Source organism: Lathyrus oleraceus, chromosome 5 (assembly GCF_024323335.1).
Source record: "Lathyrus oleraceus cultivar Zhongwan6 chromosome 5, CAAS_Psat_ZW6_1.0, whole genome shotgun sequence".
Classification (NCBI taxonomy): Eukaryota; Viridiplantae; Streptophyta; class Magnoliopsida; order Fabales; family Fabaceae; genus Lathyrus; species Lathyrus oleraceus.
Window position 1 is genome coordinate 567743217 of NC_066583.1, and position 72089 is coordinate 567815305.

A 72089-nucleotide genomic window follows, 5' to 3' on the forward strand; every position below is an offset into this window, starting at 1 on the left:
ATTTTGCCTAACTCTTTTGTAGGTAGGGCATGATCACCATTGATCTATCAAGTTCATATCTAAGGTTTAAGACCCTCATGACAAAGAGTACGACCATGAATTGATCCAAGAATGGTTATAAGTATCATATATGAGTCCCAATGATCTCTACATGTCATATTGATCAAGTTTTCTTCAAGAGTTTGAGGGTGATTTGCCTTGGAAACCCTAGTTTGACTGGGTATCTTGACTAACTTCTCCAACAAGCTATCTCACAAATTGATCAAATTTTTCAAGGGATAATTCAAAAGTCATCATCTTATGTATATATGATATACCATGAGCCAAGAAAGTCAAGAGAATTGAAGGTTAGCAAGTTGGTTGATGGTGGTTGGCCAGATGAATTCATCTGATCAAAATTGGGTCTCCCTACACCCTATCTCCTACAATTTTAACCATATAAAAATTATTCCAAGATAAACTTTACTCTAAATGACATTCCAAACAACTTTCATGTTTATACCTAGAGCTATTTTTGCTTGGAAAATCATTTTCTATGTTGAAACATTATAGGTCATTTTGTCTAAACCCTAATTTGAAAGTCAACTTCCCAAGGCCATAACTTGCTCAATTTTTATGAGATGAAATATTTCCAAGTTTCACAATCAAATTAAAGATGTTTAATTCAACTTTTATGTTTGGAGTGGAAGAAAATTCAACCTTTATGAGCATGTGATATGAGGATGCATTATAGGTCATTTTTGACCTATACCATTGAACAAGTGATTTTTCCAAACTTCAAAAATGCATAACTCTGCCATTCTAAATCCAAATGACATGAAATTGGTGACCACTTTGAAGGTCTTTTAAATATCTATAACTTTTATGAAGACACTTTTCTCATTTGAAGCTCACATAAAAAGTTAAGTAAGGTGGAATATTGAGATATATGACTTTACACTTAGGAAAATTTTCAACATGTTGAAATTTCCAAACTTCCACCTCAAAATTCACCATGACCCAAGCTCCAAATGAAAAAGTGTTCAATGTCAAACTTGTTCCTCTTGATCCAAGCTTTCCAAAGAACCCAAGTTCATGCATTTTGGATGAGGTTTTCTAGGGTTGCGCATGACTTTAATAGAGCTGCATCAATGGAGGAAATCAAATGTACAAACTTCATTTCACATTGCCTTGCCAATCAAGCTTCATTCAGACTTCAACATGATTGATTTTGGACCTAAATGCATTGCCTCATGGGCATGTACATGCCCATGCACTCGTGCCATTCACATTGCTAAATTTGGACAAAATTTCAAGTGTGCAAATATCACTCCCTTATGCTATAAATACATGACCTTTGTGCTCAATTCAAAGGGACCTTGTGCGCCAGCTTTGCCCCCCAATTTAAACCCTCTCATTCTAAAGGAAAACCTGAGAATTTTCAATTTGAAAATTAAGTTTGAATCTCAACTGTTGGAGATTCAAAAACTCTAGGATCCAAAGCCTTGCACCCTTGCTAATCACTTCCTACAAGCTTCTCAAATGTGATCAGATCGTGTTTGAAGGAAACAACATCAAGTTCTGCACAGCATTGAATGTAATTTTCAGAAAACTTCATCTCTTGGATTCTCACTCAGTTCTCATCAATTCTCTTGGATCTTTGGTTGTCTGAAGTCCTACCAATATAGGCAAGAAGGTTGAGTTGCTTAGAGGTCAAATCGAAGCAACTCAGTTGACACATCTCAAAATTGAAATCCTCATATCTTTCTATATATGTAAAGTTCGTTAAAATTGAGGTCAGATTCGTGTTGTACGCCGTTTTTTCTTTCAGATCATGTCCTTTTTTTTATTTTGGTGATGGTTGTGGGCGGACCAGTCCTGTGAGGTCCACCGGAGAAGAAGACCGGAGCTTTGGCTCCGGCGGTACGTTGGCACGTCTCCCAGCCATAGGATCCATTCAAAACATTTTAATCTTAGGTGTTGGTTTTGATTACCACGCGTGTGGCGGGATGAGTAGGTTCCATCATAGAACGCGCGTTTGTGTCCACTTGATCTACCATCTTAATTAATGAGGCAGATCAAGTGGTCCGCGTTTTTTTGATTTTCTTATTTTAATTTTTATTCCTTTGATTTTCATTCATTCATATTAATTTTAATATTGATCCAAAAAATATGAGAGTTTCACAAAAAAAAATTTAATAAATTCCTCTTTCATATTCTGAATTAAAAAAAATTTGGATCATTATTAATATTTTTCATGATTTAATTGATTTTATGATATTTTTAATTGTTTAAAAATACTTTTAAGTCTTTAAAAATTCTGAAATTTTTTCTCCAAGGTCCTTTGACCTTGTTTGACCTATGATAAATCTCATGGTCATTTCTTTGGTGTTTTGATGAGGTTTTAGGAATTTGACAAACTATATTTAATTTTAATGCATTATTTTAGTTGTTTTAATTTGAATAAATGCCAAATAATTGTGTTGACCTATCGTGATGATTTGTGCAAGTTTGACTCATGTTGTTGGGCCTTGGTCAAGGTTGATTTGATTTTGTTAAGTGATATCATTGGATTTAGGGGATTGATGGAATGTACATTCCATCTCCCAAAATGAATGGATGATATTAATTTGGTAAAAGTCCTCTTTTGACCAATTTGAGTTTTGGTCCATTCCCCTCCCTCTTCATCTCATTCCCCTTCTTTATGCATTCATCTCATTTGGCATATGATATCTCTAAGTCCTAAGGCTAGTTGATTGCAAAATCAACATAAGTATGGATGAGATTAGGCCATCTCTTTTGCATATTCTTTTTGTGTGTGGAATGTGTCATGAGCATAGTCCATTATACTATGTCTCTAACATGCATTAACACCAAAATTCTATTTCTCGGCCTCAAATAGTTGTGACTTCTACATAAGTCCAATTACGATTGCTTAACATAACGCTAAATTTGTGACACAAAAAGGCATAGCATTCTAGTTAGTGAGATTGTAAGTCTCCCCTCTTTCATGGTATTGTGTGGAAACTTGGCATTTTTTCCTTCCTTTGGAAGATGTCTTGGTTCAAAGATCCAAGCTTGTGACAAGTGGGTTGATTGTTCTCCAAAGAATGACTTAAAATGAAAAGCAAAAGCACAACAATACTAACTTCTCACTCATTAACAACTAACATTTAATTTCAAGTCCTTTATTTTTAATGCACTTTAATTTTTCAGTTTTATTCATTTGCCATTATTCATACCATTCTAATTGTTTATGTTAATGTTATTTTCCCTTTGTCCATTTGGACCATATTGTGTGATATATCTTGTTTGTGTATATTTTGTTTGTTTGTATGGTCTTGGACCATTAATGTACATAATAAGAATAAAAACCCTAAAAAAAACTTTTGTGTGGACTGTTGACTTGATCTTGGACAAATTGGACTTAGAATTTAGGCAACCTCCCTATGCTAAAGGACTTGGCCAATGCCAACTTTTGTGAAACCAAGTGATTGCAATTTGAACCTTCATCTGACACATCACTCAAGATCCCTCTGATTTCATCTGCAACATGATCATGTGAAGCTGTTATTTTGAGCCTGTGACTTATGGCATTGTGGAATTCATCTGCTACATGGGCAAATTTGAAGAAGATCATAGAGTGGCTAAAAGCTTGGATGTGGCTATCTTTATTTGATGCCTTGCTCTTAAAGTTAATATTGTATGCATTGTTTATTGCTTGATTCTAATATCCAAGGGAATTTGGGGTTTCTATATGGCATTCTTGCCTATTGGATTGCTACCCATTGGTCAGATCTTTTCAACTCTTAAACTTTTAATTTTGTGAATAGGATTAGTCTCTTCATCTCCTCCCCATCTCTTTAATTTAAAAATCTCTCCCTCCTTTTAAAAACTTCTTTGTTTGAACTTGTTATTTTCTAAATTTTGACCATTTTGCAAACTAGAAACTTTGGTCTTATGCCATTGCATTTTCAAACTTCTTTTCTTAATCAAACTTGTAAATAGACGTAACTATATTTGACCTAAACTTTAAAAAGCAAAAAAAGAACTAACTCATTCAAACCATTTTCAGGCCTTTGTGCCTTTCAAACTTAATTTTGTTAAAAGCAATGCATCCACTTTGAAATTTGTATCACAAACTACGAGGCTTTGATCCTTCATTTTTATGTTGGTACGTAGGCACAAGTCCGAAGGTCTTGTCAAACACAAAAATATAATTAATGAATTATTTTCTCATCCCCTCACTCTATTTGTTTGTAAACATCATTTTTGTACAAAATACATATGCACACAAAAAAGGGCTCCCTAAGAGTACCTAGGACACTTTGGGTGCTAACACCTTCCCTCTGTGTAACCAACCCCCTTACCTGTAATCTCTGACATTTTATTAGTTTTGATTTGAAAACTTCTTACTTTTGAGTTTTGTTCGTACTTTTTCCCTTTTCCCTTGGAAATAATAAAAGCACGGTGGTGACTCTGGTTTTGTTGATCTCTAGCTTACCCATAGCTCGATGATCATGAATTTACTACTACAGGTGGTATACACCACTATCACCATGAAAATAACTTATGATACTTTGCATAATATTCTATATAGTATTCTCATAGTGGGTCAATCCAGTATAAATATTACTCCTAATATTCATACTTATGTTTAAGACTTGATAACTCCTTATCCATTATCCATGAGATGCGATCATCAGTTTATACACATAGTAGTCTTAATGATTTAATGTTATCCCACTTCACAACAAAGCTCGACTACAGGTACTTTGAGAATAGTGTCCTTATGTTTAATGGGATCTCATGATTAAGTCACACTTGATACATTAAACGGACTAGCTATTATAGGGACTTTATTAAACAAACATAATAAATAAATAAAATCCTTTTATTATTAATAAATAATTCGATACAAGTACCAAAACTATTGGCCTCTAGGGCTTACACCAACATGAACTTCCTTTGACCATTGTGCATGTGCTTCTAGAGTCTGTTGACTCTCTTTGAAATCATAGACAAATTATCATCATCTTTTGAGTATTCATCAAAACCTTATAATTTTTCCTCATCTTGATATGCTTTTGTCTTCTCAGGCTTAGACTTTAAAGCAACAGATTTACCTCGCTTCTAAGGTTCATCTTCCTCGAGCTCAATCTCGTGGCTTCTTAAAGGACTAACAAGTTCTTCAAGACTAACAATGTTAAGATCCTTTGCTAACTTTAAAGTTGATACCATAGGCCTTCATTTTTTAAGAAGACTTTTGATAATCTTCTTGACGTGGTCAGCTGTAAAGTATCATTTGTCTAGAACTTTCAGTCCTCCAACAAGCATCTAAAACCTTGAGAACATAGTATCAACTGTTTCATCATCCTCCATTCGACATGCCTCGTACTTCTGGGTTAAGGCCATGGCTTTTGTCTCATTTACTTGAGCATTCCCCTCATGAGTCATATTCAGAGAGTCGAAAATAGATTTGGCAGAATCTCTGTTTGTTATCTTTTCATACTCAGTATAAGAGATAGCATTTAGCAATATAGTTTTGGCCTTATGATTATTTTTGAAGTCCTTCTTCTGTTGATCAGTCATAACACTTCTTGCTATATTATTTCCTTCAGTATTAACTAGGTGAACATAGCCACCGATTACAAGATCCGAGAGATCAACATCATAACCAAGAAAGAAACTTTATATTCTATCTTTCCAATAGTCAAATTTCTCACCATCAAAGATTGGTGGTTTTTCACTATAGTGATCTCTTTCATTGTTGTTAACAACATTAGCAGCGTTAACTTTGATGATATAACCCCTGTTGTAGTTGAGGTAGAATTCTTTGTCTATTTGAGTATTCTTAAGATTACTCTAGAAGATCAAGATAAATATCAAGATCAATATGAATATCAAGATAAATATAAAAGTCAAGATTAAAATGAAAATAAACAACAAGATCAAGAAAAGACCATATTCTAACTGAAACCAACAAAAATAAAGAATCAAACAAGGGCCATCAGGATCTACCTAAGAAGTTAAGGATCACGAAAGATCATCCAATCCAGAACATCATTGGAGATATTTTTATAGGGGTCACAACACAATACTCCATTAATCACATATGCAACTTTTTTATGTTTGTTTCCCAAATTAAGGAAAATGACATCAATGAAGTGCTCATTGACAAACATTGGTGTATTGCTATGCAAGATGAGTTAAGCCAATTTGAGAGAATCGATGTTTAAGAACTTTTTCCTAAACCTTCTTCTAAGATAGTGATTAGAACCAAATGTATCTTTTGCAACAAGCTTTATGAAAAATAGAAATGTTTTGATAAATAAAGCAAGACTCGCTGCAAAAGAGTATAATTATTAAGGATACATAGATTTCAATGAGACTTATGTAATTGTAGCTATATTAGAGACAATGATGATGATCTTAACTTTATCAATCATTTTGAAAGTTAAACTCTTTCAAATAAATGTAAAGAGTGTGTTCTTGAATGGTTACATCCACGAGGAAGTATATGTTGATCAAACTCCTGAGTTTCTAAACTTCTCTTTTCTTGTTCATGTCTTCAAGATGAAAAAGCTTATATACAGTCCGAAATAAGCCCCTAGATCTTGGTATGAACAGTTGAGCAAGTTTCTACTTAAAAACAATTCTCAAAAAGGGGATGTGGATAGAAATCTATTTACTAAGAAAATCAGGCTTGACATTTTACTTGTGAAAATTTATGTCAATGATATTATATTCGGTGCTACTAATAAGAATTTTTTTACCTAACTACCAGTCTCTCCAAATTTTATTCCCAAAATACTATCATTTCCCCCCATAATTCCCACACTACCACCTTTTTAAACAAAAAATGTCATTCCTAGTGGATTCGACAAATGAAATCGTGGGCCCTTCTCTCTTTATATGCATTAGCAAATTTAATTGGCGGACCTTATCAACATTTTTTTTATGTTTCAAATTATGTAAATCATTTTAATTAATTTATTATATTTAAAATAAGACTTAAATAGTCTTTTGGTCCATGTAAGTTGACATATTTTTTATTTTAGTCCCTAAATATTTTTTTTTTGGATGAGGTTCTTTTATGTTGAGTTTTGTTTGCTTTTAGTCCCTAATGCCAATCCTCTGTTACAAAAAAATTGAGGTGTCAAGCGTCCAGTGACGTGGCACCAATGACATGACATGGGAGGATGAAATCCAAAAAAAAATGTAATTTTCTGTTTGAAAAAATTATGGATTTGTATAAAGGTTGTGGATGAAGATATGAACACAAACCTAGAACTCTTGATAAAATAGTATTTTCCGTCCGTGTAAGTAGGCGCGTTTTTTGTTTTAATCCATGTAATCTAAATCTTTTTTTAGTTTTAGTCCCTAATTTTGGATTTGTGTTCATATCTTCATCTCCAACCTTCATACAAACCAAAAAAAAATCAAATCAATGAGAACATATGTGTTTGTTTATGAGCATGTTGCATCTTCATTGGTCATTTTTTTTATTACACATTAGCTTATTTTGTTCCCAAATAATCAAAATAACAAGGTTAGTATTCATTTCCATTAATTCATTCTCTCTTTTCTACTTTCTCAATCTCTCACTTCTTTCTCCATCGCCCTTCATCTTAAACCTAGAACATTGAATTTATTCAAACCTTCATCATTCGTGTTCATTCAACAACCTAGTAACTCAATAATATTCAAACTTGATTCCCCTTTCACCTTCAACTAAGCAAACCAAGGACATTAAGAACACCTCACCCAAATTTATCGTCAACCTCTCTTCAATGATTCCAAAAATATCTTTCAATTGACTTATCATCACCATCTTCTCCATCAAATGAAACTCATTAACCTTCATCCAAAACCCCAAAATCAAAACTCTAATTTCTAGATTATACACATTATCCAAACTTTGAAATAAAACATATGTTCTCATTAATTTTAAAAATCTGGGTTTGTATGAAGGTTGGAGATGAAGATATGAACACAAACCAGAATTAGGCACTAAAACCATGCAAAAAAATATTTACACTACAAAGACTAAAACAAAAAACGTGTCAACTTACAGGGACGAAAATACTATTTTATCTAGAATTCTATATTTGCGCTCATATCTTCATCCCCAACCTTCATACAAACCTATAATTTTTTCAAATGAGAAATTTTGCTTTGAATAATATCATGGCCTTTGAAATGAACATTTCATTGGAGTTTGAAATAAACATTTTCAGTGATCTCAAACTGGAACTTGAAACGGATTAAAGTTACCAATAGAGGAAGTAGCCATGGATGAATGTGCAAAGGAAGAAGAAGGTGACTGTGTTGAAGAGAGGAATAAGAAGGAAATGGTATTGAAGAGAGAGAGAGAGAGAGAGAGAAAAGAAGTTGCAAAATTAAATAAATTTTGGATTTCATCGTTCCTTTTTAAAACCCTCATGTTGCATTAACACATGTAAATAATATGTCAAAACAAAAAATAAAAAAATAAAGTTCAAGTTAACAATATTTTTCACATAACTTTTTTAACAGAAGTTTGACGTCGGGGCATAAAACACCAAAAAGAAAGCAACATATAGGGACTCCATCCAAAAACAAAAAAAAACAAAAAAAGATTCAGGGACCAAAATCAAAATCTCGTCAACTTACAGGAGCAAAAAGACAATTTAAGCCTTAAAATAATTATTTATTTTCAAAATAAAAATATAAATAAGTATAAAAATAATGATATAAAATGTAATTATATTAATTTATACTAGATTAATTAAAATATAAAATAAATTATATTAAACAATCACATTTAATTAAATGTTTTACAGTTATTTTATATTAAAAAATTATTTCTTTTACACCAAAAACGTAAATTACAAGTTTGTTGCAGCTATTAACAATTAAAAATTTTATTATTTAAGTACAGGTTCACTGGACCAATCGACGGTAGATTTGATTTTGCTTTAATGGAATTGTCAGTTGTACTGACAAAACCATATGATGAATCTTATATAAATAGATGCGTGTTTGTTGGATCATCAAATCAGCGGTCACCATGAGGGAGCATTGACTTTCATTTGGAGAATTTCTCTATGAGCAACACAATTTGTGAGAGACACAATGCATACTCATCCAAAATATTAAAGCGATAGGCGTGAGGATTCTCTCACTTATAATACTCAAGTGTCCATTTTTTAAATTAATGTGAGACTTCCCACACTTGATTTCTCAAAATTCTTAACTCACATTTGTTTTTTCTCAACACTTCTCCTCAAGTGCGGATCCATCCACAATGCTCTCCCTCAAGCGGAAGTTCTTTCATCCACATACACTTGTACTGCCGTTGACAATCTTCAACGAGACACCTCCTACCCACCACATGTGGGGAGTACTTTCATACAATGAAGTCAGTCCTTCACTCGAACCAACGGCTCATGATACCATTGTCGGGTCATCAATTTGGGGGATCATCATGAGAAATCATTTATATTCATTGAAGATATTCCCTAATGAGCAACATATTTTATAAGAAACACACCACATACTCATCTAAAACCTTAAGATGATAAGTGTATGAGTTTTCACACTTATAAATATTAATTTAAGAAAAAATTGAATAGAGAGAAAAGAACGGTTAGAACAATATATAGATTTGTTTCTTACGTAAAAGAGGTAATCAAACATTTAAGTTCATATCTACTTGATATGTGAATTAGATTTAAAATGAAAGATTTCTTTAAGATATGGTGTTGTAAAACTTATATACCTTAAGAGATGTAATATTAGGGTTGAGGCAACTTTAAATTCATTTCAAAACAAAAAAACTAAGATACAATTTTAAAATAAATCTAAGATAAATAACATGTTACACTTTTTAAACGTAAAAAATTGAGTGCAAAGACTTAAATAATATGCAAGACTCAAGTTTTGAATTGCTTGACTAAAAATCAAGTTGTTGTTAAAATCTAACTTTACAAAAACCTATTTTCATTCCTGTCCGAGGTAAAAATAGTTTTTGCCGTACTTTGTTGGCACCTCCAAATAAGGAAAGCCGCATATGCTCCCACACTCGTGACTTTTTGGCTGTCGGCAAGAAAAAATTGAACCGCAATTGAGGGTTTTCAATGTCATTATCAAAATAAGTCAATACAATCATGTCAACTTGTACGGTAGATGCGACAATTTGAGTGCGTTGTTTTGTTATTTTTATCAATAATGAGTTGCAAACCTTTCTTGAATTGTTTTTTTATATTAAGTTTTTTTTTTGTCAGTCTCATTAGAATTAGACAATAGGTTTTGCCGCTTAACCTAGTCCTATCAATTTAAAAGATAGTGTAATAATGATAATAAATAATACTAGTTGCCGGTAGAGATTATATAATATATTGATGTTTTGTGAAAATTGAAATAGTTCGTCATTTCTTGATATAACTGCCGAAAACAAAATTGTATGGAAGAAATATTAATTTTTTTAAAATAGTTTAATTATTAGAATTATTTTTTTAAGGTAAATAATTGAAATGCCACAAATTCAATATATATTTTTATATATAATATTTATGTATAATTATCAACTGACATGATTTAATAGTATAAAAAAATTATCTTTAACATCGTTATTTTTCTATAGAGCGTTTTAAATTTTTTTAAATGATGTAAAACAAAGCGTTTTAAATTTTGTGTAGTAGATAGAAAATAAAATACTTTATAAAAACACTTTTAATTGATTTAATAAAAATATCATTATTGAAGAAAAACATTTTCTTTACTTTCCCAATTTATTATGTTTATGCATACAAAGGGATTTTAAACGTTGATTTTTTTAAAAAATAATTATAATTTTAAAAAAAATCTAAAATAATAATTTTTTTTTAAAAATTCAAAATAACCATTTTTCAAAAAAGATGCACCAGATGAACCGGCGCATCCATTTTTCCTAAAGATGAGGCGCCAGCTTGAGTGGCGCATACATTGGATGTCTCATGAAGAGGCGCCAATGCCTATGGCGCATGGCTTTGGCATGTAGTGCATACGCCAATTCATCTGGCGCATACACCCTTGTAATATTTTTTTTTACTTTTTAATATAAATTTTAATTTTTTATTAAATAATAAAAAATAACGTAAAAAACATTTATTCATGATATAATAAATGTTACATGGGATTGACAAAAATTTAATGACCGGTCCGATCGTAACGTCCCCCTCTTCCACATCCAGGTGAGTTAGTTTGTCTTCGAGGTCACTCTGGTGCATTTCCACAGTAGTGAATCGGATAATTGGCGTCTTTGCTGTCCAAACTGCAACATCGCCATGGTTAGCCTGATGATCAAGACTCATATATAGCCTCTAGATAAACTGTACAACAATACGACACGATTAGATGATTAATAATTTGATAAGTATCTTTAAATTAAAATAGAATTGTGTAGGAGTATTACATCATCTGGTCCAATGTGGTCCAATAGATTGCGATAGACTACTATAGCGTGTTTCAGACACCTATTGTAGTCCATCCCTCTTACTAACCGCCTAGGTAAAAAAAATTGAAAAATATTATTTATAGTTAATTATAATATAAAGTATAATTAATTAAATCGTAAAGTGTTAAACTTACTTTATTACAAACGGGAACATGAATGGGTTCTCGTTTACCGGGGCGAGTGACGACATTCTTGGCCAATCGCATGCTTGTAGCAAATACACACATGAATAAAAAGTACAAGTATTTTTTTTTTTGGCATTTTTACAGATTGCACTATATAGATGGGCCAACGCAGTTGAACCCCAATTATATGTGCTTGTCATACCCCAAAATTTGTCCTCCTTTTCGCTTTTCCATCTGACTGTAATTTGATAACCATCTAACCTCATTCATGCTCATTCATGTGCATTCATTCATTCATGATTAACATATGCTAACAGACATCATGGATTCGGGGTCTGTGGTTGGTAAAATCGAAGTTGGATTAAGGACTATGGTACTACACATCATATCGATTGAAACCTTGATTCATGACTTTGCTAGTCAAGGATCTTGTGCATGGTCTGTTATTTGGTGGACATTCACCTGGTTTGATTCGTGGCATTGACATAAGTCGTTTGGTTCAGGATATTATGGTCCACATTCGTTTGTTTATAAGAAAATATGTGTTTTTATCTGGGCTGACTTTTGGTCAACTATTGACTTTTTGCGGTTGACCAAAGTCAATCGTCAACCTTTAAATCCTTAACCATGTAATCAATATTCATTTCGTCATTTTTGAATTAATTCTAGAAGTTTTGAATGGATCTTTAAAGTTCAAATTTAATTTTAATTCAAAATTTGATTTTTGAGATTCAAATTGACTTTTGAGAATGAGTTTGATTTCGGGGAAACCATTTCATCATTTTTCTTCAGCCGATTAAATTTAGAAAACATTATTTTTAATTACAAATTAATCTTGACATTTATTATTAAAATTTCTTTTTTGACTTGATTTTATTAATGGGTCAAATCCATTCATTAAGTCCATTTATTCTTTCAATTAACCATTCCACTTTATCTATTTTTGTGTCATATCCATTTCCAAGTTTCCATTTATCCATAACATCCAATTCTAATTTTACATCCAATTATCCATTCTCTAATCCACTTAATTCATTAAACCATTACCCATAATCCAAACCATATTCACATATCCAAACCAAAATCCATTTAGCTTATCCAAATTTAAAACCAATTGTCCATATCAGTTTTCAATTCAAATATCCAAAGCCCATGACAGTATAGTAAACAACAGGAAAATGAGCCCAAGCAACATTTTTGAAAGGCCAAACACTTTGCACAAACAAACTAATCTCCAGGTAGCCAAAAACTTCACAAAAGCAGATTCCATGACAGACCAAAATCCCTACATTTCAAAGTTCAGTGCATTTAAGAAATTCATCAACATTTTAATTTCGATATGTAGATGCATCACAGATAATTTCCGGACAAATTCCATTTTTAAATTGAAATTCATTTCCAATTTCATTAACAAAGATCGACACTTTCACTATATTTTGATTCCACATTTACATTTCCCTAAAGAATTTCATTTGCATTCTAATCTGAATTTCTAACTGCAAATTGAATCTGGTATGAATTTACATTTCATTTCCTAACAGAATTTGAACTCTATATATTGGATCAATTTCCAGAATCAGGGTACGTTTTGAGTCCTCTTCTTCACTGCACAATACACCAATCGCAGGAGAGGAAAAGTGGAGTGTAACTCACGTTTTTGCAGAAAACTCCCATTTCTCTTCAGCGTCTCATCCAACTACAACAAACACCAAAATCCTGCAAAAAATTATAACAGAAGTCCCAAATGTCACTGATAGAAGCTACAAGGGAACTCCAACTAACTTCTAAAATTTCTAACCGAAATCAAAAATGAATAATAGAATTCTGCTAAGAAATCTAACAGAACCATTCACTCTCATCACTATATATATATTCTTACTGTTGGTTCTAAGTGTTGGCAGCAATTTCGGTAAAACCTAGAGTGTTCACAAGTTGTCACATGTGATGTCTTAACTTAAGATATCTTGTACCTGCTGGATGTTTAATATGTGATTATGCAGGATTTTTACTGAGATGTCAGACCCAATGTCATGACATCTGTATACAAAACATTCAGTCTGAATGTTATGTATTATGTGATTGTGTTTTTAATGCCAATCTGTGTATGATTGATAAGTTGATTGAACACGCTATCAATCAGTAATTATAACGAGATTAACTTATTTTCCAAAGAGATCTAATCAACTGTCATGAGAAGATATGAATGGAAAATAGTTTTAGGGTTTTATGATGTCCAAGCCCAGCCAAATGCTTCTATAAAAAGGACATGGAAAATCTGATTTGATACACAAGAAATAAGGAACGAAATATTGAGAGAGAATAAGGGTTTAAGTCTTATGTGGTCGTGTGAATTGTAAGCCATTCAATTCATCCATAGATGATTGAATTGGTCTGATTTTTGAGTTGTAATTTGTCACTCAAAGCTTTTAAGCATGAGTGTGTGTCTACTTGATTGAAGCTGTTAAGTAAGATCAAGTGTGTGTCTTTGAAGAGTGTCTTCTTTTCATTGTAATTCTTGTTTTTGTTTTATATCACTGGTGTGATTGAGGGGGAGTGAGTGGGATTTCATATCTAAGAGTTCTTAGGTAGAAGTCACACGGGTAGAGATTAGGTGAAAAAGACTGTAACTTGTGTTGTTTACTGAGAGTCTTTGAACTGATTCTATTTTAGTGGATTTCCTTCCTGGCTTGGTAGCCCCCAGACGTAGGTGAGTTTGCACTGAACTGGGTTAACAATTGCTTGTGTCTCTTGCATTACTGTTCTTTATATGTTATCCTGTTTATATTGTTAAGATATTAGTGTCGTGACATTACCTTCGACATCTCATATATGATACCAGAATTTCAATTGGTATCAGAGCAGGCATCTTGCTCTATGTCGCATCGCGCGAAAAACCGGCGGGAAAAGAAAGAAACAACAGAGCCGCCACCGTGCGTTATTTATCCCAAAAGAGGGAAAGGAAACGCTCAGAGTAAACCTGGGAAAAGACATGGTCTCGCGACCAAAGAGAATGGGTTCGGGAGTCGGTTATGCGAAGGGAAGGTATTAGCACCCCTACGCATCCGTAGTACTCTACGGGATCCACGCACAAAAGGAAGGAATATTGGTTGCTAAAACGCTGCTCACACACACACACTGGCTGAAAGAGACAAAAGAAACTAACTGAAACTGACTCGGCAGGACATCGTATCCTGGGTCTACTTAGTCTATCAGGCATAGACATCAGAGTCGAAGTAGTTCGGACTGGGGAACCGACACATGCTCGCTAGGATATCGCATCCTATGCATACGTATCTTCTCGGACGAGAGAAGAATCAGAGCATTCGTAGCTCGGCTGACACGCACACAAACAAAACACAGGCAAAGGCGAACGTGGAGCCTGAATGCCAATCACTGGACTTATATCAGCATCTGAACCAAAACGCACACAAGAAGGCAAGCGTGGAGCCTGAATGCCAATTGCTGGACTTACATCAGCATCCGAACCAAAACACACACAAGGGTGGTCAACACAAAGGTGGAAAAAGAAAAAGGGCGCCCGGAGAGATCAGCTCAATCTCCTGCCTACATACTTCATCTGGTATGAAGATCAGGGCGATGTAGTTCCCCTACGCAGGGACAAAGGTTCTAGCCTAACCAGATAACAGAGGGAGACACAACTCTAGGGAGACTACGACTCGAGCCTAGATGTTGTCATGCAAAGTCAACCCTAAGTTAAGGTTTCTAGCTAGATGGCACGAGGGCCAACCTATCCTAATCAAGGCTTGCACAGGAAGCAAGGGTCTCGATCGCAACGAGGGCGAGAGAAAGGAAAAGGTCTCGATCGCAACGAGGGCGAGAGAAAAGAATTAGCGTTAGTGGTTAGTCAAACTCGGCAAGACATCGCGTCTCGTGCCTACGTATCTCATCTGAACATGAGAATCAGAGTTGCCGTAGTTCGGCCAAACAACTCTAAGCATGGCTCATACAGAAAGCAAGCCACACAAACTTGACTCGCACAGGAAACAAGTCAAGCACACCCTACCTTGCACAAGGGCAAGTCTAAGCTAAACCTAAAGAGGCAAAGCAAACAGGCAATCACAATCACAAGAAGCACACTCTATATGCATACAAGAGGCTCAAGCAAAAGGTTAGGCACTAGGGCCAACTGGAATAGGGTAAGTGTGCTCTTAACCTTGCCATTGAGAGGCTAAGGTGAAGCAGATGAAATGATGAGGTGAGGATGAGACCTCACAGCTCTTATCCCTGGCCTGGGAGAGCTCAAGACAAGAATGTGTGGGTTCAGAAAGTGGGAACCCTTCTACACATTTAGAACTGACTCAACTGTACAGTTGTACAAGATCTTGGGTTTGTATCTGAAATGCATCAACACAGTGGTGTGAGCAAAGCAGATGACACACTGAATAATGGGGGATAGATTGCATATCCCTACCTTCCACCAATTGCCTCTTCACTTAGGAGGACTTTGACTCTATGCAAGGACAAAGTTAAACATCCACAAACATTGCCTCTTAAGGGGGACTTCAGACAGTTGCCTGGCCAAGTAACAGGCCAGGTCTTCCAGACTACATGAAGTAAAAGAGACATACCTCAATGAAAATTGCTTATACAAGCAAAGCAAAGCAAAAAGTTCACAAGGAACTAAGCAACTAAAGCACCTGAAACAGTCAAGCAGATGTTAGTATGCAACTTCAAACAAAACAAACAGAAACAGACACCAACAGTCAATTAGAGGCACATGGATGTGCAAGGCACAAGGCTTAAGGCATGTGAGCCAAGCCATCTACAAAACAAGGAAGTTAGACAACAATATTCAAGCAAGCTCAGTCAAAAGAATTGGTCTCAATGGCCATTTGATGGTCAACCTGAAATCACAAACTCAAAGGTGAGTAACAGGACCACTAGGGCTAGCCTAGGGTCAAAAGTGAATGAGAAAGTCCAAACAGCAAGGGGTAAGTATCCAAAATCATGTTCAAACAATTAGGAAACAAAACCAATTGGGTTCACATTCATATCAATCATCATCATCATTTCATGAACCATTTAGGTCAAAACATGGCAAACAGAAGCTCATAGAAGTCAACAGCAAGACTTGCATCAAAAGCAATCTAATCATTTTCCAAAAATCACCAAATAAATCATGATCAGACCTAATACATAGCATGGTAAGCATGTCAAATTTCATCCCATTTAGACAAGTGGAAGGCAGTCAATGAAAATCAGAAAGTCAAAGCAAATTTGAACATGCTCAATGAAGTCAACCAATCATGCATCAACTTAGAAAAATCATAAGTCAAGAATGGTGTATGATAAATGAATGGGATCAAAACCATGGCAAATAGGAGGATGTCTAGTTATCTCATGCAAAATTTCATGTCCATCTAATAAAGTATGAGAATTTCACAAATGAAATGGGAACATGTGTCACACAAAGTCAACATTTGACTAGGCAGGGAGGAAAAAACTCAAACAAATGGAAAATAGTTCAAATAAATCCAAGAAAATTCACATGTAATCTAGACATACAAGAGTAGGTTCATGCAAAATTTGGGGTCATTTGGATGTCAAGAAACATGGTAATGAAAATCATGAAGTTGGACATCAATGGTGTGACACAAATTGTCACACCCTAATTCAAAAAATCATAACTCACAAACCACAAATGATAAATTCACAAACTCTACACCAACATCACCATGAGTGTGTCTAGTTTAAGCACAAAAAATTTGGGAGCCATTGGATACATTCTCATCATTTCACAATTGATTTGGCAAAGTGTACAAAATTTGGTCACATGTCACAAACCCTAAGGCCAATTAAAAATTACTCAACCAAAAAAATCTGGAAAAACAATGATAAAAAACTAGAGATTGTGATGATCATTATGCAAAAATTCCCATGAAATTCGGATTTAAAATGAATGATCTATGAATTTTGTAAGATTGGCATGGTAAATGAAATAAAAATTGAGACTAAATGAATTAAAGTGGATTAAATAATAGGCGCTGTGGTAAATGACCAAAACGCCCCCCATGCTGAGTATGAAACCCAGCGTTTCATTAAATTTGCAAAGTCAGCGCCCTTTTTTAACATATATTTTGTAGAAGGCGTTTAATTAATGAATTGGCATTGCGCCCCAGTGGTAAAACACTTGGTATTTGAAGCAAAGGTCTGGGGTTCGAATCCCCCTCACCCCAGGCCTTTTGGCATTTATTTGGAAAGGCAAGGCACATACAAATGCTACAAATTGCAGAAAACATATTACTTACAGTAGCAACAGCAACGTATCCATCATGCTAAAAATTTTTTTCCAAATTTTTTTTTTAAAATAAAAAATAAAAACACCAATATGTGCATCTAAACATGCTCAAACCTAAACCAAACTCCATTAATCCCAAATCATGCTAAAATGGACAAATCAAGTAAAAATGTAAATGAACATCAAATTTGGATTTCAAATTTCTTTCTCGATTCTCAACCGTTTCCTTCGATTCAAAGCACAGTAAGCTCATGGCAAAAAGATCTACAAGATGTAGTTCATGATTTTAGAAATAGAGAGATTTGATATCTTACTTGATTTTGAAGAAATGAGTGAAACAGTTGTTGTTTTGATGTTATAAGCTCAAACAGATGTAGACTTATGCTCTAAATGATGAATGGTGAAGATGCTTGGGCTTGAAACAGCTTGAAATAGCTTTAACCAAACTTTGCCATTGATGATGCCTCTTTAAAACAGTAGAGGAAAAGGAGCTTCCAGTTGGAGAATGTTGTTAAAAATAGGTTCAAAATGATGAATAGATGTAGTATTAAGCAAGGCCAAGCTCAGTTCTTTTTGAGTTTTTTGACTGTTTTGGGAAAATGCATAAAATGAAGTGTTTTTTGAGAGTGAAAAAAAAATGATGTGCAGTGTGTTTTTCTGTATGGTATGGCTGCAATTCTGGTTTACAAATGACAGAAAATCTTCTGTTTTGATGTACAAGGTATGGTCCATGGATTTGTGGAGAGATATGGTGAAAATGTACTTGCCTTCCAAAATCCCAAGCAACTTGGCATGGCTTTTTCTGTTGGTTATCTTGCTGCAAATGAGGCTTCAAATGACAGCAAATGTGCTTCTAAAATTCTGTTTTAGAGAAGTACAAAGCAAGGTATGGTGGATAGTATGGATAAAGTGTACCTTGGCCACATTTCAAGCAAACTAGCATGGATACATGTACTTCATGGGAATGGGCTTTGCAAACATATTTTAAATGACATTTATGAGCTGTTCCAATTGGCCAAATGTAGAAAAAATGTTTATATCAAAAAGTCAACTCTTGGTCAAACTTACATTTAAATGAGAAAAGTCAAAATATGCCATTTTGATTGGTGAAGTTTTGGCACATGAAATTTATATTTTTGGAAAGAGGGGATCAAATGTGACTTGTAGGAAAAAACCCCACCAAAATTGGTCAAACGGTTTGAGAGATATGGCCTTCTGAAGTTCAAGATTTTCTGAAATCGATTCGATCATAACTTGCCAACCACACATGGGAATTGAGAGTTCTAGGACTTTTTGGAAATGGGAGAACAAGATCTTCAACTTTCATGTTGGGCAAAAATTCATTTGAGGCTTGTATCAAAATGTAGGTTTGAGGATCAAGACTTTCCATTTATGGCAGGTTTCAGTTACAGGCCCAGTTTCCATTTTGGGAAATTTTTGATCTGGCTTCAAATTCTTCCATGATGGTGTTTGACATGATATATGATGACTATTTGGACATGAATGAACTCTCACAAACCAATTCCAATCATCCAATCACTGATTAAATGGACAGTTGACCAACAGTTGACTTTTAGGGTTTCTGTCTGATTGTGCATTGACTGATGACTTCCAAACCCTAATTCCTTGAGAATTTGACTTCAAATGATGTCCCAAGTTGTTTGAACTCTTGATTATTGACCATGGTGCCCAAATTCCACAAGAATGACCACCATCCACTGCTTTGACTGACAGTTGACTTTCTTTGACTTTTGACTGTCTGTGTGTGAACTGCTGACCTCTGAGCCTTCAACCCTTGACTTGAACACTTCAAATGGACCTCCAAGTCATGTGAACTTGTTGGACAAACCCCAAGGCCTTGATTCAATGAGAAATCCCTTTGCTTGCTTGGTTGACTGATCGGGAGATCAGTTTGACCTAATTCTTGATTGCTTGCTCTCGAGGCAACTGAAGCAATGCAAATGTTATGCAATGGACCATGATATGTTATGACCTAATATGAAAATGTATGTATAATGATAGGTGCAAATTTGAGGTGCTACAGCTGCCCCTATTCAATCAGCTGGGAACTCAAATGGATGAGAGCAACGGCTGTCAGACTTTCAGGGTAAACAGGGATTGAATACCAAAGAACCGTAGAATTTGCACAGTACTGGATATGATACAAAAGAACCACGTCATTTACCGACGACGCCTGCAATTGACAGCTTCAGCAAAAGCAAAACCATTTACCGATGGTTGGAGAACTGGAAACTTGATATTTACCGATATCAACTTCAGCACGACCATTTACCGATGGCGGCTGGGGAAAAACAAACTTCTGAAAAACAAAACCATTTACCGATGGCTAAAACTGGGACCTTGATATTTACCGATATCAACTTCAGCCAGACCATTTACCGATGGCTGCTGGGAAAACAACTTCTGAAAAGCGAGAACCATTTACCGATGGTTAAAACTTGATATTTACCGATATCAACTTCAGCACGACCATTTACCGATGGCTGCTGGGAAACAGATTTTGATGTAGAAAGGAAGCAAGACCATTTACCGATGGTGGCTTCAAAGAATTTTGACATTTACCGATGTCAACTTAGCAAGACCATTTACCGATGGCTGCTGCAACTGGGAATTCGATATTTACCGATATCGAAGAAAACTGGGCCATTTACCGATGGCGTCTCCACTTGGGGAGGAACAAAATCTTTGTGGTGATACCAGACAAGACGTTTACCGACGACTTCTGGGGATCTTGATTTCACGACCAGACATTTACCGATGACTGGGATGAGACTCGATATTTACCGACATCGAAAGATGATGTTTACCGATATCAAAAGAATGACCAGACATTTACCGATGACTGGGGTGGGACACGATGTTTACCGACATCGAAAGATGATGTTTACCGACATCAAAAAGAATGACCAGACATTTACCGATGACTGGGTGAGAAATTTATTGGGGAGATACAAATATTTGCAACTGGAAAACAGATAGGACATTTACAGATGACTCTACTGGGGATTTCTAGTTGGGGATTATCAGACGTTTACCGACGACTGCAGAAAAGACTGGATGTTTACCGACATCGAAAGATGATGTTTACCGACATCAAAAAAATGACCAGACATTTACCGATGACTGGGGTGAGACTCGATGTTTACGGACACCGAAGCACTGGTGTTTACAGACACCAAAAATGATGACCAGACATTTACTGATGACTGGAGAGAATACCGATGTTTACAGACACCGAAACAAGTGGTGTTTACCGACACCAAAAATGATGACCAGACATTTACTGATGACTGGAGAAAATACTCGATGTTTACCGACACCGAAACAATGGTGTTTACCGACACCAAAAATGATGACCAGACATTTACTGATGACTGGAGAAAATACTCGATGTTTACCGACACCGAAACAATGGTGTTTACCGACACCAAAATGAATAAGCACACGCGGGTGCTGGCATGACACTTACTGGTATCACAAAAACGACATCTGAGATATGTCAAGGCAAGGTTGACCACTTGCTGGGGGTCTCACTGAGGAGAAACAAACTTTCTGTCACCATCGGGTGAGGAAATAAACCTCTGTCACCATCGGGTGAGGAAATAAACCTCTGTGGGGAATAAACAATTCTGAATGCTGTCAAGAGCAACTGTAGCAGTCTTGCTGTGCTGATGTTGAATGAAATGATCCGCCTCTGCCGGGGATACGGTCTGGTGAAGTTAACACATGAATGCACATGTTTGAATTTTTCTATGGCGTAATGCTCCATTTAGGAATGGGAATGCTACGCGATTTTTGAGGATGCAATGATCACTACATGCGAAATGCAAATGAACCCTGGCTAAGGCGCCAAAAGATCAGGTACTCCAACTCTGTGGGAGATCTGACTGACTGGGGAAATACTCTGCGGGGAATTCTGCTTGGGGAATGGCAAAGCGACTTCATTGGGACGAAGGCCCACCAATCCTCGGATAGGATAAAACTCTCTGCTTGGAGAATGTTTGTTACTCTGTTGGGGATGACTCGTGCAATCCACGGGTAGAATCAACTCAGCTGGGGATGTCGATACCAATCTGCTACAGAACTCGTCATCCACTGGTAGGATAAACTCTGCTGGAGAAATATTTCATTGAAACCCGCTCCACTCGGGGAGGAAATCGGCAAATACGGGCCTGCTGGGGATAGGCAATCCTTAGATCTGTTGGGGAATAGAAGGCACTATCCGCGGATGTCTCTGCAGGGGAACATAGCTCTGGTAGCTTCCAAACTTGCTTGGGGAAAATATCGGTTGAGGAAACGTCCTCACAGGTGCCAATCTGAAACAAACAGCACAACAAAATGCCCCCAGGGGGTACATGGACAAGATACGCTCAAGTGTCCTCAACATTCAAAATGATTTTCAAATGTTTTATCATTCTGCACATTGTTGTGTAGCCTTCATGTTTTTATATGCAATGCTTATCAAGAATTCGGACATTTTGCAAACAAAACAGTAAAATAAAAAACAAAAGAGCTATTTATCTGAATAACGATTTTTATTGATTGAAAATGTGCCTGAAGAGGCAAATACATTGGGAAGCAATTCCTAGAAAGAGGTAATTGCGCACAAAAGGAAAAATCTATCCTAATGGCAACGTGAACACGGCATCCACTATTTCCCAATTCTGTTATAACTCACAGATCATCAGTTTTCCTCCCAACTCCTTGCTTTCTGAGAAGAATGACTGGACGGATCACATCTTTCGAGATGGCAGACGACAAAGCTTGATGAAGTACAGATAACTCAGACTGTAGTCTTCGCTTTAATCCCTAACTTTTGCCTGGATCGCCCTTTCGGGTTTTCAATCCACCGGGATACCCATTTTTGCCTAAGCCGCCCTTGCGGGTTTTCGACTTACCGGGTGTACAAATTTTTTTTCATTTTATCCCTAATTTTGCCCGAACCTTTTCTTTCTGTTTTTTGGTTCGCCGGGATGCCCTTTTTTGCCTGGACTCTTTTATTCTTTTTGTCCAGCGGGTCAATTTATGCGAAGTATTTTTTGACTACATCTGAGTTGACAGGAGACGGAAAATCTTCACCATCCATAGTTGTAAGCATCAAGGCTCCACCGGAGAAGACCTTCTTCACAACATACGGACCTTCATAATTAGGAGTCCACTTGCCCCTGTTATCTGTACCGGGAGGGAGGATCCTCTTCAAAACTAGATCACCGATCTGATAGCTTCGAGGGCGCACTTTCTGATCAAAGGCTCTCTTCATCCTTCTCTGATACAACTGTCCATGACATACAGCTGCTAGCCGTCTCTCCTCGATAAGGCTCAACTCGTTAAACCTTGTTCGAATCCACTCGGCTTCGTCCAGCTTGACATCCAATAAAACTCTCAGAGAAGGAATCTCCACTTCAACAGGTAGGACAGCTTCCATACCATACACAAGGGAGTAAGGGGTTGCCCCGGTCGACGTACGTACTGAGGTACGGTACCCATGCAAAGCGAAAGGCAGCATCTCATGCCAATCCTTGTACGTAACGACCATCTTCTGCACAATCTTCTTGATATTCTTGTTTGCCGCTTCTACAGCACCATTCATCTTCGGTCTGTAAGGAGAAGAATTGTGATGTTCAATCTTGAAATCTTTACAAAGCTCTTTCATCATCTTGTTATTGAGATTCGAACCATTGTCAGTGATGATTCTCTCAGGAACTCCATAACGACAGATGATTTCTTTCTTGATGAACCGGGTAACCACTTGTTTGGTAACGTTAGCATAGGAAGCTGCTTCCACCCATTTGGTGAAATAGTCAATCGCAACCAAGATGAAGCGATGTCCATTCGAAGCAGTAGGCTCAATCTTCCCAATCATATCAATGCCCCACATGGCAAACGGCCAAGGCGAATTCATGACATTCAGAGGGCTTGGTGGTACATGCACCTTATCAGCATAGATTTGACACTTATGGCACTTCCGAGCATACTTGAAACAATCGGATTCCATAGTCATCCAGTAATAACCCGCTCTCAACAATTTCTTAGCCATTGCATGTCCGCCGGCATGAGTACCGAAGGAACCTTCATGAACTTCCTGCATTAACATGTCCGCCTCGGGTCTGTCCACGCATCTGAGCAAGACCATGTCAAAGTTTCTCTTATACAACACATCATCCTGATTCAAATAGAAGCTTCCAGCTAGCCTCCTCAGGGTTTCTTGTCATTCTTCGACGCACCTTCAGGATACTCCTGAGTCTTGAGAAAGTTCTTGATGTCATAATACCACGGCTTCTCATCAATCACAACAGACTCGGCTGCAAACACATACGCAGGCCTCTCAAGTCGATTCACCGCAACATGTGGCACATGATTCCACCAATGAACTTTGATCATAGACGACAAAGTTGCCAAGGCATCAGCCATTTGATTCTCATCCCGGGGGACATGATACAACTTCACTTTCTGAAGAACGTCAGTATTCTTCTGGTGTAATCTCTATACGGAATCAAATGCGGCTGATTCGTATTCCAATCTCCATTGACTTGATTGATCACAGAGCTGAATCTCCAAATATGTCAAGGTTTTGATCCTCAGATCAATGGCTTCTTCTATCCCCATGATACAAGCCTCATACTCAGCTTCGTTGTTGGTGACGTCAAACGTCAATCTGGCAGAAAAAGGTATATGAGCACCTTTGGGATTGATCAATACTGCCCCAACACCGTTACCATTCATATTCACAGCCCCATCAAACATCAGTGTCCATTTGTCATCCGGGTCCGGTCCTTCCTCGACAAGAGGCTCTTCGCAATCTTTCATCTTAAGATACATGATGTCTTCATCAGGGAATTCAAACATCATAGGCTGATAATCTTCAATCGGTTGTTCGGCGAGAGTAGTCTGACAGAATACTACCTTTGATGGCCTTCTGTGACGTGTACTGAATGTCATACTCTGTTAAATCATCTGCCAACGGGCAACACGTCCGGTGAGAGCTGGCTTCTCAAAGATGTATTTTACTGGATCCATCTTAGAAATCAATAAGGTAGTATGGTTCAACATATACTGTCTCAGTCGGCGAGCAGCCCAGGCCAAAGCACAGCAAGTTTTCTCGAGCAGTGAATATCTTGTTTCACAGTCGGTAAACTTTTTGCTAAGGTAGTATATGGCATGCTCTTTTCGACCAGACTCGTCATGCTGTCCCAATACACACCCATCGAGTTCTCAGTCACTGACAGGTACATTATCAGAGGTCTCCCTGGAACTGGAGGTATAAGGATTGGAGGTTTCTGTAAATACTCCTTTATCTTGTCAAAAGCTTTCTGACAATCATCATTCCACTTGATCGCCTGATTCTTTCTGAGCAGTTTGAAATTGGTTCACATGTAGCAGTTAGATGAGATATGAACCTTGCAATGTAGTTCAACCTCCCTAAAACCCACGGACTTGCTTCTCCGTTTTTGGTTCAGGCATCTCTTGAATAGCTTTGACTTTTGCTGGATCAACCTCAATCCCTTTCTCACTGACAATGAAGCCTAAGAGCTTCCCGGATCTCACTCCAAACGTGCACTTGTTCGGATTCAACCTCAGCTGAACTTTCTCAACCGGTCGAACAGCTTCTGCAAATTAACCAGGTGCTCCTCTTCTGTCTGCGACTTCGCAATCATATCATCCACGTACACTTCAATTTCTTTGTGCATCATGTCATGAAAGAGAGTCGTCATTGCCCTCTGATAGGTAGCACCAGCATTCTTTAGCCCAAATGGCATCACCTTATAGCAGAACGTGCCCCAAGGTGTAATGAATGTCGTCTTTTCCATGTCCTCTGGCGCCATCTTGATCTGATTATATCCGAGAAACCATCCATGAAAGAGAATACCGAGGATTGAGCCGTATTATCAACCAATACATCAATGTGAGGTAATGGGAAATCATCTTTCGGACTCGCTCTATTCAAATCCCGGTAATCGACACACATTCTGACTTTACCATCCTTCTTCGGCACAGGAACGATGTTGGCCACCCACGGTGGATAACTGGTAACAGCCAGAACCCGCATCCCACTGCTTCTGAACCTCTTCCTTGATCTTAGTTGCCATGTCAGGACTCGTTCTACGAAGCTTCTGCTTGACCGAAGGACATCCTTCTCTAAGAGGTAATCGGTGCATCACAATATCTGTATCTAAACCAGGCATATCTTGATATGACCAGGCGAATACCTCCACATATTCTCTCAGCATCTCAATCAGCCTCCTCTTGACAGAGTCCTCTAAAGCAGCCCCAATCTTGATTTCTCTTTTGTCGTCCTCAGTACCCAGATTAACAGTTTCCAACTCCTCCTGATGAGGTTGGATGACCCTTTCCTCCTGCTTCAGTAATCTGGCCAATTCTGCAGGGAGTTCACAGTCTTCCTCACTCTCCTCTTCAGCTTGGTAGATGGGATTGTCGAAATCATACTGAGCCATAACAGAACTGTTCATAGTGAATGCCATAAGATCGCTTCTGCATGTTTGATGCTTTGTTTTAGAAAAAGAGTTCAAAAAGTCACAAAAACAAAAACATTGCCATTTTTATTGTTTTTGAAAAAGAAAAAAAACAAAAAAAGAAAGACAGGGATCACAAAGTTTGATTTCAAAAAATGTCCTTCATTAATGATAATCATTAAAACATGATGAGGCCCTACAAAAATGAATCACTACGCCTTGGGCAGAACGTAGGATTTTCATGCAAAATGACAAAACAACAGAAAATTACTCTGTCAGAAGAGTAACTTGAACCACTTCTTCAGCCGTCCAGTTGTTGATAGACCCCCCTGGTGCACACGGGCGAACCCAGTTGTCCAAATCACAATCACTGTCACAGTCTTCACTACCGTTTGCAGAGACGTCGCCATGATTCATCAGCCCAGCGCTGGTAAAGGTACTCGGACCCGCTTGACCCTTCTGCTCTGCTCGAAGAGGCTCATAACCAACACCAAATTTGTCTTCTTTAACAGGCAAATCCACCATCTTGCCCCAGCCTTCAGTTTTGCCAGAATCAACGACCTCCTTAGCCTGCTTGTAAGAAGTAATTGAAACACCTAGCTTCCTCTGCTCAGCGTACGCCACTTTCTCAAGAGCCACAGTCTCAAACGCCTGGCATAAGGTTTCGTGGATCTCGCCATCCACCTCAACATATTGAACGAGGATAGATGACTCACCAGAATCTCTTCTTCACCGCACACAGTCACAATCTGACCGTTCCAGACATACTTGAGCTTTTGATGGAGAGTCGACGAGACTGCCCCTGCTGCATGAATCCATGGACGCCCCAATAAACAACTATAGGCGGGCTGGATGTCCATAACATAGAAGATGATATCGAATACCTCAGGACCTATCTTCACAGGCAAGGTAACTTCTCCACACACAGAACGTTTGGATCCGTCGAAAGCACGAACGATCAGGTCACTGGGATTAAGCACAAACCCTTCCGCATCAATCTTCCTCAGAATCTGCTTAGGCAACACATTCAGCGACGACCCGGTGTCTACCAATACGTGAGACAACACTGCCCCCTTGCACTCCATGGTGATGTGCAAGGCTTTGTTATGGTTTCGCCCTTCAGGCGGTAAGTCCAAGTTGGTGAAACCCACACCATGCCTGGTGCTCACATTGGCCATCACACCCTCCAGTTGATTGACAGAAATCTCCTGAGGCACGTAAGCCAGATTCAACATCTTCAGCAAGGCATTACGGTGTGCCTCAGAGCACATCAACAGTGAAAGTATAGAAATCTTGGACGGAGTTTGATTCAACTGGTCTACAATCTTGTAGTCACTCTTCTTGATTATCTTCATAAACTCCTCCACGTCTTTCTCAAATGACCCCTCGGGCGCTTCTTTCTGAACAGGCTCTTCCTCAACCACAGCTTGCTTACCCTTTGCTTTGGCGAGAGCTTCAGCATTATTGTCCCTCAAAGGCTGCGGTGCGAACAGACGACCGCTTCTGGTAAAACCTCCTGGACCCCCTACATTATCCACAGCCGGACCAACAGTTGCAGGAACTCTATTCGGTAAACCAATTGTCACTGGAGTTTGATTCACTGGTCTTGTCTGACTTTCAGCCCTTCTGTAACTGCGGTGAGCATTATCATACTTCCACGGCACAGCTCTACTATTCTCAACAGCCCTTCTTTCAGACGCAACGATAGTAGTTGGAACACTGATGGTTACAGGCACGGGAATGGTAACTGGGGTACCATTTGCTGCAGGTGCACTGACGACCCTTTGTCCACGTTCTTCAGACGGTTTAAAGTAAATGGTGATAGTTGACGCTGTTCCACGATCTTTTACAGCCCTACTGAATTGCAAACAACCCTCATCCATCATACCCTGGATACCGGCCTTAACTGGTCACAACCATTCTCAGATTCTGCACAGCCCAAACAATCTTCATCACAGCCCGGGTAGACACCCCCATTCAGCAGACGCCCTTCACAACTAGCAGAGAAGTCTGAACATCATCAACATTAACAACCAGATCTTCAGCTTCTTTCCTTCAATATTGTTCACTCTATGCCCACCATGCTGAGGCATAGGGTTGTTTACGACATTAGGCACTGGAGCGAAGTTGATTGCCTTGGCATCGATCAAATCTTGAACCTTGTGCTGGAGAGCTCGACACTTCTCAGTATGGTGGCCTGGTGCCCCAGAGTGAAAGTCACAACGGGCGTTGGCGTCGTATCCAGGAGGCAATACTGTAGGCGGAGCCATTGTACGCAACTCAATCATCCCCAACCTGAGTAGTTCGGGTAGTAGTTCTGCGTAAGACATGGGCAGAGGATCAAATCTTCTATCAGCCTGTAACTTCTGCCTAGGCTGGAAAGGACGTTGCTTTGTTGTTGTGTTGTTGTTGCGGTTGTTGAACTCTTTGTTGTTGTTGACGAGGTTGAGGTGTCGGAATGGTTACTGCAGCAGCTTGACGGTATTCAATTCTGTTCTGATCTCTGCGGTGTTGAACAGCATTAGTTTCACCCTCCCTTCGACGAGGTGCCCCAACAAACGGCTTCCTAGAAGAGAGGAACCAGCATCTTGGATCTTCCCAGTTTAATCAAACTCTCAGTCCTCTCTCCACAAATGACAACATCAGAAAAACTACCGAATGGGCAGCTCCCCATCCGGTCCATAAACACACCTTGAAGAGTACCAATAAACATATCTGTCAACTCCCTCTCCAGCATAGGGGGTTGAACTCTAGCAGCCAGTTCACGCCACCTCTGGGCATACTCCTTGAAGCTTTCATTGGATTTCTGACAAAGACTCTGCAGCTGAGTCCGGCTCGGTGCCATGTCCATGTTGTGTTTGTACTGCCTCAAGAAGGCCTCACCCAGATCTCTCCAGCATCGGATCGAATCTCTCTTCAATTCCATGTACCAGTCCAAAGAAGCCCCAGATAGACTATCTTGGAAAAAATACATCCACATCTTTTCATCATCAGTATACGCAGAGATCTTTCGATAATAAGCCTGCACATGGGTGCGAGGGCAAGAAGTACCGTTGTATTTGTCAAAGGACGGTGCTTTGAACTTGTGAGGGATTCTCAAACCTTCTACCAGCCCCATATTAGTAACATCAAAACCGAGAGAATTTTGACTTTCCATAGCACGGATTTTTTCAGCAAGAGCCTCAACTTTACGGTCCCTCTCATTAACCCTTCCCAGAACGTCTTCGTCTTCACTGAGCAGAGAGAACATATCTTCTTGTCTGTCAACAATCGGAACAGGATTACGGGCCGGAGCACGGACTACTCTGGCATTAGCGGCATCTGGAACAATAGGTTGACCGTTGATTCGAATACCCCCCAACTCATCACCTACAGCATAGTTGTTGACGGGTACAGCAGCAGCAATATTGTTATCATTGACTGGGCCTCCCTCTGGCGGAGCAGGGTTGATCGGTGGATTTGCAGCCTCTTGTCTCTGAACCATAGCTCGAAGCTCTTCTTGACCTTGCGCAACCCCTTGCATCATATTCATAAATTGGGCCATGCTAGCCTTCATCTCAGCCAACTCAGCTTGAAATTGATCCATACTTCTCTGTTGATTCAGTCTTGTTGAGTAGCGGTGCGGACGTTGATCAGCTATCCTGCCTGAACAGGAACCAAGAGTGAGAAGTCACGACCAAGAACACCTGTTATGCAAAATGATATGAGTATGATGCTAATGATGCGTATGATGCACATGATATGCTCATTTCTCAGGCATTCAAAGAGCCTGACCCATCCTGAAAAGATGGCAACCTGCAGCAACAAGAGAACAAACAGATACAAGGAAATGCTGACATCCTTATATATACATAAGGGTAAAAAGGCATACAACCAATGTCAACATAATATCTGAATAAACAACGTACAAAGAAAAAAGAATCCCATCCAACAAGCCTGGAGGTGATTCTTAACAAAAGATCCAAGAGATGGCTTTATACGCAAATGAATCCCATCCAACAAGCCTGGAGGTGACTCAACAAAATACAATCAAGGATACAGTCTACAGCAGACGGTCCTCCGGAATGAGGGTCTTCAGGTAATGACACTGGTCTATCAACAGCGAACATTCGGAGCAATCTGGTAAAGGAGTGATCTTCTCTTTCAACTGTCTTCTCAGCTCCAAGACTTCTCCTCCAAGGTGGTTCTCTGATGCTTGTCTCAAGTATACTTCCTTCTTCAACTGGATGTCTTTATCTCTGAGTTGCTTCTCCAAGTCTCTGATCTTCTTCTGATAACTGGCCTCAGCCCTCTGCAACCTCAAGCACTCCCGGTGTTCTGCATCTAACATGCTCTCCACCTCTTCGTAGGATCTCTTCTTGCTTCTCAGTCTGCTAGCATCTTCTTCTCGCCCTCCTCTGAGTTGATGAGCCAAGTTCAACCTATCAGCTTTGGCTTTGTACAACTCCATCTGGGTATCTTGCTCCTTCTCTCTCAAACGGCGATTCTCCATCAGGGCTTGCTTGTAGTGCTCCGCAGGCACACTCTCAGCAAGGATCAAAGGTGGTTGCTCCTGCAACGGCTCCATCCTATCGTAGGGTAACAACAAAGTTTCTACTCTCTTCTTTACCCAATCGGTGTAATCGGGCATTGCAATGGCAAACTTCTTCCCTAAGACGGATCCATCCTTTACTCCCACATCTCTCCAGGCTCTCCCTATCTGCTCCAACCTAACAGGGTCATCCTTCTTCTCAAAACAAAAACTCTCAGCTATCTCTGCTTCGAGCGGTCTTTCGCTCATAACAAACCCTAGCTGGCGAAGAGAAAGAACTGGGTTGTAATTGATGCAACCTTTGGTCCCTATGAGTGGCACGCCCCGGAATTCACCACAACTTATGATGACATCCTTCACATCCATCCGGTACGACTGCCATCTGATGTCGTAGGAAGTAAGTGACATGACCCTCTGAGTCCACTTCAGAGTGCTCTGGGTATCCACAAACGGTCCACTGGCTGGCAGAAGAGACATGAACCATTTGAACAGAAGAGGTAGACAACACCTGATGGCTCCACCCTTACCATGCCTGCTGTGGACGGCATAGTAAGTATCTGCTAGAAGAGTAGGGATTGGATTCCCTCTGATGAAAATGCTGATAGCAGTGAAGTCAATGAAATTTGGCATACTGGGAAATAGGACGATCCCATAGATCATGGCAGCTAGCTGAGCGTGAAACACTTCCCAATTCCCCTTATCTGCTTCAACTCTGGCAATTCTCAACAGAAACTTCAACGGTAGACCTACAACCTCCCCACAGGGTCTCCAATTCTTACCAACCTCCTCAACACTTAACCGGAGAGCTCTGGCAATCAATCTAAAGTCAACCTCCTTTGGGACGTCCAAGAAGGGAGTCTGATGCTGAACCGGGATACTCAACAGGATAGAGTACTCCTCAAGAGTGGGTGCTAACTGGTAATCTTGGAACGTGAAACATCTAAGCTCCGGGTCATAGAACTGAAGAAGTGTCTGCAACGGCACCGGGTCCACTACCGTCTTCAGCACTGTCAAGATATCTCCATACCGCCCAACAAAACTCCTCAGTCGATCGTCTGTCACGAGACTACCCAACTCAACTAGTGGAGTCAACGGTTCACGGTGGAAACTGTAGGAACAGGTCTTCCGCTTCGGCTCGGGGACTGTTGCCATCTCTATCAGTGAACAAGCTCTGGAATGTATCTGAGAAATGATATGCATGCAGGGATTAGTTTTTTTTTCTTTTTCTTTTTTTTTTTTGATGATTTTTTGATTTTTTTTCAATGCGTTTCTTTTGAAAAATAAATATGCTATGATGCACATGATGCAGACACGGCTGGCTGGTTGTGCAATCTCTGATCACTAGGTCGAAACTTCAGTCAAAATCAGAACATAAATCCCGCTTAAGGTCAACCGAAAACTGTTGTCTGAACTAGAGTCACCAACAGAACCAAGTCACCAACGGTACCTGTAATGAAATAACCCTTCCCCACTCACGGGTGTAGTCTAGGCCAGGGTAAAGCTGAGAGAAACGCAGCATAAATAACCTTTCGCAGAAATACTATCATATACACACCCGAAGTATGTAACGACAGTATCCCACCAGGGTCTGAACTGCTCGTGATATCAATGTTCCGCTAAGTGGCGCCATACCACCCGCTTCCCATGAATCACTCTATTCCTAGGTATCCTAGATTGCACTCATGGTCTGGGTATTGGACCTTTTACCTCAACTGACTCTTCCCCCCCACACAGAGAGAAACAAACAACCAGCCAGGTGAACAGATGAATAAATGCAAACATTAATGCAAACATAAATGCAAACAATAGACAATGAATGCAAACAGTAAATAATGAATGCAATAAATAAACACAGCACAAAGCAACCAAAACCCTAACCTAGAGAGCGCTAGGAGAGACTCGCTCAGGGAAGATGGACCAGCATAGGTCAACTTCTCTATTTCCCCAGCAGAGTCGCCAGCTGTCGCATCGCGCGAAAAACCGGCGGGAAAAGAAAGAAACAACAGAGCCGCCACCGTGCGTTATTTATCCCAAAAGAGGGAAAGGAAACGCTCAGAATAAACCTGGGAAAAGACATGGTCTCGCGACCAAAGAGAATGGGTTCGGGAGTCGGTTATGCGAAGGGAAGGTATTAGCACCCCTACGCATCCGTAGTACTCTACGGGATCCACGCACAAAAGGAAGGAATATTGGTTGCTAAAACGCTGCTCACACACACACACTGGCTGAAAGAGACAAAAGAAACTAACTGAAACTGACTCGGCAGGACATCGTATCCTGGGTCTACTTAGTCTATCAGGCATAGACATCAGAGTCGAAGTAGTTCGGACTGGGGAACCGACACATGCTCGCTAGGATATCGCATCCTATGCATACGTATCTTCTCGGACGAGAGAAGAATCAGAGCATTCGTAGCTCGGCTGACACGCACACAAACAAAACACAGGCAAAGGCGAACGTGGAGCCTGAATGCCAATCACTGGACTTATATCAGCATCCGAACCAAAACGCACACAAGAAGGCAAGCGTGGAGCCTGAATGCCAATTGCTGGACTTACATCAGCATCCGAACCAAAACACACACAAGGGTGGTCAACACAAAGGTGGAAAAAGAAAAAGGGCGCCCGGAGAGATCAGCTCAATCTCCTGCCTACATACTTCATCTGGTATGAAGATCAGGGCGATGTAGTTCCCCTACGCAGGGACAAAGGTTCTAGCCTAACCAGATAACAGAGGGAGACACAACTCTAGGGAGACTACGACTCGAGCCTAGATGTTGTCATGCAAAGTCAACCCTAAGTTAAGGTTTCTAGCTAGATGGCACGAGGGCCAACCTATCCTAATCAAGGCTTGCACAGGAAGCAAGGGTCTCGATCGCAACGAGGGCGAGAGAAAGGAAAAGGTCTCGATCGCAACGAGGGCGAGAGAAAAGAATTAGCGTTAGTGGTTAGTCAAACTCGGCAAGACATCGCGTCTCGTGCCTACGTATCTCATCTGAACATGAGAATCAGAGTTGCCGTAGTTCGGCCAAACAACTCTAAGCATGGCTCATACAGAAAGCAAGCCACACAAACTTGACTCGCACAGGAAACAAGTCAAGCACACCCTACCTTGCACAAGGGCAAGTCTAAGCTAAACCTAAAGAGGCAAAGCAAACAGGCAATCACAATCACAAGAAGCACACTCTATATGCATACAAGAGGCTCAAGCAAAAGGTTAGGCACTAGGGCCAACTGGAATAGGGTAAGTGTGCTCTTAACCTTGCCATTGAGAGGCTAAGGTGAAGCAGATGAAATGATGAGGTGAGGATGAGACCTCACAGCTCTTATCCCTGGCCTGGGAGAGCTCAAGACAAGAATGTGTGGGTTCAGAAAGTGGGAACCCTTCTACACATTTAGAACTGACTCAACTGTACAGTTGTACAAGATCTTGGGTTTGTATCTGAAATGCATCAACACAGTGGTGTGAGCAAAGCAGATGACACACTGAATAATGGGGGATAGATTGCATATCCCTACCTTCCACCAATTGCCTCTTCACTTAGGAGGACTTTGACTCTATGCAAGGACAAAGTTAAACATCCACAAACATTGCCTCTTAAGGGGACTTCAGACAGTTGCCTGGCCAAGTAACAGGCCAGGTCTTCCAGACTACATGAAGTAAAAGAGACATACCTCAATGAAAATTGCTTATACAAGCAAAGCAAAGCAAAAAGTTCACAAGGAACTAAGCAACTAAAGCACCTGAAACAGTCAAGCAGATGTTAGTATGCAACTTCAAACAAAAAACAGAAACAGACACCAACAGTCAATTAGAGGCACATGGATGTGCAAGGCACAAGGCTTAAGGCATGTGAGCCAAGCCATCTACAAAACAAGGAAGTTAGACAACAATATTCAAGCAAGCTCAGTCAAAAGAATTGGTCTCAATGGCCATTTGATGGTCAACCTGAAATCACAAACTCAAAGGTGAGTAACAGGACCACTAGGGCTAGCCTAGGGTCAAAAGTGAATGAGAAAGTCCAAACAGCAAGGGGTAAGTATCCAAAATCATGTTCAAACAATTAGGAAACAAAACCAATTGGGTTCACATTCATATCAATCATCATCATCATTTCATGAACCATTTAGGTCAAAACATGGCAAACAGAAGCTCATAGAAGTCAACAGCAAGACTTGCATCAAAAGCAATCTAATCATTTTCCAAAAATCACCAAATAAATCATGATCAGACCTAATACATAGCATGGTAAGCATGTCAAATTTCATCCCATTTAGACAAGTGGAAGGCAGTCAATGAAAATCAGAAAGTCAAAGCAAATTTGAACATGCTCAATGAAGTCAACCAATCATGCATCAACTTAGAAAAATCATAAGTCAAGAATGGTGTATGATAAATGAATGGGATCAAAACCATGGCAAATAGGAGGATGTCTAGTTATCTCATGCAAAATTTCATGTCCATCTAATAAAGTATGAGAATTTCACAAATGAAATGGGAACATGTGTCACACAAAGTCAACATTTGACTAGGCAGGGAGGAAAAAACTCAAACAAATGGAAAATAGTTCAAATAAATCCAAGAAAATTCACATGTAATCTAGACATACAAGAGTAGGTTCATGCAAAATTTGGGGTCATTTGGATGTCAAGAAACATGGTAATGAAAATCATGAAGTTGGACATCAATGGTGTGACACAAATTGTCACACCCTAATTCAAAAAATCATAACTCACAAACCACAAATGATAAATTCACAAACTCTACACCAACATCACCATGAGTGTGTCTAGTTTAAGCACAAAAAATTTGGGAGCCATTGGATACATTCTCATCATTTCACAATTGATTTGGCAAAGTGTACAAAATTTGGTCACATGTCACAAACCCTAAGGCCAATTAAAAATTACTCAACCAAAAAAATCTGGAAAAATAATGATAAAAAACTAGAGATTGTGATGATCATTATGCAAAAATTCCCATGAAATTCGGATTTAAAATGAATGATCTATGAATTTTGTAAGATTGGCATGGTAAATGAAATAAAAATTGAGACTAAATGAATTAAAGTGGATTAAATAATAGGCGCTGTGGTAAATGACCAAAACGCCCCCCATGCTGAGTATGAAACCCAGCGTTTCATTAAATTTGCAAAGTCAGCGCCCTTTTTTAACATATATTTTGTAGAAGGCGTTTAATTAATGAATTGGCATTGCGCCCCAGTGGTAAAACACTTGGTATTTGAAGCAAAGGTCTGGGGTTCGAATCCCCCTCACCCCAGGCCTTTTGGCATTTATTTGGAAAGGCAAGGCACATACAAATGCTACAGTACAAATTGCAGAAAACATATTACTTACAGTAGCAACAGCAACGTATCCATCATGCTAAAAATTTTTTTCCAAATTTTTTTTTTAAAATAAAAAATAAAAACACCAATATGTGCATCTAAACATGCTCAAACCTAAACCAAACTCCATTAATCCCAAATCATGCTAAAATGGACAAATCAAGTAAAAATGTAAATGAACATCAAATTTGGATTTCAAATTTCTTTCTCGATTCTCAACCGTTTCCTTCGATTCAAAGCACAGTAAGCTCATGGCAAAAAGATCTACAAGATGTAGTTCATGATTTTAGAAATAGAGAGATTTGATATCTTACTTGATTTTGAAGAAATGAGTGAAACAGTTGTTGTTTTGATGTTATAAGCTCAAACAGATGTAGACTTATGCACTAAATGATGAATGGTGAAGATGCTTGGGCTTGAAACAGCTTGAAATAGCTTTAACCAAACTTTGCCATTGATGATGCCTCTTTAAAACAGTAGAGGAAAAGGAGCTTCCAGTTGGAGAATGTTGTTAAAAATAGGTTCAAAATGATGAATAGATGTAGTATTAAGCAAGGCCAAGCTCAGTTCTTTTTGAGTTTTTTGACTGTTTTGGGAAAATGCATAAAATGAAGTGTTTTTTGAGAGTGAAAAAAAATGATGTGCAGTGTGTTTTTCTGTATGGTATGGCTGCAATTCTGGTTTACAAATGACAGAAAATCTTCTGTTTTGATGTACAAGGTATGGTCCATGGATTTGTGGAGAGATATGGTGAAAATGTACTTGCCTTCCAAAATCCCAAGCAACTTGGCATGGCTTTTTCTGTTGGTTATCTTGCTGCAAATGAGGCTTCAAATGACAGCAAATGTGCTTCTAAAATTCTGTTTTAGAGAAGTACAAAGCAAGGTATGGTGGATAGTATGGATAAAGTGTACCTTGGCCACATTTCAAGCAAACTAGCATGGATACATGTACTTCATGGGAATGGGCTTTGCAAACATATTTTAAATGACATTTATGAGCTGTTCCAATTGGCCAAATGTAGAAAAAATGTTTATATCAAAAAGTCAACTCTTGGTCAAACTTACATTTAAATGAGAAAAGTCAAAATATGCCATTTTGATTGGTGAAGTTTTGGCACATGAAATTTATATTTTTGGAAAGAGGGGATCAAATGTGACTTGTAGGAAAAAACCCCACCAAAATTGGTCAAACGGTTTGAGAGATATGGCCTTCTGAAGTTCAAGATTTTCTGAAATCGATTCGATCATAACTTGCCAACCACACATGGGAATTGAGAGTTCTAGGACTTTTTGGAAATGGGAGAACAAGATCTTCAACTTTCATGTTGGGCAAAAATTCATTTGAGGCTTATATCAAAATGTAGGTTTGAGGATCAAGACTTTCCATTTATGGCAGGTTTCAGTTACAGGCCCAGTTTCCATTTTGGGAAATTTTTGATCTGGCTTCAAATTCTTCCATGATGGTGTTTGACATGATATATGATGACTATTTGGACATGAATGAACTCTCACAAACCAATTCCAATCATCCAATCACTGATTAAATGGACAGTTGACCAATAGTTGACTTTTAGGGTTTCTGTCTGATTGTGCATTGACTGATGACTTCCAAACCCTAATTCCTTGAGAATTTGACTTCAAATGATGTCCCAAGTTGTTTGAACTCTTGATTATTGACCATGGTGCCCAAATTCCACAAGAATGACCACCATCCACTGCTTTGACTGACAGTTGACTTTCTTTGACTTTTGACTGTCTGTGTGTGAACTGCTGACCTCTGAGCCTTCAACCCTTGACTTGAACACTTCAAATGGACCTCCAAGTCATGTGAACTTGTTGGACAAACCCCAAGGCCTTGATTCAATGAGAAATCCCTTTGCTTGCTTGGTTGACTGATCGGGAGATCAGTTTGACCTAATTCTTGATTGCTTGCTCTCGAGGCAACTGAAGCAATGCAAATGTTATGCAATGGACCATGATATGTTATGACCTAATATGAAAATGTATGTATAATGATAGGTGCAAATTTGAGGTGCTACACTCTAGTTCTGGGTGAGATCTAGGGACGATACTTTCTGGTACTATGGAGAGAGATGGAGGATCTGTTCACAGGCCACTTATTTTGGATGGATCCAACTATGACTACTGGAAACCTCGAATGGTAGCCTTCCTAAAATCTCTGGATAATAAGGCTTGGAAGGCTGTGTTAACAGGCTGGGAACATCCAGTAGTTACTAAGGAAGGAGAAGCTACAACTGATAAGAAGCCTGAAGAACAATGGACCAAGGAGGAGGATGATCTAGCCCTTGGAAATTCTAAAGCATTGAATGCTATATTCAATGGAGTAGAGAAGAATATCTTCAGATTGGTAAACAACTGTGAGGTGGCTAAAGATGCTTGGGACATTCTCAAAACCACTCATGAAGGCACCTCTAGAGTGAAGATGTCTAGACTGCAGCTACTCACTACCAAGTTTGAAAATTTAAGGATGAAAGAAGATGAAAATATTCATGAATTTCATATGAATATCCTTGAAATTGCTAATGCCTCAGGAGCCCTGGGAGAGAAGATGTCAGATGAAAAATTAGTAAGGAAAATACTCAAGTCACTCCCTAAGAGATTTGCTATGAAGGTGACAGCATAAAAGAGTCTCAAGACATCTCCAATATGAGAGTTGATGAGTTAATTGGATCCCTCCAAACATTTGAGATGGGAATGTGTGATGGATCTGAAAAGAAAGCCAAAGCATAGCCTTCATGTCAAACACTGAGGAGGAAGAGGAGGAAGGTGGTCAAGATATTGATGAAGATCTGGCAAATGAGAAGCATATGTCTCCTAGTCTTGGTTTCGTTGTGGCTAGGTTCGTGGGCCTTTAGCCCACTATTTTCATACCTCAGGCCCACACGAAGTCGTTTACACTTCCAGTCCAATAGCGCACTCCCCTTCGCGCATAGGCGTGTTCCTTGTCCTTCCAAGGCCCATGCTAGTGGTTCTCAGATCCATTCCCCTTGTTTTTATGTTGTGAATTAATATTAGGCCTTAATCTTAGAATTTTTTTATATGATTAATTAGATATAATTAGGATATTGATTATTTAGAATTTGATTTTGATAATTAGGATTAATTAGAATTGTGATTTAGAATTTGATTAAGATAGCTAAGGTAGGTTAATTAGCTTAATTAGGGGATGAGGAGTTAATTAGGTTTAATAGTTTTTTTAGATTAGAGTTTTAGGAAATGTTAAAGTTAATCAAGATTAGCTTAATTTTAGAACTCTAGATAATTATGATTTTTAGTTTAATTAGAAATACTATTAGAATTAAATAACTTTAGGATTAGAAGTAATTAGGATTATTAGAAGTTTTAGATAATTAGATTTTAGATTAGTAATTAGAAATATTTTTAGAAATTAGGATTTACTTTAGAATTTAATTGACTTTAATTAGGATTTTCATGATTAAACTTTTTATCCATAATCATGAATTGACGATTTTACCCCTAGACTTAGAAGTAGGTTAATCTTGCATGCTCCCCTAGTTTTAGGACTTGTAGAATTTTCTAATTGATCCATTAACATAGATTCTCGTATATTCATTGTCAACTATTATTTCTCATGTGGTTAACCTTGTTTCTAATTCATGTTTAGATAAAGCGTGGACTTCAGACTTAGCTTTCACTTGAATGATTTCATCTTCGCACTCCCTTGTACTTTACATGTACCCTCATCCCCTTTCCGATGTATGCTTTTACTTGCTTTCTTTTATTGTTTGATAGCTATTCCTTAGGCATTATGAGCGATCACTCTTTCACAACCAATAATCAAACCCTTGATCCAACGTCAAGCGGTCTTTTCTTAAATCAAAATCAATAAGCAAACTCTTGATCCAACGTCAAGCGGTCTCTTTCTCAAATCAAACTCAAAAACACAATAAATGACGATTAGGATTGTAGGCCACGAGCCTTAAGCGATAAAGAAAGGATGAGAGTGGAGCTTTACTACACTCGTTCTGAATGCCTCGAACACAAGACGTTTGTCTTGGTAGTTCGAGGTATTCTCCTTTATCCATAGTCTTTAGTGCAATCCGAAGTCAATAACACTTTCTCAAAACCTAAAAACAATTCAACACATTCAAACCTTTTGTTTGAGCCTTAGGGCGACGCAATCGAAAACCATTCTTCAAGGTAATAAAATCAATAAAACACACAAACTTTTTAAACCCACGAACTACGGGGCAGCATATTTGAATCCCTCAAAGGCATTTGTAACCTACCTATAACCGCTTTGGTGCAGGCAACATATTTGAGGCTAGGGGCACTGTTTGAGACCAGACGTTCCAAATGGAGTTCAGTGTTGCAATATGGGCAGTTGTTCGGTGATGCTTCAATGAAATTCATTAGACATGAAGCTACCAAAGCAAACACACATATGGTCACGGTGTTTGACCGCACTAAAAGTTGGTATAGTGTTACCGAGTCCATGGATCATAATGAGGGCATGTCGATGGGACAATACAGGGTCGAACTAGATAGAGGTTGGTGTGACTGCGGAAAATTCCAAGCCTTTCGTACGCTCTGCTCTCATGTCATTGCGGCATGTTCAAAGGTTCGAAGGGATTCATCCTACTTGCTATCTGACGTTTACAAAGTCACTATTCTATCAAATGTTTATAAAATTAGTTTTCCCGTGGTGCCAAAAGAGGATTACTGGCCAGAATATCAAGGGGACATCGTCTGGCACAACGAAGTTATGCGAAGGAAGAAAAAGGGTCGCCCAAACAGCCCCCGCATTCGAACCGAAATGGATACGATAAACAAAATAGTTAGATTATATAGTTCATGTCGTCAGTTAGGTCACAATCGTACTAACTATCCTAGTGTTAGAACGAGCACAACCAGATAAATTCACGTGTACCTCTGTTACAATATATGAAAAACTAAATTTATTTCATATTATAAGTTTGTGAGGAAATATCATTACATAAACAACAACACAAACAATTAAAACAACTACAATACAATAACTAAGCGATTACAACCATCAAAACAATTTTGAACATGAAATGCATCATCCTATGAACGTCTCGGTCAGTCTTAATATCCATTCATTCAAGCACTTCTCCATTTCGGTTGAATGTGGACACAGGCCATTGGATTCTTCTAATCCTTTCACCATCCGCAATTTCTCCATCTAACCAACTATTCAATGTCTGATTAAGACGTTCAAATGAATCTATATTCCAAAGTCGAATCTTTATCGAAGACGCAACGACGGGAAATATTAAATCGGCATTTCGCTTGTGAATGTATTCAAACATGGTTAAAACTCAAAAACTTGAAGGGAGTGAAGTTGAATGAAAGAAAATATGGTTGTAGGGTAAGATTTATGTGAAAAATATTGCATACATGGCGAGGTATTTAAACAGAGGAACTAGAAAATGCATGCGCCAAAGGGCTAGGCACTTGACATGTCAAGGCATGTAGGCGTTAGAGGCATTGACGCCTTTTCATGAGTCAAATGTATGTGCCATAGACATTGGTGCCTCTTCATGAGGAATGCATGCGCCAGAGGCATTGCCGCCTCTTCATGATGCAAAATGGATGCGCCAGTTCATCTAACACATCTGTTTTAAAAGGTGGTTATTTTGAAAAAGAATTTGAAAAAATGATTATTTAGGAATTCTTTTTGAAAATTGTGGTTATTTTAAAAAAAAAAATCCTACTTTTCTCATTTTCTTTATACTAATTCTAACTTATAAAATTAGTATCAAATAATAATAATAATAATAACAATAAATAATAATAATAATAATAATAATAATAATAATAATAATAATAATAATAATAATAATAGTAATAATAGTGATAATAATAATAATAATAATAATAATAATAACAATAATAATAATAATAATAATAATAATAATAATAATAATAATAATACTTTGATTATTTTAAGGTGTTATACAAAACGCTACAAATTATTATGATATAGCCTTATATCAACGTAGTTAATCATAATCAATCATCATCCACCGTAACAATCAATAGGTAGGATCAACCGAATCTAAGAATTAGGTTTTCTATTCAAAACAAACTTCAAAATAACTTCACAACACTCATAATATGTATAAAAGAAAAACAAATCAAATAAGCTATATATGAAGTGAAACATAGTTTTCTCGTCCTTTTAATCTTGAAAACAACTTCATCATAAGAATGAGACATATACTTCAAATAGATTACAATGGATCATACCATACTATGAGAGTTAAATATATGAATCATACACTTTTAATGTCCACGTAATTTATTATTATTATTATTATTATTTTATTTTTTTAAATTTCACGTGGCATTTTTTTAATAAAAAAATTATTATCATTTAAAATATATATTTAAAAAAAAAATTATTCCAAGAGAGGTAAATCAAAAGTCGTTCATATTAGAAAGAGTAAAATATAATTTTGTTGTTTTGGATAGTAAAATATAGAAAAAGAAATCTAATTTTTACTATTAATAGGATTCAAACTCAATACCTAAGTTTAGTGGACGAGATTTTTAACTATGAGACTAATGTTCTATTTATTTATGATATTTATATGTTAAATATAAATCATGTAATTATCTTTGATCACCTTTAGCATTTCATATTCATCATATTTAGGAATCATGGGTGTATGTCAAATCATTCTTAAAAGTATCTTTTATGGTTATACTCATCAAATTGACCATACTCAGACATTTAATCATGGGCATCTTGATATAATATGTTTAACATTTGGCTTTACTAGATCAGATACAGAGAATGCTCCAGTAATCTCTGTATCTCGTTTTCAGAGATGTATTTTTCAACCGCAGAAGATATTTTAACATTACAAACATTCATGAGTCCCTTGTTTTTAACTAAAATTATTCTATCACCAACTTTTTCATTTATCCTATAACCCATGGAAATTGAAATATCATTATCTTGTGTGCCTTCTCCGATGCATCTCCACCTTTGATGAACACTCTTTGAGAAGCACCTATTCCTAAAGTCACCATGACAGTCGTTGATGTAGCTAGACCTAAAGCACATGGGCAAGCAACGACTAACACGTAAATTGTAAATTACAAAGTAAGCTCAAATGCATCCATTCCGCATAGTAAGCATCATCACATGAATAATATATTGTAATTATCATTGCAATAATCCAAAATATATCATGTCCTGAAATGCTTTTACATGGGCCAGAATTTCTATAATCCAAAACTAAAATGATTACATTCATGCTACATGCAAGATAAAAACAAATAAAACCTAAATGAGTTAAGAAAATTTAAGTCATGAGCCAAAAGATACTCTTACAATATTGAGCATGGCCAATTTGATGAGTATAATCATAAAAGATACTCTTAGAATGATCTGAGAATGGTCAATTTGATGAGTATATACATAAAATATACTCTTAGAATGATTTAAAATACACTCTTGATTCCTAAGTATGATGAATATGTAAGGCTAAAGATGATCAAAGATAATTAAATAATATATATTTAACATGTAAATATTATAAATAAAAAGAATATTAGTCCAATGGTTAAAAGTCATTTATAGGGGGATAAACTGAAATTCACTAACATTGCATTGCATGAAGTATCGTATATTTAACTTATATTATAATATATCTCATTTTAAATTAAGTTTTTCACTTTGAAATTACTTCAATAGTGAGTTTGAAATGGTGCAATGTTCAAATTCCATATTCATATTCATTTTTTATTTGGATAGTATGGAATAATAATTTTCATGTCTTTGATTGGATGTAGATAAGATAGGAGCACTCATTTCATGATGTAGCATGAGACAAAGCCGATTATATTCAGAAAAGAAAACATGCATAATTATTACTTTTAATATGGATTTGAATACAATTGTGTTATACAAAATAATTTTAACTCGAATAGACACATGGATATTTAACTTGTTTTATTCAAAATAGGAAAATTTATATAATTATATTCACGGCATGTAAAATTACAATTATACAAATTAACAGTGATTACTTAATTATTAAGAATAAAATCATAAAATAATATGATTTCAAATATTCGCATAAATCTATAATTTTATTATAGAGAGTTTTAATTTCAGAATATTTTGGAAGTAATTTTATTTTATATGAATACATATTTTGTAATTTCAAAAGAAAAGATAATATTATAAACAAATTTCTCCTTATATTAACAAATTACAAGAGATCGAAAGATAGTAAATAGATTATGACTAATCTTAAAGAATGTGACATTCATCAATGTAAACAGAGTTATTAATTTTTTATGATTTTTAGAGTATTGTAGTATTATCTCAAAAACTCATAAATAATAAATTAACGATAAATTATTATATCAAAATATAAGACTCTATTTAAAAATTAATATAATTCAAGGATAAAATAATTTAAATTGCCTTTAAGAATAGCTCAAGGTAGTCATAATATTTTATGAATGAGTGGTTTAATAACTAGGCAACATATAATTTAATAAAAAAATTATAATGAATTCAAAAATATATTATGAGTATAAAACGATTTTAAATTTATTTCAAAACACTAGAATTTACAAATTATAATTTTGGAATATATCATTCAGAAAATTTTCTATATTAAAATAAATCAACCTAGATTGTTAGCATATAAGCCTTGAAATATACATGTGCCAGTAGCATTCGGGAAGTGTTTAACTTAAAAATAATAATAATAATAATTATAAAAAAAAACTGAAACACTACCATAACTGACTATATTTTTGGATCTTATATTAGAGAGAGTAATACCAATATATTATCCTTATCGTCTTCCATTCACGCGTGAAAATGAAAAATGATATACAAGTAAACAGAACCAGTAACAGATTTAATTAAGAGTTTAATGATAGTGTATTCTTGGTATAAAAAAATATTATATAGTTTTAATCAAAATATTTAAAATGATAAATATATAAATAATTTAAAATTTATAAACTGATTTGATATATGATTGTCATTGATTTACAGAATAAAAATAATTTACACAGTCAATATATAATCTTTTTCTTCTTTAATTAATCAATTTATTCATATAATTTAATATGATTCAAGTCAAATAATATAATATAGCACCTTTCTTCTCCTTATAAATTCATAAGCCCTAAAATAAATAAAAAATGTTTCTTCTCCTTTAAAATTCATAAGCCTTTTCAACTTCCCTCTCATAAATATTGATTGATCCTTGGCAGACCATGGAAGCATCATCTAACAACACCTAAAGCATTGGTATTCTTCTTTGTTAGAATGCTAATGCTAGAACCCTAGCAAAACTAGAGAAAGCTGAGAAATAAAAAGACAAATAAAGTTATATAAAAAAATAAAACCATTTTTCGTTCATTTGATAATCTTAAATCTCTCTGTAACCACCATTGTTCTTTGAAAGCCATACATCAACTTGCTAGGTACAATTTAACTTTGAAATTGAAAGTGAGGCAAGCATGTAGATCAACATGTCTAAAAAAATTCATTGGACTGCTAATACAACCCAACATTGAGTAACTAGCAAAAACATTACCGTCAGCATATTTTGCAACTTTCAAGCAATTTAAGAACATGTGGATATGCCAACAAAGATCCAAAGAATCTAAGTTTGCAAAGATACCCAACACATCTTCCATTATGAAGTTTTCTTGATGTGAACCATCCCTACAATCAGATATGAAAAGCCACCAGACATGTTGAACTAATTCATTATGTGTATAACCATCACGCAAGGAAGGGCAAGCAATTCTTAGTTCAAAGATTTTACTATGCGAGCTTTCAAGAGTACCACAATAATATGAAGTACCACTCATGTTGAAACAACCTAGCTATAAAGAAGAACTTTGAGGGAGAGTAAAAATTGTTTCTATGTCTTGAAAGAGTATGGTGTTCAAATTAAATAAGGAGATACTTTGGAGAAAGACAAATGAATTTGTTTGTGCTTCATAGTGGATGAAAGCTTCAAAACCCTTAGGTCACCAGGGACTTGTTCGGAAAAGAAATCTTCAAGAAATGAACTTTTTTTTATCGATTTCACTTATTTCAGATCTGGATCCTCGATGAACGAAATTATCTTTGATGATTCTCGTGGAGATGATTCATTCTTTGATTAGCCAAAATCCTCAACAAAATTTGAGAAATTTGCATCTACGGTAACAGTTTGCTCCATCAAGGATGACGACTCTTCAATCTGTTCCATTTCGTCATCCAAAATCGGTAAAATTTCTCGCCTTCGAGATTTAAAATCCCATAACAATGGTTGTTGTAAATGTATCTCAACTAACCGAACCTCTCAATGCTCAACAACTTTCAACATCTTCAATGACTCAGTTGTTTCATGTTCCTTGAAAAATTTCTCAAAACAAAGAATCCATATATAATTAATCTAGAGAAAGCTAAGAAATAAAAAAAAAACAAATAAAATTATCTAAGAAAATAAAGATATTTTTCATTCATTTGATAATCTTATATCTCACAATGATGTTGGAAATCCCCCAAAATCTATAGAGAATTTCAATTAATCTTGATAAATAAGATTATTATCACTCACACAATAGTACTGAAAAGAAAGAACAATAAAGAAAGAAATAGTGTAAAGAACGATGAAGGAGAATAAGAATTAGAATTCTGCAGAGTTTCTCTCTGTCCACAGACTGTGGAAATTTTTTTATTCATTTTACATACAACTGTAAAATACTGTGAATTACAAGTGTTAGGAATACTCTATTCACTTCATTACAAAAATAAGGGTTACTCCCTCTATTTATAGATTTAGGTTAACTTTAACCTCAAGTCAAAGTCCAAAATAGATAACACTACTAAAATAGGCCTAAGTCGAAATTCTGTGTGAAGCAACATGCTTCGACACTTCGACATACTAGCACAACTCAACATATTATGTAGTTCGACACTTCCTTACTCTGTCGAGCAACATGCTTCGACACAAAGAATTACAATTTAACACACCACTTAGCTATCTACATTCATCATAGCTCTTAGTCTTCTGAACACTTCGACCTGCACTCCATTCGTCATGATGTCTGCAATCTGATTCTCAGTTCTGCAGTGTTCCACATTCATCTTCCCATCTGCTACCTGCTCTCGAAGATAATGGAACCTAATCTCGATGTGCTTGCTTCGACCATGTGCTATCGGATTCTTCGCCAAATTGATAGCTGAAATATTGTTGATCTTCATGATAGTTGTTCCATGACTCTTCGTTATTATCTCTTTGACCAGATTCACCATCCACGTTGCTTGACATGCACAAAGAGAAACAACTATGTATTCTGCTTCGCACGACGATAATGTTACCCCTGGCTCCTTTCTCGAACTCCAATCAACTGGTGCACCACCTAGCATAAACACATAGCCAACTGTGGATTTTCGATCCTCAGCATCACTACACCAACTTGAGTTGGTGTATTCCACTATTTTGCATTCTTTTCCTTCATCAGTTGTAGGAAACAAAATGCCATAGTCGAGAGTTCCTTTCAGATACCTTAGTATCCTCTTCGCCGCTGCTAGATGTGATACTTTTGGCTTCTGCATGAATATGCTCATCATACCTACACTGTATGCTAAGTCAGGTCTTGTATGACAAAGGTATCGAAGTGACCCAATAAGTCTTCTATATTGGGTTGGGTCGACATCATCTTCATCTGAATCTTTCGACGGTTGTAATCTGGGCTCAGCTGGAGTCGACGTTGGGTTGCAATCTTGCATCTCGGATCTCTTGAGTATTTCGCCTGCATACCTTCTTTGGTGCATCATCAAACATTTATCACTCTTGTAGAATTCTATGCTAAGGAAATATGAAATGTCACCCAGATCTGATATTTCGAATTCCTTGTTGAGATCACCTTTGAAGTCTTCGATCTCCTTCTTGCAGCTATCTGTTATCAACAAGTCATCGACGTAGAGACATAGTATAAGCAACTCATTCTTGCTTATTCTTACATATACTCCATGTTCACTTGTGCACTTCAAAAATTCCTTCTCCCTTAGAAATCCATTTATCTTCTTGTTCCAAGCTTTTGGAGCTTGTTTAAGTCCATACAGGGCTTTATGCAGCCTGTGCACCTTTCTTTCTTCGCCATGTTTCATAAACCCAGCTGGTTGTGCAACATAAACTTCTTCTTATAAGGGGTCATTAAAGAATGCATATTTCACATCCATCTGACACATCTGCCAGTTGTTCATGTTTGCTAGACCAACAACCAACCTGATTGTTTCGATCCTAGAAACAGGTGCAAAAACTTCATCGAAGTCGATTCCTTCTTTCTGAAGAAATCCTTTCGCCACAAGTCTCGCCTTATGTTGAGTCACTTCTACCCTGGGATTAAACTTCACCTTGTATAACCACTTCACATCGATTGCCTTCTTGTCTTGGGGAAATTCGATAAGTGACCAAGTGTTGTTGACTTCAATTGACTTCAGTTCTTCGTCCATTGCTTTCATCCACTTCAAATCTTTCAATGCCTCAGCTGCATTGACAGGTTCGACATCTGCGTAGAAAGCATAATGTACCAGCTCACCTTCTTCATTGACCACATCATCTGATGTAATCACAGATTCTTGCAACCTTGCAGGCATGTGTCTTGTTCTTTGAGGTCTGCTTGGGCCTGCTTCACCTCTGACTTCTTCCTATCGAACTTCTCTTCCGACTTCACTAGTTGGTTTGTCACAAAATATTCTCACTGAATCTTTCTTGACATTCTCAGTCAAATCCCATTCTCTAAGTTTCTCTATGATCACGTCCCTACTAATCACCATTTTCTTATTCACTGGGTCGAACAACTTGTATCCTCCAGTCGAATGATATCCTATCAGGATCATCTGACTCGACTTGTCATCAAGTTTTCTTCTCAACTGATCTGGCACATGTCTATCTGCTATATATCCAAACACCTTCAGATGACTCAAGATAGGCTTGACATCGGACCAACATTCTTTTGGCATGATTCCTTCTAGCTTCTTCGTCGGACATCTGTTCAGGATATATGTTGCAGTCGACACAACTTTTCCCCATAATTCTTTGGGTAGATGCTTGGCTTTCAACATACTTCTAACCATATTCATGATGGTTCTATTCGTCCTTTCTACGACTCCATTCTGCTGTAGAGTGTAGGGTGGCACCACCTCATGCATGATCCCTTTTTTCACACATAATGCGTCGAAGTCTTTCGACACATATTCTCCGCCACCATCAGTCCTCAAAATCTTGATCTTTTGACCGCTCTGTCTTTCGACCATAGATTTAAACTTGGCAAATACCTCGATCACTTCACTTTTCTTCTTGATTAGGTAAGACCACAGTTTTCGACTAAAATCATCTATGAATGTGACAAAATATTTGTTACCTCCAATCAAATCCACCAAGAGAGGACCACATACATCAGAGTATATGACTTCAAGAATTGCCTTCGACCTGCTTCTTGCATCCTTACTGAAGTTGCTCTTATGCTGCTTCGCCTGCAAGCATTCTTCACACACTTTGTTTGGAATGTCGATTTCTGGTCATCCTGAAACCATATTTCTTCTCTTCAAATCTTTGATGTCTTTGAAATTGAGATGACCAAGTTTATAATTCCATATCCATTCATCTCTGTTGGCTGCTATTGCAAAACACTTACGCTCTATCACATTTAGTTCAATCTTGAAGGTTATATTTTGAGACATTGGAGCCTTCAAGATCAAACTTCCATTTGAGTCGAGAACTCTCATCATCTTGTCTTTAATCGACACCTTGTAGTTCTTTTCTACTAACTTCCATATGCTGAGCAAATTACTCTTCATGTCTGGTATATACAACACATTTGAAATTACTGACCTCTTGTCATCTTTCCTCATAATCAGAACATCACCAACACCTTCAGCTGCTAGAGTGTTGTCATTTGCAAACTTCACCATGTTCTTTATTGAGGGTTTTATATTGACAAACCAATCTTTTCTTCCAGACATGTGTGATGAGCATCCTGAATCCAAGTACCACTGGTCCTCGAATCTTTCTTCATCTCTTGTTGTAACCATCAACAACGTCTCTTCTTATTCATGTTTCGCCAGCTTTGCATAAGTTTCTTTATTCTTCTACTTTTCTGAACAATCAATAGAATAATGACCATACCTTTGACAATTGTAACACTGAATGTGACTCTTGTCTGGCTTTTGACCACCATATTTTCCTCTAACTGCAACACCACCTATTTGGTTGCCTTGGTTCCAGGGTTTTTTCTGATTCGACCAGTTTCCTTCTTGCTGATTTCGACCAGTCGAATTGTTGTAACCTCTTCTGCCTTTGTTGTCATTCCAGCTTCCTTTGTCTTTTCTTTCTTTTGTTGATTGAGCCTGCTAAGCCATCTCACTTTTCGACTTTCCTGCACTTTCTCAGCCATTCTTTGTTCATGAGATTCAAGCGTCCCTTGAAGCTCTTCCTTTGTCAATTTTGACAAATCTTTCAACTCTTCTATGGCTACTACCACGTGGTCGAACTTTGGAGCCAACGACCTCAAGATCTTTCCAACAACAGATCTTGATGTCAACACTTCTCCACATGCCTTGATTTGATTCACCAGTTTCGTTACCCTGGTGAAGAAATTAGTTATGCTTTAATTGTCTTCCATCTGAAGCAATTCATACGCCTTTTGTGAGTTTGTAACCTCACCTCTTTCACCTTCTTTGCATCTCCAAACGATTTCTCCAAAATTTCTCATACTTCTTTCGCTGACTCTGCATCACTAACCTTTTCAAAGTTATCTGCATCAACACATTGATGGATTATAAAGAGAGCTTTATAATATTTCTTCTTCAATTCTTTATGTGCAGTCTTTTCTTGATCTATCGCGGCTTCTGCAAGCGTTGTTACTCCTTCCTTCACAAGATTCCAAAGATCTTGATAACAGAATACAACATTTATCTGCTTGCACCAATTCTCATAATTGTTGTTCTTGAGAATCGAAAGATTTGCTGGAAAATGCCCGTTTGGATTATTCGTTGCCATGGTGATTTTCTTCCCACGAATCGATTAAATCAGAGCTCCTGATACCAGATGTTGGAAATCCCTCAAAACCTATGGAGAATTTCAATCAATCTTGATGAACAAGATTATTATCACCCACACAATAGCAATGAAAAGAAAGAACAATGAAGAAAAAAAGAGTGTAAAGAACGATGAAGGAGAAGAAGAATTAGAATTCTGCAGTGTTTTTCTCTGCCCTTCTTATTCACTTTGCAACTGCAAAATACTGTGAATTACAAGTGTTATGAATACTCTATTCACTTCATTACAAAAATAAGGGTTACTCCCTCTATTTATAGATTTAGGTTAACTTGCACCTCAAGTCAAAGCCCAAAACTATAAAAGCCCAAAATATGTAACACTACTAAAATAGACCTAAGTCAAAATTCTGTGTGAAGCAACATACTTCGACATTTCGACACACTAACACAACTCAATACATTAGGTGGTTCGACACTTCCTTACTTTATCGAACAACATGCTTCGACAGAAGAAATTACAATTTAACAAATGAGAGTATATATATATATATATATATATATATATATATATATATATATATATATATATATATATATATATATATATATATATATATATATATATATATATGATAAAGGAACTAAAAGCCCAACTAAACATCAATTAACATAAAAGCCCAAGATAAATTCTTCTTTTACACGCCGCTTTCATTCTTGCTACACTCTCAGCAAAGTCGCTTTTGTTCTCGTTAAACTCTTGTAAAGTCGATTTTGTTCTCTCTACGTGCCTGGTAACTTCGTTTTCGTGCTTTCGTTCTCGCCGCACTCTCGTTTACTTTGCTTTCGTCACTTTTGTTCTCGCCATGCTCTCGGTAAAGTCGCTTTCGTATTTCTTCCATTTATTTTGTTGTCCTTATCATGATAGGTTGATGCATCTTATTTACTTTTTTTTTTCTCTTTTTCATTATGTGTTCATGTCTCAGGTTTTTGGGATAAAAGATGGATAACAATTAATATGATAAATCTAACCTAGGTTGTATGCATTTGCTGGTACATATTGATGGAAAAGTGAGCATACCGATTTTTTCGTTATCTGTTCACGGCGACGTGGAAAGCCATCATGGAATTCGAAGTCAAGATCACTCCAGAAATAGCTCAGTCACTCATGAGTTTAATTTTATTAGAAAAGAGTGTAATTTTCTATTTAATATTTTACTGAAAACAACTTAATTTTCTGTAACAGAGCCACTTATCCCATTAGCCAAATAAAACCAAAAATGATTACAGCAAGAGAGATGCAAATATGATAGTAACTTTAAATCTTTTATTATCGAGCAACCATCATCCATTGAAAAAATAGTGGTTTTTAGTTTTAAAAAATAAATAAATAATATTAAGTTGATAAAGGAGGTTTTTGTCCATTTTAAGAGATTTTAGGGGAGGTTAGTGTTTAGTGTAAAATTAGACGAGTGTTTAACGGATTAATTAAGGTATTAAGTTGATAAAGGAGATTTTTATCTATTTTAAGATATCTTAGAAGAGGTTAGTGTCTAATGTAAAATTAGAGGGGTGTCTGTATCATTTAAAGAGATCTTAGAGAAATTAGTGTATTTTTTCTTTTAAAATAAATTAAATTGATAATTTATAAATATAAATTACAACATTATTATTTTATATAATTATATAATAATTAAGAACAACAGGAATAGTTGAGAAATTCCCACCTAAAAAAAGTGAGTATGAGAGGATTATTATCCTCAGTGGCATTTAGATTCTTAGAATATGAATCGTTTAATGAGACAATGTTTAAATAGCTAAATAATTGAAGACCATGATCTCTCATTAGACTTAATTAAATGGTGCAACTCACCACATTCCATTTAGGCATAAAATTCAATCAAAAAATTCATCAATAATTATTTTTTTAATAATAATCGACTATAATATAATTAATTAATAATTGATTATGTTAATCTATATTTGATTAATTATTAAATAATTAATCAAACAAATTTAGCTAACAAACAACTTTGTTTGTGTTTTCCTAAGTTTGGCAATGCCCATGAGGTTTTCATTCCTCGAAAAAGAACTTAAGTATCACTCAGATTGTGCAACATGTCAAGTAGGAAAAATTAATAAAACCTCTTTTAAAATAAAGAACATTATCTCTACCTCTAGACCCTTGGAATTACTTCACATTGATTTATTTGATCAAATTGATACTACATCAACCAATGAGGAGAAATATGGATTAGTCATAATAGATTGACTTAGGTCAAATTCCTTAGAACTAAAGATGAGTCATATGATGTGTTCAGCATCTTCTGTATACAAGTACAAAATGAAAAGGAATCAAAGATTTTAAAAGTCAGAAGTGATCATGGAGGAGAGTTTGAAAATGAATCATTTGAAATATTTTGTAAGAAACATGGAATTATCAATGAGTTCTCTTCTCCTAGAACTCCATGGCCAAAACGAGTTGTAGAGAGAAAGAATATATCTTTACAAGAAATTGTTAGAATCATGATTCATGACAATAATGTACCTAAGTACTTATGGACAGAAGTTGTAAACGCAACATGTCATGTTCATAACAGAATCTATATTATATATATTCTGAGAAAAACATCATATGAGCTTTTCTAAGGAGAAAGCCAATTATTTATTATTTTCATCAGTTTGGATGTACATGTTACATCTTAAACAACAAAGACTATCTAAAGAAATTTTATGCCAAAGCTCAAAAGGGTATCTTCTTAGGATACACTGAACATTCAAAGGCATACAAAATGTATAACTCTGAAACCAAAATGGTTGAAGAGTTAATACACATCAAATTTCATGACAAAAAGTCTAACAATAAAATGTCAGAGTTAGTTGAAAGTTTTTCAGAAATTCATGTATCTGAAGACACTTCAAAAGCTGGTGATTCAGAAGCTACCAAACCTTTAGAAACAGGATGTCCAAAAGCTGATCCAATTTTTGAAGCTCATCCAGAGGGAGAAGTTCACGATGGCACAAAAGAAGCAATACAATTCAAGAAGACTTTTAAGTACAAGTCTTCACATCCACAAGAGCTAATCATTAAAAATAAATATAGTCCTCTAAAGATAATATCTTCATTCATAGGAGAACTCTCAATGCTAGGGCTCGTCTCTATGATTGAACCTACTTCTGTTGATGAAGCACCATTTGATAATGGCTTGATTATGGCAATGCAAGAAGAGCTGAATCAATTTTAGAGGAATGATGTTTGGGATCTGGTACCCAAACCTGGTCAGAAGAACTTTATTGAAACAAAATGGGTCTTCAGAAATAAGCACAATGAGCAAGGTGAAGTGATAATAAATAAAGTTAGACTTGTAGCTCAAGTCCACAGTTAGGAATAAGGTATTGATTTCTCTAAAATATTTGCACCTATTGCAAGATTATAGGCAATCAAATTACCCTTATTATATATTATTAATCATAATATCACGTTATATCAAATATATGTTAATAGTGAATTTTTAAATGGTGTCATTTCTGAATAAGTGTATGTCAAACAACCACCTGGATTTGAGGAATCAATCCACCCAGAACATGTCTTTAAACTTAAGAAATCACTATATGGCCTCAAACAAACTCTGAGAGCTTGGTATAGGAGACTAAGTAATTTGTTACTAGAAAATGGTTTTCAAAAAGGACAAGTTGACACTATATTATTCAGAAAGACACTAAAAAATGACATCTTAATTTTTCAAGTACATGTTGATGATATCATTTTTGGTTCTACTAATGCTACTTTTCGCAAAGAGTTTTTTGAGTTAATGCAAGCTGAATTTGAAATGAGTATGATAGAAAAGCTGGAGTTTTTCCTTGGAATTCAAATCAATCAATGCAAGGATGAAGTCTATGTTAGCCAAACAAAGTACACAACTGAGCTTCTGAAAAATTCAAGTTATATGATTGTAAGATCATGACTAATCTTATGCATCCAACATGGAACCTGAGAAAAGATGAAAGTAGCACTAAAGAATGTCAGAAGAAATACAAAGTTATGATAGGTTCTTTGCTTTACCTAACAGCTTCTAGACATGATATTTTATTCATTGTATGTCTGTGTGCAAGATTCTAGTCAGATCCTAGAGAGACTAGTTTAACCGTTGTTAAGAGAATCTTTAGGTATCTGAAAGGAACATCTAATATAGGTATGCTTTAAATAAATCCCTTACTAGTTGGATTTTGTGATGCTAACTATGTTAGGGATAGAACTGAAAGGAACTCCACAAGTGGAAACTGTCAATTCATAGGTGAAAACCTTATATCTCAGGCTAGTAAGAGACAAGCAACAATTGATTTTTCTACAGCAAAAGCAGAATACATCTCAATTGCAAGTTGTTGCACACAACTACTTTAAACGAAATATCAGTTAGAAGATTCTCAAATTTGTGGAAGCAGTACTCCAATTTTATGTGACAATATTGCTACTATTTTTCTAACAAAGAATCCAATTCAAAATTCAAGAACCAAGCACATTGAAATAAAATGTCATTTATTAGAGACTATGTTCCAAAAGGTGTGATAGAATCTGATGCTAAGAATCTAATGAACTGTCTTTAATAGCATGTAAGTGGAAAATATTTTCAACTTCTTTTGACACATGTCCCACTTATGTGTCATGAATATGAAAGGTTTTCTAACTTAGGTATTAACTGCTGGGTAATAGTCATTAGATAATGATGAATTAGTTTGAATACTGTGTCTCGCGCCTCCATTGTCATTAACTTTTATTTTAATCAACAAATTAAAAATATCTTTTCACTCAAAGCGCACAATAGTTCAAAACTCGCACATTTCTCTCTCACTTCATAATCCATACTTTTGTTCTCATACCTTTTTAGAAAAACAACCTAGTTTTCAAAAAACCCTTTTAGAACCCTAAACCTTATTCCAATGGTGTCTTATTCTCAACAAGCTCTCATGGTAGTTGATTGTAGAAAGGGTTTTAACATCAATCCTAGAAAAACAGAGGTCGGAGAGAATGAACTCAAGTTGGTTTTGGAGCAAATAGTGGATTTCGAGTCCTTCAGAGTTAATGGATATTGTCTGAGTGAGCATTTTGAAGTTCAATGATGGATGCCTTACTTCTAAATGCTCAATGGACCCACTTACCCCTATATTGTTAAGGGTTTCTTAGTTAGGGAAAAAGTTTTTGATGAAGTTGTTGCTAATTTTGAGGTTGGACAGAAGATAGTTGAAGACGAAGAAAACAAAGGGAAATCAAGAGTTGAGATGGGATTGAAGGAGTTTTGGTTTTTCTATTTGAGAAAGATTGTCAAAGTTAGGGTTCAACGATCACTTTGCATGTATATGTTCGATCAACAAAACTCATAAACTCCTTTAGATGATAAATTATTTCACAAAGTCCTCCTAATGTGTTTATCTCTAACACACATTGTGGGTTTTCCCATTTTGATCCATTGTTTATCTCTAACATAATTTATCAAAATGAAAACTTTTTGGTTCAACTTTATCGTGAACAAAATCATTCATTACTATCTCTAGCTAACAAACAAGATTGGATGAAAACCTAGGTAAAGAGTTGGTAAACATCTCTCGATCATAAACCAACACAAAGAGTTACCAATAAAACAAAGTTTTCACCATATATTCATCATTAAAGAGTTTATAAATAAAGATCATCCCATTTACACACAAAGCTAATGATCCCCTACATCTATCCTTGACAAAATGAAGGACTTAGCTACTCATTTTCATGGTAGCTTTGTCAACAAGTTTCGGAAGAAGGTTGATCAACATCCGAGTCGAAGAATCGAGATTGGATGGGAATCCACCTTCTTTTTGTAAAATATTGCTAAGAGAAGATCAAAGATGAAAAATGGGTTTCTAGGTGTAGCGGTGTATTCGTCACTTTATGATTTATTGACTAAATCAAAAGCAAAGCATACAAAGATAGAGTCGCCACCGCACTTTTATTTATCCAAAGGAATGGCTAAAAAGCGAACAAAAGCCTAAGAAGTTTTACGCATAGAAAACTAATGAAAGGTCAGAGATCTGGGAAAGGGGGTAATTATGCAAAGGGAAGGTGTTAAGCACCCAATGCATCCTAGGTACTCCTAGGGAACCCTTTTCACAAATTGTTGCAAAAGATATTGTTTATGAAAATATTTATTGTGCAAACATTGATTGGGAGGATGAGAAAAGAATATACAATTTTTATTATTTTTGTGTTTGGATGGAAAGATCCATTGCCTACGTACCTTTACAGGATCAAAACCTCGTAGTTCGGCTAAAAGATTTCCAAAAAGTAAGTGGATTGATTTTAAACAAAAGCCCTAAGGTCTTTCATTATTCACGGGAGAAAACTCAACCTATACAACCACAAGTCCACCATGTGAGAAAAGCTTCAACTTGCTAGTGAGGGACCGTACCCTATAATAAGCAAGGAAGTCTTACAATTCAATCACTAAGGACAAAAGGTGAGATTTACATCAACCACTAAGATAATTGAGATCTATGGCTAATGTATGAAAACTTATCAAGAATGGACAAAGCCACAAAAACAATTGAATGAGTGGAATTAATCAATTAGAGTATTCACAAAAATGGTCAAAGTATGATTAGAATTCGATTCAAAAGAAGTATTATGAAAATGAAGTTTGAAAATCAAAGGCCTAAGGCCTAGGTTTCTAATTTGAAAACAGGTGAAAATGTTTGCACAAAGTTTTCTGGTTTGAGTTAACATGCAAATGGAGGTTTTAAAGAACAAAAAGGATGGGAGGTTAAGGGATGCAAAACTTCTTAGGTGTTCACCTCTTGAGATCATATGTAGATGATCCAAGTGATTCCTTTGGAAAAGCAACAAGCAAAGCAGATAAGCAACATAGATGGATACCAGATGCCAATCAATGGACTTATACCAGACTCACAAAACAAAGATGGATACCATATGCCAATCAATGGACTTATACCAGACTCACAAAACAAAGATGGATACCAGATGCCAATCAATGGACTTATACCAGACTCACAAAACAAAGATGGATACCAAATGCCAATCAATGGACTTATACCAGTCTCACAAAACAAAAATGGATACCAGATGCCAATCAATGGACTTATACTAGTCTCACAAAACAAAGAAAACATATGCAATAAGCAAGAGGAAACAAGTTGCCAATAAATGGTCTTACACTCGACTCCAAGGAAATGGAATGCCAATCAATGGTCTTAGTTCCAACTCCTACCAGATCACAGGAAACAACTGCCAATAAATGGACTTACAATTGACTCCTCAATGGACAAAACAAGATGTCACAAAGTATGAACAATAATCATGAAATGATACACAATTAATGCTCAAAGATGAGAACAATGTACAGAGGCACACACAAACAATTATGCACAGATGAACAAATAAGCAAACAAGCAGTCAATTATCACACACTATACACAACCAATAGGCTCAAGCAAGGTTAGGCTTTAGTCAAGGGGTCATATCAACCTTGACAAACAAGCCAACTGGAAATGGGTGTTTTGAGCTCTTAACCCTAACATTGAGAGTTAGGGTGAAGCAGATGAAATGGAGATGAGGGTTATGCCTCATAGCTCTTATCCCTGGCCTGGGAGAGCTTTAATCAATAGAAAGTGTGGGAGTTCAGAATGAAGGAACTCTTCTCCACAAATGACTGACTCTATGGACAAGATTTTGGGTTTTTTTATTCAAAGTGCATCAACACATGGTGTGAGCAAAATGAATGACACAACTGAATAGCAGGGGATGGATTACACATCCCTTCTATCTGCTAATTGCCTTTTAAGAGGACTTAACTTGCTTGGCACAAAAATTAAACAAACAAAGACATGGCCTCTTAAGGAGGGCTTCAGACAGGTGCTTGCCAAAATAACATGACAAGTCTTCCAGACTACATGAAGAATAGGGATTATACCTAAGTGGTATGCCAGCCACAAGCAAAGCAAAGCAAAGTTCAAATAAACTTAAAGCAACTTAGGTACCTGTGTAAACAACTAAACAAATCAGTACAGTATTCAGACAAACAGACAACAGTCAACAACAAACAGACAGTCCCAATGTACAACATATAAGCCATAAGGCTCAAGTGAGCTATCATCAAATCCTATAAAATAACCAAATGTTAGCAATCAATAGCAAATATCAACATTCAAATGATGAAGCAACATCAACCATGGAGATTAGGTGCTTGGTCCTGAAATTCAAAGCTCACAGGTAAGTCCAAACCACTAGGTCAAAGCCTAGGGTCAAAGGTGAAGAAAAAATTCAAAACAGGAGCTGAAATTCAACACAATGCAACTTCAAAGACATATTAACATATCCTAAAAAGGACCAAAACAAAATCATCAAGTAAGTCCATGTAATAAGCAAGAGAATTCAAAGACAATTTCAAAGCTCACATTTGGACATTGAGAATGAAAATTCCAAATCAAAACAGAAATGATTCAAATAATTATGGAAAAAATTCATGAGCATTCAACACATCCAAACCAATCATCATACAAAAAATCAGAAACATCAAAGATCAATTGGCATGGAAATGAAATTGCACAAGTTGATCAACCAAATGTGTGACACAAATTGTCACACCATGCAAACATGTGTATAAAACAGAAATGGTAAATGATAAAAATACCAAACTAAGCCTAAAACATCCATCAACATGTCAAGAATCATCATGTAAAATTTCATGTCCATTGGATTAAAATCAAGCATTTCATGATAAGATGAATGGAGCAAGGTCACAAATGTACACATGTTCACATATTCTAACACCATTCAAAATCCAGCCATGCACAACTTCAGAATTTAACATCATAAAGTAGAGGACATCTCAAGGATCAAGTAGCAAAAAACCAGGGATTTTTTGGATCATTTTTCAATTTGTTATGGATTTTTGAAGTTGGATGAAAAAATTTAAAATCAAAATGAACATGTCATGGCAAATAAGGAGGGAAATGGAATAATTGATGTGGAATTTGAAAATACTGCTGCGCGCCAGGATCGAACGTTGTCCAGATTCAAAATAAGCGCGCGCCAACACAAAACGATGTCGTTTCGCAAAAACCCTAGCCAAAACCAGAGTGGACGCAAGACCGTCGCTACCATCGTCTTCCTCGCGAAGACGATGATGAACAGTGCACGTTCATACCATTTTTCCAGAATTCATAAAATCATACATCATTTTAAAGCTCTTTCAACCAGGAATACATATCAACCAATAGTTAAGCTTAATTCAACAAGATCAATGAGAATCGATGAAAAGAAGATTGGTGCACAAAACTTGAATCACACATATCTCAGTCAATAATGCATCATTTTTCATGAAATTTAGCTCAGAATCATCAGCAAGAATAGATCTACAAGAACATGCTAATGAATTGCAAAATTATGAGATTCGAAACTTGACCTCTTGAAGAGCAGATTCTTGAAAATGCACGATCCGAAGCTTTGAATGATCCAAATCCACTCTATAACACTTGTAATGATGTTTGATGAAGAAATTGAAGCTTGGCAGGTGCTGGATCTAGCTCAAATCAGAATTTCCATCTTCACCTTCATGAGCTTGCTGCACTTGATTCTTGCACGAATTCCACAATCCAAAGCTTGATCTGCACTATATCAAAGCCAGAGAACAAGAATATGAAATAAAATTGCAATGTTGTTTGAAGAAAATTTGAATTATGATTGGAAGAAAATTTTGGAGGGAGAGAGAATTTGGATCTAGAAATGGTGAAAAACGATTAACCTTCCTCAAATTCTGTTAGGGTTTTGTATTTATACTCTGTCCTAATCCAATCCTAATTAAAATTAAACATGATTAACTTGTGATTAGTGAAAATGAGGTGTTTTGGCAAAATTTGAAAATTGGTGGTGCATGGAGTAATGCATACGTGAACAGTAACATGATCATGATGAATTTCACTTAAAATCATTTTTTAAACATATTGGCAATGGTAAAAAGTTCTCATGATGCACCATTTTTAAATTTCCAAGTTTCCCTCCAAAATTGACTTGAATGCACAAATGATCATATGATGGAAATTCATGCAATGTGATGAATGGTTTGGAAACTTCATGACATGAGAAGAAAAATGCAAGAAGAGCCACTCAATTTGGAGTTATGAATCAAAAGTTATGGCCATTTGAAGCTCCATGTATACTTGGCAATGATTGGACCATATCTCCTCAACCATTCATCAGATGATCATGATCTTGGACTTTTTGGAAATGGGAGAGAGAGATCTTCAACTTTCATGTTGGACAAAATTTCATTTGAAGCTTCTTTGATGTTGGAAAGTTGAGTTGAAGTTGAATCAAAAACTTTCCATTTTTGGAAACTTGAAATTATAAGTCACTTTCCATTTTTGGAAACTTTTGACTTGACCTCAAATTCTTCAACCTTGATGTTTGAAATGATGAATAAGCATGATTTGGACATGAATGGGATGAAGAAACTCAATTCCCACATTCAAAACCCACAGTTGACTTTTCAGTTGACTGCATTGGCCCTTAGATGACCTGAACATGTTCTGATGAATCTGAGCCTCAACCACTTGGGGATTTGGTTCCAAAATGAACCTATAGCTCAAATAAGCTCCATGTAATGATCACATGATTCATATCTCAAGAAAATACCATTTGCTCTTTGTACCATGAATTCATCTGATACCTTGACCTGTTGACTGCTTAAGCTGCAAGTAACAAAGGTTAATGACATATTTTTGTATATTTTTGGTTAGTGATTAAAAGAAAAGCAATGATATACAAATGCAGGCAATGCTTGGTGATCAAGAACCACTCTCAAGAAAGATCCCACCCACAGGGAAGGAAGCAAGGTGTCCAATGATCCTTGAGGCAATGTAATGTTATGATATGATGCCATGAGGGATCTTAGGGACAAAATTGGGGTCTTACACTAGGTTACAAAATATCTCTAGAACAATGCTGGAAAATATCTAAAAGTAAAAGTATGAAAAGTACAAAAAGTAGCCCCTGCTACTTATAGTACTGCTGTCTGAGCTGTCATGCTCGCTAGGCGAGCAGAATGGTTCGCCTAGCGAGCCCCAAAATAGGCACCAGAGGCACCTGCGCCCAGAGAAATATCCTTGGCCAGATTTCATGTGTTCGTTAGGCGAAGAAACCTTCGCTAGGCGAAGCCCATGTTTCCTCCTTCGCTCCAGCGAGTTTAGATGATTTTGCTATTGGAATTGCTCGCTGGGAGCTCGCTAGTGGCTCGCCAAGCGAGTAAGTGCTGTCTGGGCGTTTTCGCTACCACCTTCGCTGGCTGCTCGCCTAGCGATTTTGCTGACTTTTGCTACTGTAAAAATCTGGGGATGTTCGCTGGAAGCTCGCTGGGTGCTTCGCCTAGCGATAACTTCGCCACAGCACTCGCCTAGCGAGCATGCTGATGAATGCATTCTTTTCTTGGTCCCTTTGCCAACTTTCTTGTGCCTTCATTTTCTATTATTTCATGCCTAATTCCTGCCCAATGACGCACAAATTAAAGGTACCAAGATCGTTTATCATTGTATTGCAATTCATCTAAAGCAAAAGCGGTTTCGAACACTTTAGCAACAAAAAGGAGTGAAAGATGCCCATATTTGATAGCTCAAATAAGCAATTTTGGGCATCTAACAGATGTCAACACATGACTTCCTTTAATTCCAAGCCAGGGTACTTTTTCTTCCAATTACTATAAAGATGCTTGACACACAGTCTTTGTTATATATGAGTGCTAATACCTTGAACTGCAGGGACCAATCCTTATCACATATAAAGGTGGAACCATATAATAAGATGTAAGCAATTCATATAAGGCATATATAAACGCATATGCTCTTTGATATAAATACATATAATACCTTTTGTTGGTCGAATATAAATGCACATGCTCTTTGAATGACTTGATTTAAATATTCAAGTAGAAGTTTTAATAACCACTCCCATGAGTCCTTGGTCTCAACTTCAACAATAACATATGTAATAGTAAATATTTGATTGTTACCATCCCTACCTACTGCTGCCATTAAAAAGATGTTCTTTTTCTCATCTCCCCAATCAAATAGCAAACAATTTTAAACCAAACACGTATATTTCAAAGGTTCCTATAAAGTACTATAAATGATTAGGGTACTAATACATTCCATTTTCATAACACCCCCCCCCCCCCCCTCCCCATTTTACTTAGCTTAAGTTTAATCTTCTAGCTTTGCATATATATATATATATATATATATATATATATATATATATATATATATATATATATATATATATATATATATATATGTATATATATATATATATATATATATATATATATATATATAGGGTTATTTTTTAATTTTTTCCCTTTCGCTTGGATAAATTAAAGTTTGGAGGTGATGTTTTGATTCATGAGTCAAGTCTAATCAATAGCTTAGTTTCCGATTCTTCACCGTGACATCTGCAAAACCTGAAGACTTTCACATCTGATTTTGTAGCTTCTTCTAGTCAGAAGCAAGAGCAGTTATAGGCTAAACTGGCTTTTGTAACTGCTAATCAAGAGGTAATGGGATCTCAGATTCAGATTATGATTGCTAATCAAGATTATCTAGTTAACAAACAAGCTGAAATGGACGCTTAGTAGAAGTTAGTAGTTGCAAGGTAAAATGATATGGGATCAAACATCAAAGTCATCCTAGAGATTCTGAAAAAAAACTTAGGCTTTGGGATTTAGCAACTTCTAATGTTTTTGACTTTATTGTTGTCTCTTTTTGAAATATTTTGAAATCTCACAACTATTTTCTTTGGTTTAAATGATATTTTTCTTTAGTACCTTTTCATGTTTCCTTTTTTTTATTAATGACAAAAGGGGGAGTAAGATAAATAAATATTTAAGCACTTGAATCTGATAGTTAAGAATTATTTCTTGCTTAAATTATGAAGAATAATTTATTATGCTTTAAAACTCAAATTTAATTAACCTGGACATTACTTATGGGGGCTTACAAACCTCATCTTTTGGACTATTAGACTCATTGGGAACTTACAAATCTTAGACCCTAAACTCAACTTGTTAATTAAATTAACAAACATTGTTCTTAAATACTTGTGTTTGTCATCATCAAAAATGGGGAGATTGATGGAACAAAATAGGTTTGTATCATATCTCTAAGGTTTTGATGATGACAAAGTATTTAAAGAACAATTGTGTATAATGATATATGTCCAAGTGTGTCAGACCATAGACTAAAGATCCATAATCTGAAGGATCAGAACCTGAGAACCAAATTCTAAAGGCCAGTCTCTGAAGAAAGTCAAACTATGAAGACTCGGACGCCGAAGGATCAGAACCTAAGATCCAGACTCTAAATGATGTCATGCTTACTAAGTGATAGTCCATGTGTGTTGTTGTGAAGTTAGACCAAATGTCTTAACATCCTAACTATGAGAATTTATTTTTCTCTACAGAAAGTTTGTGTTATGATAGTTCACTTCTCTCTGATGTGACATTCTCTATGAGATGGGTTTTATCTTGTTCTAATGCGTATGCCTCTGATGTATCTTGGAGAAGTTCTCTTGACTTCTTTTTGGTGTTTACAAGATATGTTTTGCAAAGGTTGTTTTAGCCAAAAATTGCCAAAGGGGGGGGGGGGGGGGGGGGGTTTAGGTTGTGTGTTTTGTGATTGGTAGCATTTTGTTAAAACAAGTGAAATAGCAAGATGTTGGACAAGATGTCTTGACATGCTTGTATGACATCATGGTGTGTTGTTGTTTCAGTTTCTTGGAAGATTTAGTTTTTAAAGTGTGTTTAGTGAAGATTCTTTGATGATACGTTCCATGCATTCTGCACTTCAAAGTGATTATTTTAGAAGCTTAAAGATCGGTTACAATTGTGCAATGTTTCCTAAGAATGGTTGTCAAAACATTCAAGGAGACATTAGAACATATTTGATTTGATTCTGCAAAAGATTGTGTGAAATAGATGTCAAAAAATTTAAGGAAACATTTGATTTGATTATGTAGAAGATTGTGCATAATGGATGTCGAAACATTTAAGGAAACATTAGATTTGATTTTGTAGAAGATTGTGCATAATGGATGTAAAAACATTTAAGGAAACATTATATTTTATTCTGCATAATGGATATCAAAACATTTAAGGAGACATCATATTTGATTTGATTAGACTTGATTTGATTTGTTTTGATCTACTAAATTTTTAGTTCGAGCCCATTTTTTTGGGGCTATTTAAAGGAAAATTCTAAACCTAAGAAGACAACCAAATTGCACATGTAATAGTATTTGATAGGGTTTAGTTTGTTCATTGTTATTTGTGAGCCATTCTTGTATCATTTAGATACTTGAATTGGAATGAGTTTTTAAGTTGTAGTTGTGAATCACTTATGAGCTTTTAAGCAAGAGTGGGTATTGTTTCATTGGAAGTGTGTCTTTTGTTTATTGTTAGAAGTTGTTATCACTGTTATGTGATTGAAGGGAAGTGGTAAAGGCCTCATATCCAAGGGTAGTGATTAGGTGAGAAGTTTGTAAAACCAGAGGATATTTGAAACTTAAAACTAATACTATTATAGTGGATTTCTTTCCGGGCTTGGATGCCCCCAAATGTAGGTGATGTTGCACTGAACTGGGTTAACAATTGACATGTGTTATTTACTTCCTGCTTTTTACACTGTAATTGTTTCTAGTGTGACATGTCTTGATCCTGGTGTCGTGACATCCTATACGACATATGTTATATGTGTACTTTTTTTTTGATGTGACATGTCCTGATCCTAGTGTTGTGACATCGTATATGACATCTGTTATCTGCGTACTAGAATTTCAAACTTAAATGCATTCTAGGTCCCCATATTGTGGCAAAAGTTAACTGTTAGTCTCACCATTTTAAAAACCATTTTTTAGTCCCTGAACTTTACATCACTTTAGATTTACATGGCCCCCCTCCATTTTGTCATTGATGGCAATCTCATTAATGATGTGGCAAGGTGTTGTTGGCGCCAGGTCATATTTTTTCATATTATTTAATTAAAATGCTTGATTAAATGATTGAAAAAACAAATTGTAATAATTTTAAATAAAATTAATAATTAAGTGTTTAAAATAAAGATTGAGAATAATTTTATCGTTCCAATCATCATCTTCTTCCCTTTTCAAACCTGCAAACCCTAGGTCTCAAATCCAAAATCCAATACTTTGAATTCAAACGCATATCAATTGTCTTTTTCCCCTTTCAAACCTGCATTTCCTTTTTAATCCATAATTTCTAAAAAAATCTATAAGAAATGGTAGCAATAGATTTTGTTGCATGAGTAGCGAATGCAAATGCGGTCTTGATGCACCATTGATGATGACATGGACATATGTGAATCCAGGTCGTCGCTTTTATGATTGTGGTACGTATAAGGTATGGAATTGTTTGTTTAGATGTTTATGTTGTTTTAAGAATGTCACCATTGATGTATCCTCACGTTTCTCCATTTTTGTTCTAGATACATGGTTACAAGAAGTGTAACCACTTTGTTTGGTTGGATGAAGAAGTCAACCCTAGAGCAAAGGAAGTTATCTCTACATTAATGCAAAATTTAAATGATGAGAAGCAGAAGATTAAATATGTCAATATTAAATATGAAAAAAATGAAAATGAAGATGAAATATTTGAAGAAACAATTGAAGTTTAACTAGATGATGACCATCATTATGCTATTTGCCTTAGGTTCTTCAACTCTAATGAAATAGGTCTTTAGCTGTTAGTTGTTATTTGATTAGGTTGTAATTCTGCTTCAAATAAAATATAATTAAGGGTTCACTATTGAAATGTAATTTTGCTTCATTTATAATGAAATCCTGCTTTAGTTCTCATGTAATTTTGGGTTCATTATTGAATGTTATTGGATATGTTGAATGTTGAATTTTCCCTTCATACGGTTCATTTCCTTTTTGTTATATAATGCTTGATACCCTCTAATAAGGTGATAATAGGCTTGTCTTTATGCTCCAATATTGCCCAATTAAATGCTTCACATATGTTGTTGACTAGTAAATCACACTTTGTATATGTCTTGAAATGAGATTTGCTCCATAGTTGTCCAAGGGTTTCTGATATGTCCTTCCATGCATTTTCATTTAAAGTTTTCATTCTCTGCATTGCCCTATCACATGTTGACATTGTCGTTACCCTAGATGCCAACACATGACTTCCTTTAATTCTAAGCCAGGGTACTTTTTCTTCCAATTACCATAAAGATGCTTGACACACAGTCTTTATTATATATGAGTGCTAATACCTTGAACTGCAGGGACCAATCCTTATCACATATAAAGGTGGAACCATATAATAAGATGTAAGTAATTCATATAAGGCATATATAAAAGCATATGCTATTTGATATAAATACATATAATACCTTTTGTTGGTCGAATATAAATGCACATGCTCTTTGAATGACTTGATTTAAATATTCAAGTAGAAGGTGTAATAAACATTCCCATGAGTCCTTGGTCTCAACTTCAACAACAACATATGCAATAGTAAATATTTGATTGTTACCATCCCTACCTACTGCTGCCATTAATTGACCACCATAGTAACATTTTAAAAAGCAAGCATCCAATCCTACGAGTGACCTACATGTCTTTGCAAATCATGCCTTGTAGATTTCTAGACACACATAGATCCTTTCAAAAACATGAGAGTCGTTGCTTTCACCATATTGTATAACCACGATGCTATTAGTATTTGATTTCAACAACTATTCACCATAGGTTCTCAAATGGTTGAACTGCTCAATCTGGACACCTTGAATCAACTCCATTACCTTCCTTTTTGTCATATAAGCCTGATCAGATGATAATTTAACTCCCACCTCTCAATGGACTCAACTATGACTTCTATTGGTTTAACATTAAGGGTTATGTCTAAGGATATTAACAATTTTCTTTGCAATCCAGTTAGTATTTGCATTCCTGCTATGTGCAGTCTCGTGGCATGTATGATCATCAACGAAGTTGAGTACTTGGTAATACTGCTCCCTATTCCTTTTGCTAAACCTCGCATAGAAGTTACAACCAGCCATGCATTTAATCACCATCCTTTTGGAATCATTCTTCTTTATGAACATGTTCTTTTGATTTTCCATTCCATAGTCCTTAATTGCCTCTCTTATCATCTCCTTGTTGGTGAACATCATCCCTAAATGAAACTTCACTCATACACCACTCTTATAAGTTGGATACTTAACTACCTCTTCATCATCATCAGTCTCAAGAGGTGTGTATAAATCATCAGAATCTTCTGATTCTTCATGTCACTCATTAACATGTTCCTTGTTGCCACTATAACATTCACATAAGTTAGAGGATAAAACCTTGGTCCAATCAAAGTCCTCTTCAGATTCTCCACTAAATGTAAAATCATTATCCTCATCACTAGCTCACTTGCAACATAATCCTCATCAACACTCGTTTCACCACTATCTTTAACATTAACATCACCAACCACATTATCTTCAACATTATCATCATCAACTACATTATCTTCAACATTATCAACACCAACCACATTACCATTATCTTCAACATTATCAGGACCAACCACACTACCATTGTCTTCAACATCATCAACACCAACCACATTACCGATATCTTTAACATCTTGACCATCAACTTCAATAGGATCATCATCATTCATTTCTTCAGCAACATTCTTAAAACCAATACCTTGCACCTCATAATCATCAATGGTAGTACCTAACTCACTATCATCTATAATCTCAAGAATTTATACATTGTGCTCCACATAAACACCTACTACCTCATATCTTATGACATCTTTGTCAAAATATCAACACATCATTATCATTATTCAAGGGTCTAAGACCACGAGAAAAATTGAACATGGGATTCATTACCACATACACCTTATGTCTTTATAACCCTCATTTTTAATCAGCCTCTCCAAATTCATGTATGCCATGAAATCCACATCCCACTACACATCCATCAATATACCACTTCACATGTTCAAGAACTAGTCGATCCTTATGGTGTATTCTTAACCTAACCTTATGACTGTAAGAAGGCATGCAAATTAACCCAAAAAAATGGAATAAATTAACATGCAATGTAGGTATAAGAAGTAACATTAAATACAAATGGTGGACCATTTTCTCGACAAATACAAACATACGAGACCACATGTTTAACTAAAAATGGTGGGCCACTGCATAACAACGAAAATGATGCTGACAAGAAAAGATACCTTAAACAAAACTTTACTTCATCGCTCCTTTTGAAGTTTTCTTTGCTCATCTTCGCATGCCTCACATGCTTTTTGTCATACCCTAATTTTCAACCCTAAGATTCCACCATCATTTGTATTATTTGCATGACATCTAGCATCTTTGCATTACTAACCTATTGAAAATACAAAATGATTTTCTACTTTGTTTGTCTTAAGCTAGGGTTTTTCACCAAGAGCTTTCAAAGATTGTTCAATCAAGACTTGACATGAGTTTCAAAATTTCAAACTCCTCATCCTTCCCAAGTGATCAAGTGACTTCCATCAACAAGAATCAATTTCAAGATCATTAAATCTCAAATTCATCAAGGCCAGAGTCTATTTGATACCCTCAACTAGGGTTTTGACCCAAAGTCAAATGTTTGACTTTTTAGACAAGGCATGATCTCAAAGCTTGAAGTATGGTTCAAATACTTCAAATACATCATAAGTTATCCATTCACATCATCCAGTGTGCCAAAGATATCACATTCATTAAAGATTGCAAGAATTTGATTCATTTGATACAAAGTCAACTAAGGCAAAGTCAAAGTTTGACTTTTGACATTTTTGGTCAACCATGGACTTCTCAACTCAAGGATCATGAAAATATGGTTGATGTATGCATTTTATCAAGAAAAAACAAGAAATTGGAGGTTACTTGCAAAAAGGGTGAGATTTGGTTTTGTAAATTTTTCTGTTATGAAAAAAATACATGTTCAAGTACACATCTTTCCAAGGTCATAACTTGTGATCCAGACCACCATTTTCTTTTCTCCAATGATCAGATTAAAGGTCTTACTTCATACTTCAACTTTGTCCTTATGATTGATTCTAAAAAAATGCAAGGATTTCAAGTTATGAAGCCATGAAGTTGGTAGCATAAAATTGAAACACTTAGAAAAAATTTCAACCAAATCTGCCTTCAAAAAGTGGCTTACTTGATCATCACGTTTCACTATGATCTACATTGATTCAAGGAAAACTACCAATATGAAAGTTGTAATGGATTGTCTTAGATTTCCCAAAAGTCCAAGAGCATGAAATTATCATATTTGAGCTAGGAGTTTCAAAAAGATGAAGTTGGCTCTCCAAATCTGAATTTTGGGTCATTTTCATGACAAGTTCATCATGCAACCTTGAGCTAAAGCTACATGATCTTACTTTGCATGCTATCTTGCTTCTAAATCTCACCTTAATTAGAATATTACACAAACCCTTGGTGAATTACACAAGGGATTGAGCCATCGACCAAATTTTGATGCGATATTTGGAAGGTTTTGTAAAAAGCTTCATATCTATTTTGATAAAGGTCAACTTTTCCAACCACTCTTATATTGAGCTTTCAACTTGTTTCTTCTGATCGCACTTAACCTCTAAACTATAAGCAACATCCTAAACCTCAAGAAAAATACCTATAAACTCCTCCGTTCAGTACACCTTTTCATCATGATCCATTCTGAATTTTTATGCAAAATGAAACCAAGTCACCAAACTAGCATTCCAATTGAACCAAGATTGATTTCTGCAAGTTACATGAACCATATGAAGCCTCTATAAATAGAGAGACAAGCCTCATAAATCAATACACCAGAATTGGCACAAAAACTCCATTGTAGCAAATTCTCCAAACCTCAAACTTCTAAATTCCATTGTGTTTGTATTTTCTCCAAACCAACACTTCAAACAACTTCTAAACATCCATTAGAAGTTGTCCAAACACTTGAACAACTTCTGTAACATCCCTACCATCATCTTCCAAATTACATTTTCATAGCTTGCAACTTGATTTGGAAAGGAAGAATCAAGCACTCTCAGCTCAAGCCTGACATTCAAACACCTTTCTTGAGGTGTAACGAAGCTGTTCAGATCATAAAATCACATCTAGAACACCCCTATTTCAAAACACTATTTTTCATTTTTGAGGTATGTATTCATTTATGCAATTTATTATTTAAGGCACAATTTTGCATCATTCTTGTTACCATTTCACTTGCCAAGATGTGAGGAACAAAACCCTTATGATCATTGGTCTTAATCGGTGATGTTTGGAATTTAATTTTAATTTCAATTTTTAGGGTTCACATTTTGTTTGATTTCTGGATATTTATGAAAAATAAATGAAATTAGTGAGTACCATTAGATTCCTTACAAAATTCTAAGCAATTTTGGTCTTTACAACTTTTGATTTCGTTAAGAATTGAGAGAGTTAGAGTTTTGACATTAAGTGAAAATGGTGGAAATGATGGACTATGAGATGAATGAGGAAGATGAAGTTTGAAGCTATTTTTAAATTTTAAAAGTGACTTTAATATATATTTTAATTGATATAACTTAATACATGAATTGGAATTGTGCCTCAGTGGTAAAACATTGATTTGTTAAGTCTTTAGGCATGGGTTCAAACTTGGATAGTGTAATGTTTATTTTTCTTCATAACTTCATGATCCCTTAACATTTTGACCCATTATTTTTGCCATGTGTTAATGAGAATGTCTATTTTATGATGACA